Source organism: Leopardus geoffroyi, chromosome C3 (genome assembly GCF_018350155.1).
Source record: "Leopardus geoffroyi isolate Oge1 chromosome C3, O.geoffroyi_Oge1_pat1.0, whole genome shotgun sequence".
Classification (NCBI taxonomy): Eukaryota; Metazoa; Chordata; class Mammalia; order Carnivora; family Felidae; genus Leopardus; species Leopardus geoffroyi.
Genome location: NC_059338.1, coordinates 22417991 through 22490079, shown reverse-complemented (window position 1 = coordinate 22490079; position 72089 = coordinate 22417991).

Sequence of the window (72089 nt, the reverse complement as noted above, 5' to 3'; positions counted from 1 at the left end):
CAACATGGAAGAGAGGGTTTCTCCCTACATCAACAAACAATTCTGACACTATCTACCCACAGTAGCATCAGATTGCACAGGAATGAGTTCAGTTCTACAAGACTCCCCACTCCCCTCACTTCGGACCCCTGAAGCCTGGATTGTTACCTGTACTTCTGACCAACTGGCTATAAATCAGAAATTCTGTAGGGGATGAGGGCAGCCACCCCAAAATGTGCCGCTTTGATAAATTATTTTAAATAAAAGTTACTTGGGAAACAGCCAGTCCCCCTGAAAGCAGGAAATAAATATCCCATATGAAAGGTACCATCCTTGTACTAAGTAAAAAGACATCCTTATCATCAGAGATAAGAATTTTAAAGCTGACAAAGCTGTAGAAAACAAACCTTGCTACTTCACCCCCCATAATCCACTACCTCAGCCCAAATTCTACCCCAAATTCCTTACTAATTACAGTTCCCAAATATCTGTTTTCTTTATTCTGTCAATTCCTTACAAATGTATAGCCTCTTTTTCTAACAAATATAAAAACCGCCACCATGGTCATTTCTTTAACAGAACTCAGAGAAACATTTCATTTACTAGATCACTGGTTTATTATAATATAAAAGCAGGTAACTCAGGAACATCCAGGTGGAAGAGATGGGCAAAGTACAGGGAAAGGATGGAAGCTTCCATACCCTCCAGACATACCACTCTCCTAGAACTACCACACATTCACCAACCCAGAAGCTCTCCAACCCTGTCCTTCTGGGTTTTTATGGAAGCTTCATTACATAGGCAGAATTGATTCAACCACTGGCCACTGGTGATTCCTTCAACCTCCAGCCCCTCTCTTCTCCAGGGAAATCATCAGGTGGGACTGAAAGTTCTAACCTTCTGATCAAGTCGTTGGTTCTCCAGCCACCATTCTAAGGTGGGATCAAAAAGTTACCTCATTAAGGGGCACCTGGGTGGCTCAGTTGGTGAACCATCTGACCAGCTCAGTTCATGATCTCATGGTTTGTGGGTTTGAGCCCCATGGAGCCTGCTTCGGATTCTGTGTCTCCCTCTCTCTCTCTGCCCCTCCCCTGCTCACACTCTCTCTCTGTCTCTCTCTCTCTCAAAATAAATAAACATTTAAAAAAATTTAAGTTATCTCATTAACATAACAAAGGGTACCTTTGTTGCTCACCATACTTAATTTCCAGGGGTTTTAGGGGCTCAGTACCAGAAATGTGAGGGAGACCAAATTTTTTCTTATTATAAATAACACCACAAGTGCCATTTCAAGAAAACAAAATATACTAATTTTTTTTTCTCTTAGGCAAAAACCCTGTAACAATTGTGCTCCAGTGTAGAGTTTTGCACCAGATTTGTTTCAGTTGTTTGCTACATACTTTCCATTCTTGAGAAATGTTCTGTTATCATTAAATAAACATGTGTAGGAAAGAAGAGAATATTTATATACATAATTTTGCATATTTCAAATTCAACACTATATATCCTATTGAACATAATGTAAACCTGTCAGTTGCATTTTACTTTAAACATATGATTTATTATGTGTTTATAAAACAGGGGACACTGGAAAAATAATCACATTTTATTCTAAAATTAGTGGCACTGGCATAAAGACAGAGGTTTACTGTAACTGCAAACAAAATGTGTCCTCATTATGAGAAAGTAAGTTAAGTGTGTCTTGATTTAGAAAACAAACAGGCCAAAATTAAACTTAATGTGCTTTTGGATAACAGCAGTCTTCCTTTTCGTATCAAAAATAGATTCTTACATTATTCCAGAGACCAGATTATTTTATTTTTATTTTCCTCCAAATAATTTCTTTGTTGTGGTTGTCCTTTGACACCAACTCACTGAAATACAAAATAACTATCATTTACGGAGTTCCCACAGTCAAGATGAAATGTGGTTGTTTTGCTTTTCATTAGAAATTTCCATAAAAGTGTCTTTTAAGACAATGAATTAATAGGCTTTCTCTATGTGACACTGTCAACTTAGGATCATAATTTGTTAGTTTTAATGTATCTTAATAATTTTTTTTAACTGTAGTGTCTATTTTCTAAATACACTATTTTATGTGTTTCCCTTAAATCGGTAATAACCATCCTAAATAAATACAAGTGTATAATGTTTGAAAGACATTAACTGTATAGAGAAGAGAGCAAAAAATAAATAAATAAATAAAAGAGGTTAGAGTGGAAGACAGCCAAAGCATACGAGACTCTTAAAAACTGAGAGCAAACTGAGGGTTGATGGGGGGTGGGAGGGAGGGGAAGGTGGGTGATGGGTATTGAGGAGGGCACCTTTTGGGATGAGCACTGGGTGTTGTATGGAAACCAATTTGACAATAAACTTCATATATTGAAAAAAAAAAAAGAGAGAGCACTTAGTGATTTTCGACGCTTGCTAATTTACTCAAACTGTCAGGCTCCTCCTTCCCATAAAGTGTTTGCAGATTGACCATCAGTAAAAGAAAATGACAGCATGGACCAGTACATCACGTCAAAATCCCACTTGATGTCATCACAAAATGGCACTTTTTCCATACTCTTTATTTACACTGATTTGGCAAAGAAGTGCCATTATCTTTGCATGCTTTGTCTCATTGCTTCTGCATATTTAAGGTCATGCTGAAACATGTAATTACACATTACCTCAATTCTTCTGGAAGCATTTTAGCGATTTTTAGTAAGTCTTCATGTTTTATAAGCATATTAAAGAAACTGGATTGCTATTTAATTAAAAATAAGAACTTTCCAAGGATCACATATACAGTGGACAAATAAAACTATCTACATAAAACTCTTCAAGAAAAACTGCTGTAACAAAATTAAATTATGCCCTTATTTTTTTTATAAATCCAAGGTTGTCTCTTCACATCCAACTTCTGCCCCATCTTTCTGATTCTTTCTTACACAATCTTTCTAACTGTATTTTCTCTCAGTCTACCAGTGTTAGTCTAGCCTCTTTTTCCCCTGGTCTTCACTATTTCCACTTTGGGTCACCTACCTATTCTCCAAAATCCAACAAAATAGTGAAAAGTAAACCTTCCCTCAATAGACTTGTGCTCCATTATTTTTTATATATAATAAACTGTTGCTGTAGAAAGTCACATACTTATGCAAACTGATGCCAATAAAAAGCCTGACCCCCAGCTTCCACTGTGCCCTAATACTTTCTGTCATTCCTTTATGTGGCTTTGATCATCTCAAGGTTATAGTACATTTTCCTAACTTTTACCAGGTTAATAAACTTTCTTACTCAATGCCTATACCTCTTACTCCCAACAAATGACATTCTTTGAATTTGTTTCACCTAGAAAATTAGACGCATCTAATCTATTCTCCTTTGATATCTTGCCCACTCACTTTACAAATGTACCTATTTGTATTTCTATCCTCATTTTTATGCCTTCTCCTGCTGCAGCCAAGGATGCCTTTTATTTACATTTTGATCCTTCATCTACTTTTATTCTTCTGTTCCAGATTCCCTATTCTATCAATGATGCCTTATTTCTCTCATAGGTTTTCAAACCTTTTAATTATTCACAGCTCCTTTCCTAATAGCTACAAATAACCTCAGGTCTTTCTCATATTAGAAGTAACAAGCAGCAAAAATTTAATACAAAACAAATATAAGCTATTTTGACTTCGTTTTTCATGTTCCATACTACATCTTCATTCATTCATTGTACGTACGTGTCCTTAATTCATCTTTTCTAATAAACCTTGCCTCCACAATCTATTACACTTGACACTGTCTAACTCATTGAAAAATCAATGGTTCTCCTTAAAATCCAAACTTTCTCCACTATTTGACTGTGTTATAAAGTTTTTAAATATCTTAACAATTCTTTTTTTTTTTAATGTTCTTATTATGTATTTGAGAGAGAGCATGAACATGAGCAGGGGAGCGACAGAGAAAGATGAAGAAAGAGAGTCCCAAGCAGACTCTGCTGTGAGCACAGAGCCCGATGCAGGGCTCCATCCCACAAACCATGATATCATGACCTGAGCTGAAATCAAGAGTCAGTCAGTCAATCGATTGAGCCACCCAGGCACCCCTCTTAACAATTCTTATTCCTTTGGCTTCTTTGACATGACAGAAAAATATTCTATTTCTGTGCAGATTATCCAGCTACTTTTCCTTTGCTCCTCTAACTCCATTCATCCTTTAAATATTTGCTGACCTCCTCGATTACTTTTTCCTTCCTCCTGTTTCTCTGCTTGATCTTAACCATTTTTGTCTCTTTAAGAAATGCTGAAGAGAAGATTTCCATTACAAATCTGATAAATGAGTTCTAAACCTGAAATAAATGTATTTCAATGATTTCACATTATAAAGGAGGCAGCAATGCTTTGGGGTTAAGACATCCCTTCGAAAATGAAAAGGCTAATTGTGGTAGGCAATACTCTAAGCTGACCTCTAAGATACCTCTCTCCTGGTGTAAACACCCTGTATGATTCCACTAAGTTTGGAAGGAACCTATAATATGAGATACTGTTTTCATAATTGATTATATTATGTTATATTGGGGGGGATTATTTTGGGTCTGACCCAATCAGGTGAGACTTTTAAAAGTGTAATATTTCCTCTGGATGCTCACAGAGCAAAAAGCCAGATAAACGTACTCCTACCTCCCTGGAAGAACACAATAGCTATGTTGTGAATGGTCCAGGGGACCTTGGGGAAGGGACTGCAGGTGGATTCTAAGAGCTGAGAGCAGCCTTTGTCTGACAGCTGAAAAGACACTGGGAGCCTCAGTCATGTAACTACAAGAAACTGAATTTTCCCAACCCCCTGAGTGAACTTCAAAGAGGATCCTAAATTATATATGAGAACACAACTTGATCAACATCTTGACTGCAGTCTGTGAGATCCCGAGGAAAGGCTCAAGATAAGCCATGACTGGACTCCTGAACCTCATAAAACTGTGGGATAAAATGTGTTCATACAACTTCTTAACTTGGGATAATTTGTTGCACAGCAATAGAAAATGAATAAACTAATGAATCTGTTCTGCTATCCTATTCTATTCAACCAGTCTGTGTCTTCTTCTCTAGGGCAGTCTGTCCAGTAGAATTTTCTGTAATGATGGAAACGTTCTATATATGAGCTATCTAATACAGTACTACAAGCCACAAATGGCTACTGAGCATTTGAAATATAGCTAATGGAACCAAGAAACTGAATTTTTAATTGCATTTAATTTTGAATAAATTTAAATAGCCGTTTATGGCTAGTGACTACTTTACTGGATAGAACATTTAAGGTGTGATGAGGTACACACCTTTCCCCACATGGCAAAAGCATACATTTTCCTTCCATCACTATTAATATCAAAGAATGGAGCTTCATCCTCAGGAATTTGGTGTGTCAAATAACACACAGATATCAGAGATGAGAGCCTATACCTCCTATACCCTTCTTCTTATGGAACAGCTCAGCTGATCTGACTTTTCTGCCCATTTGAGTAGAGAGAGTAAACAACAAAGGAGTCATGATGTTAGAAGAACAAGATGTGAATCAGTAAAGTTCACATTCTTACATTTTGGCCTACCAAGGAATTGACTTTGGGCCCATGAAAAGGTAACAGTAATTGAAGTATGTTATTGAAACCCCACACAACTATAGGACTTGTCAGGAATGACCTCCCTAAAACCATGAAGCCACAGTCTGCATCACCAGGAAACATCAAGAACACCATGCTGTTGTTCTGAATTAGATAATGTCATTTAGAATGAACTGTTCCGTTACTGGGTATCTCTTTAAAGGAGAGCATAGAGAACAGGGCAAAAGTACAAATCAATAGGAAAGAAGTAGGCATTCACGTTAGCCTGGAGAGGGGGATGTTAGGTCATTTTTGTGGTATGAACAGTGTTGTTGCATTTATCTGTTGTTCAGTCATGATTACAGAGGGGTCTTGTTTTTGTCTCACTCCATCACTGTCATAGAATGACCTTGTCTGATATTGCTGTTCTCTGAAATGGTTTTGTTCAGCAGAGGAATTCTGTGGCCTAGCTGTTACTGCAAGGTCAGCTGTCAGTTGACAGCTGAGGGGGCTACTTCTTTTCTTTCTCAAAGGCAATAATTGGATAAAAATAAAACCCTTGAGTCTGTGCATCACTGATTTCAGATGGGTCAATAAACTGATAATGTGCTGACAATACACATTTTTCATTTCTGAAGAGGCTTCTCACCCAAACTTCTGATTCATGTCCACAGCTGTGTCCTTCAAATCTTCAATTAGCTGTCCCACTGCACTTCCAAATCAGCATGTCCAAAAATGTTCTCAGGATCTATGCGGCAAACCTATTTCTCTTCCTGAATTATCTGTCTCTGCTATAGGTACCAATTTATGTTAAGCAAGAATCTCATGTCACATTCTTTACAAAAAATCATTCAACCTATCACATTATTCATCAGTTCAGCCAATTTCAATTCCTATGGACTTTGCCATCTATCATACCTTTTTAGAACTAATCCTTTTTCCATGGTTCATGGATAGGAAGAATCAATATCGTCAAGATGTCAGGTCTTCCCAACCTGATATACAGATTCAGTTCAATCCCAAACAAAATCTCAGCAAATTATTTGTGGGTATGAACAAACAGACTCTAAAGTTTATATGGAGAGGCAAAAGACTCAGGAGTCCACTCAGTACTGAAGGAGAATAATAGAGGACTGACAATACTCAGCTTCAAGACCCACCATAAAGGCAGCGTTCCACTTCAAGGTAGTGTGGCATTGGTCAAAGAACAAACAGATCATTGGAACAGAAGAGAAAGCCTAGAAATAGACCCACAAATGTACACTCAATTCGTTTTGACAAATGAGCAAAGACAATACAATATAGCAAAGACACAAATGATGCTGGAACAACTAGACATTCCCATGCAAATATCATCTTCCTCCTCCTCCTCCTCCTCCTCATCATCATCATCTAAATACAGACCTTACAGCCTTCAATTAACTAAAAATGGATCTCATATCTAAATGTAAAATGCAAAATTATAAACTACCTAGAAGATAATATTGGAGAAAATCTAGATGACCTTAAATATGGCAATTACTCTTTAGATACAACAGTAATGCCTCAATCCATTAGAGAAATAATTAATAATCTGTACTTCATTAAAATTAAAAACTTGTGCTCTGCAAAAGATAATGTCATGAGAAGGGAAAGGCAAGCCACAGACCGTGAGAAAATATTTGCAAAAAATACATCTGATAAAGGACTATTATCTAAAATATACAGAACACTCTTAATATTCAACAAGAAAACAACTCAATTACAAAATGGGGCCGAGACCCAAACAGACACCTTACCAAAGGAGAGGAACATGACAAATAAGTATATGAAAAGATGCCTCACATCATGTGTTACCAGAGAAACGCAAATTAATTAAGACAACATTGAGATACTATTGCACATCTATCAGGATGGCCAAAATCTGGAACACTGAGAACACAAAATGCTAGCAAACACATTGTTGGTAAACATATAAAACAGAATAGGGGCGCCTGGGTGGCGCAGTCAGTTAAGCGTCCAACTTCAGCCAGGTCACGATCTCGCGGTCCGTGAGTTCGAGCCCCGCGTTGGGCTCTGGGCTGATGGCTCAGAGCCTGGAGCCTATTTCCGATTCTGTGTCTCCCTCTCTCTCTGCCCCTCCCCCATTCATGCTCTGTCTCTCTCTGTCCCAAAAAAAATAAACATTGAAAAAAAAAAATTTAAAACAGAACAGCCACATGGGAAGACAATCTGACAATTTGTTATAAAACTAAATATACTTTTACCTTATGACCCAGCAATCATATACCATGGTATTTACCCAAACGAGTTGAAAACTTAAGGCCAGACAAAAATCTACATGTCATGAAATCTATGATGTTCATAGTAGCTTTAGTCACATTTGCTAAAACTTGGAAGCAACCAAAATATCCTTCAGTAAGTGAATGGATAAGTAAACTGTAATATATCCAGATAATGGAATGTTATTCATTGTTAAGAAGAAATGAGCTATTAGGGGCATGTGGGTGGCTCAGTCAGTTGAACATCTGACTCTTGATTTCAGCTCAGGTCATCATCCCAGGGTCATGGAATTAAGCCTGTGTTGGGCTCTGGGCTGGGCATGGAGCCTGCTTAAGATTCTCTCTCTCCCTCTCTGTCTCTCTGTCTCTCTCTGTCTCTCTCTGTCTCTCTCTCTCTCTCTAAAATAAAGAAAAGAAAAGAAAAGAAAAGAAAAGAAAAGAAAAGAAAAGAAAAGAGCTATCAAGTCATGGAAAGACACAGAGAAACTTCAAGTCATCTTAGAAATGAAAGAATCAATCTGAAAAGGTTACATACTGTAGGATACATGACATTCTGGAAAAGGCAAAAAACTATGGAGACAATAAAAAGATCAGTGGTTGCCAGAGGTTGAAGGAAGGGTTGGATAAATAGGCAGAGCACAGTGGATTTTTAGAGCAGTGAAAACACTCTACATGATGATATAATGATGAATACATGTTGTTATACATTTGTCCAAACCCACACAATGTACAACACCAATAGTGAACCCTAATATAAACTGCGGACTTTGGATGAAAATGATGTATCAATATAGACTCATCAGTTGTAAGAAATATACCACTCTGGTGACGAATGTGACTAATGGCATAGGCTATGCATATGTGAGGGAAGGAAAGATATTGGAAATTGCTATACCTTCCTCTAAATTTTATTGTGGACCTAAAACTGCTATTGACTATTTTAAATAATGCTTGAGAAAACTTTTTAACATCTACTTTCTCATCTACTAAGGGGAATTGTGGTGGCTATGAGCAGAGGTGACTTCACAGGCACATGACCTGTGCAGGCTCACATATCCCTGTGCTTCGAAAAGCGCATACTTGATTTAACCCTCTGTTGCTGCTATGTTGAAATTGTTAACAATATTTTTTAACATCCAGTTTTTAAATTTTGTACCGGTTTATACAAATTGTATAGCTATTTCTGGCTGTAAAAATCGTTCTCATAGACCTCCAACCAGGGGAATCATAACTGACCAGGGGCCTCAGTCATTAGGCTCTGAAATCCACTGCCATGTTTTCTCTGAGGCCACGCCTCCTGGGGGGCTGCTTCCAGTCAGCACCAGAGCGGGGCAGGGATACTAAGCAACACATATTCCTGGGATAGAGAGGACTCCAATAACTGCTGGCTTTGGCTCTAGCATTCCCTGACAGTCTTGACAAAGCTACTTTAAAATCTGCAGCAGTCTGGATCACTTCCACCCAGTCTTCAATCCCCTTTCCCTCCAGTGTAGGTCAGACTGACACCAGAGTCTGAAGACTTCCCATCTTACTCTGGATCCCTCAGCATTTTCTCCCATTTCCAGGCATTTCCATACAGGAAACCATGTTTGCACATTTGGTCCCCTTTTGGTGTCTGCTTTGTGGAGGATGTGGACTAACACTGGGGATATAAATATCACCTTCACAGATTTGTTCTTGGCATTATAATGGAGATAATACGTGAACCGATTAACACAGTGCCTTGCATATACAGAACATACATAAAAGTAGCCACTAATAATAATGGCAGTTGTAGTAATTAGTCATTTTAACCCTTTCTTGATTGAGATCCATTCCTAGGATATTCCAATAAACTAGTCCTTCTGCCTTTTATCTTATTTTCCTCAGAGTCATCCTCCATAACAACTTCCAGGGTGATCTGTTTGAATAGACCATTTACCCATGTTACTGAGTAGTTTAGAAGCCTTCAATAATTATCACAGTTTATATATCGCATGAAATTGTAACAGGGAATTTGGATTATGCCTGATATTTTACCTGGGGAATAAAAAAAACAAACCCTATCAGTCCACAGTCTACAGTCCATGATCCTTAATGTGTCATAAAAGACACCTCTTTCTGACCATAAATCATTTTGGTCCCATTTCCTGCCACTCTCAAACTGTACTTAAGCAACACCACCACACTGCTCGTTCTTCTCAGCACATGCTTTCTCTAGACTCCCTAACTTTTCCTAAGGTTTACCCCCTTGTCAAGTAAGTTCTAGTAAGCCTCTCAAGCCACAGCTCTATTAGTCAGCTTTTCTTAGCGGCCACAGTTGGGGCCTTCTCACACAACAAGCCTTCTGAATAACATCGCCAGCACTGCAAGGAGAGTTTTCTATTGCTCTCTTCCTTAATATGCCCTTGTTTTTTTTTGACAAGGGTTTCAGATCGTTGAGGTTATATATTTAACATATCCATCATGTTTCTTTGCGTCTTCCTTGACTGTCAAGGAGTCCATTTCAAAGTGTGGGGGTTCAACATATCATTGTTAAAGGAAAGAGGGCACTAATGAATAAATCAAAATGCAAAGCTCTTTCTGGTGTCTTGAGTAGAAAGTTTTAGAATTCTTTGCCTCTTGCTTAAATGCCGATCTTAAGTAGAAAGTCACCTAGTTTTACATTTATCCAATTTTATACAAATACAAATTTTAATGAGTTTTGGTATAGTGAAGCATAAAATATAAAATTGTGCTTTGAGAGAATACAAAATCAGAACACACTTAACCCTTAAAAAAAAAAAAAAAAAACTTCCCACTTTTCCAATGACCCATATTTCTAAGCAATTTAATGTCCTTGTATCTTTTGGGAATTTCAAAACTCTCGTTTTATGGTTGATTGAGTTCATCTCTTTCTATATGTATTTGTACCTTCATGTTTAATTTTCTTGGCATGAACATGAATATGTAACAAAGCACCACCAGAACCTCAATTTTATTATTATTATTATTTTTTATAATGGCATTTTTCTTTTGAGACTAGGGGTACTAGGGTAATGTTTTAACACTAATAATCAAAGTTCACAGGATAGCATGCACCTATGAAAATAAATATTTCTCAAAATAAAGTCAGTTCATACTAGTTTATTTTTTAGTCTTAACAGAAGTTACTGATAATCAAATATAACTATTTTTAATTCATATAAATATTTATTTCATAGTTATCATTCATTTTCACAGAAATATTCCTAGGAAGAGTTGCCAAATGACAAAAAAAAAAAAAGTAAACATGAATTCTGATAAAATAAGAGAATATATCTAATATTTTCCAGACAAGTTGAAAAGTTTTGGGACCCTAATTAATGTTCTTTAATAAAACAGCATCAATGTGGAGGAAATAATATTCTATAAGCTATTAATTTCAGGGCATACATAATGCCAATAACAATGATGATAAGATACTATAATATGAATGCGTTATTTTCTAAGTTTAGTGTACCCCAATACTCCATTTTTTCTCTACCATTATTTGCTTTTCCATGAATGATGTATTTGCACTGATGCATTAGTTTATATGCAGCATTCAGTTCATCTTCTGATTAAAAGCACTTAGTTTGGAAGATGTTTTGGAGAGTGGAAATGTTAGTCTGGACCATACATTAGAAGGAATATAACTAATTCCTAAGGATCAAAAATATACCTTGTGTATATTATCTGATAGCAACTAGATAAATTACCTACAACCATACTAAAATTATTTTTGAAATTAGCCTTCATTTTCAGAGTGAGTTAATTCAAAATTACCTAAAATATAATTATGATTCATTTATCTGTGACTTAATAAGAGGAGCAAAAATACTTTCCTGAATGGATGTCTATGCAAATTTTATATATTCCCTAAGCCCAAAATGACCTATTTTGGGAATATTAAGACTGAGAATTTGCCTGTTCTGAACTCTGATGCTATGCAATCATGCATATCATTTACAAAAACCAGAATATTCATGGCAGTTTTTAGATATATGTTATATTCTGGAAATAAAATGTTGTTCATCTAATGGATATTTTGAGTGACTAAGAAGGTTCTATTTCAGGGCAGTCATTTTTACACATAATATTATCAAATAAAACTATACTATAATTTTTTACAGAGCAATACATATATGATATATACATACACATATAGAACTAGAGACCTATAGCTTTCAAAAACTCTCCAGCCTCTAGCCAAGATCTAGCTAAAAACAAAACAAAACAGAAACCTCCAATTAGCTCTTATTGACCAACACTAAAATAAGAAGCGAAACCATTTTAATATTACTACATTATTCAAGGTGTTCAACATAAACCTATCAATGTACATTTAAATTCCAATGTACATTGGAATGTACATTTCTGGGCCCAAGCCCCATTGGGCTTTGTGCTGACAGCTTGGGACCTCCTTGGGATTATCCCTCTCACCCTCTCTCTCTGCCCCTCCGCTGTTCATTCTGTCTCTCTCAAAATAAATAAACTTTTTTTAAAAAAGCCTATAAATGTTTGGCAAACTTACCATGCAGGTAAATACTGAACATTAAGCTTATGGACTTCCCATTAACTTCATAATCAAAGATATTTTATAAGCATAAAATGTTAGATACACTATATAAATAACATATATAAATTTATACACACACACACACACACACACACACACTCATACATAGCTAAACTAATTTTGCTTTGGATAATGACCATCTAAAGAATTCAAAAAACCCTCCTATTGATAAGCAACTAGAAAATCTGTAACAAGATTCAAAATATACATCTCAGGTTCCAATCTAGAAGTATGAAGAAAGCCAGAAACATGAAGTAATATTTGTAATGTATTTCTCCCAGGATTCTCTAACAGTTCAGAAACAGAACTGACAGAATAAGAATCAGAGGAGATTTTGAGAGATTGATAGCCCCAAGGGATTAGAGTCTAAGAGGAACAAAGTTGATGTTCATGAGTTGAGAAAAAAAAATATGATAATAGCTTGGTCATCCTCCTAACCAGGCTTTGAGTTTAGACTGCTGCAAACACATTCAGACATGTTCATACAAGAAGTAACAGCTTTGAATCATTTCAATCTCTATAATTGGATTAAAGTTATCCAGTTTTGGGGAGGCTGGGTGGCTCAGTCAGTTAAGCTTCTGACTTCTGCTCAGGTCATTATCTCCTGGTTTGTGAATTCGAGCTCCACATCAGGCTCTGTGCTGACAGCTCAGAGCCTGGAGCCTGCTTCAGATTCTGTGTCTCCCTCTCTCTCTGCCCCTCTCCTGCTCGTACTCTTTCTTTCTCTCAAAAGTAAATAACATTAAAAAAAATTTTTTTAAAGTTATCCAGCTTCATCAAAATAAAAAGTAAAACTTCTCTTGAGGGAGATAATGCCATTCTATACTCCCATGTATTCATAAAAATTGGCATTTAGTTAAAAAGAAAAGCATGTACATGTGGGAAAAAAGATAAGATTATACAGACATAAGAGAAATAACAGAGAATAGAAATGGATTCATTGAGAAGCCAAATAATGAAGCACTGAAATATAGATTTCAAAATAGCTATTCCTGCTATAAAAAGACAGTATTGTAATCTAGGTCCAGGAATGGAAACCAGACCATTCTGAAGAAAAATATAAATTCAAATTGGGGAAGTGAAAAATATAATAACGGAAATTAATGTTTCAATGAGTAGGTTTATCAGCCAACTAGACACAGCTAAATGAAATTGTATGGAAGAACATAATCAGAATGAACTCAGAAAGACAAAAAAAAAAGATTTAAAAAATGTCAAAATGAGAAGAAGAGATGTAGGGGGTATACTGCAAGCATCTCAGAAAAGAACTGTAGTACCTGACGGAGAATGAAGGGGGACATAAGCAATATTTGAAGAGATGTCTTCTAGTTTTCCAAAACTGATACAGGAAATCAAACAACAGAAAACCTTATGACAAATTTGAAGCTGAAAAATCTACCACGGTGAAATTTACAATCGATATCTGCCTTCTTGGCCCTCTTTGTTTAGACCCTTTCATGATGCAAATGCAATGCAAAACCCCAACCACTGTTTATGAGGTGGAATGGGGCTTTGCCATTTAGACCATAAAGCAGGCAAAGACTGGTGGTGTCCTTTTCTGTGTATCTATTCAATATATTTAAATTCAACGTACTCAGTATTTTTCTTTGAGAAGACTTTTTTGGTCTTTTCTATTTATTTTGACTTTGAAAATTATCAAAATCAGTCCTATGGACCAACATGGCTCCAACTGACCATACAATCAGGGGCAATGAAAAATCTAACAGGAATCTTGAAAAAGAGGAGTCACTTGCTGTCTGTATTAGGTTTTTTTTTGTTTGTTTTATTTTGTTTTGTTTAGTGCTGGGACAAATTTAACATCTGAAAACAATACACATTTATCACCTCAGTTTCTGTGGGTCAATCTGTTCCACTTTAACTGGATCCTCTGTTCTGAGGACTGTATAGGCTAAATTCAAGGTATCAGCCTGTTACGTTCTCATTTGGCACTAGGGAAAGATGGACTCCTAAAGTTGCTCAGGTTGGTGGAAGAATTCATTTCTGTGGCTGTAGGATCCAGGCCCCGGAAGGCTTGCTAGCTGTGGACCATGGACGCTCTCAGCTACTCAGAGCCACTCTCAGATCCTTGCCATGTGGACCCCTCCATCTCAGCAATGGAAAACTTCACTGTGTTGAACCCTTCTCATACCTCAAATCTTTTTTCTCTTTCTTTGACCAGCAAGGGGAAAATTTACTGCTTTTAAACAGTTCTTGTGTATTAGTTTGGCCAACCCAGATTGTCTTCCAAAATCAAGCGTGGCATATAACACAACCTAATTACAAGAATAATATCCCATCACGCAGCCCTGGAACTTTAAAAGGAAGTGTAGAATCTTGGGGGAAGATTTTAGAATTCCACCTACCACAGTCCAGAAATGGTTTTACTAATGCAATCCTTACACTTAATAGAATCCCAACCCAACTAAGAGATGCCTATTATTATGTTCCTGATGGCACTGAACAAAGGCACCTAAAACAGTGACCTAGCATCCCACTTGAACCTCAACATTCACCACTCAGTATACAGAAAGTAACAAAGACCTAAGGGTAAGACGATCTGAAATCACTGTATGGGGAACTAGCTTCTAGATATTAGTCTAATTTTCTCTTTCTTGGGTAACAGATGACACATGGCAAAAGTTCACAGGAGCAAAGGTAATGCTAGGTTGACTGAAAATATTAGGGTAAAAGAAAACAGAGAAAAGGATGTATGATCATATCATAATGACCTGAAAAGAAAAAAATTAAAAAACATTAAAAGTGCCACTAATTTATATTCACAGGCTTGGGAACACTAAGACATCAGCAGCATATGTCAAACATGGCTACCACATGGAACTTCACAACATGTAATGTGGGACTGAGAAGCTGGCAGGACACAGCATCCCCTCCCTTTTCAAATATATGCCGAGTTAAAGGGTAGAACAGGGGGAAAAAAAACAAGAAGACGAAAAAGATTCTAATACACACACATACACGAAAAACACATTTTCTTCAGAAGTACATTATATCATAGTGCTTATAGCCATAACTCCCATAAAATATATTTTAAGACACATATTTCTTTCTGACTTTACCCCAGCTTTCTATCATTGGGTACATTTCTGAGGTAGAGGTGTGGTATACACCCGGTAGCCTAATATTGTTTAAATCCAATAACGTTAAACATTCTCTCTATCTAGAAATTATTGCTGGCTTTTATGTAAATTATACTAAGCCATATTTCAGCTTAAATAAGTGCTTCTCATTTTTAAAATATATCACGTTTGACTTTTCCCACTCAATCTTTATTGTATGAGCGCGTGGACAACTAAAACCACTGCCTTTGGTGACTTGGAATATAAATTAATATGTAGGCTTCTTGCAAAACAGCAGCATGCCACTCAATTTTGATTCATAAACATGTTCAACGTCATGATATTAAGAATTGGAAATTCATGGTTAAGGTTGATCAAAAAATTATTTTCATACATTAGGATTTAGAAACAGAATCAACTTTCTGTGACATCTAGACTTTCTAAATTTGATTATCATTTTTTTGCAGCATGGTATGTGGGCTAAGCTTTCATCTGATTTATTGTACATCAGATCCAATAAACAATATACTGATATCATTTGTCTCATTCTATGAAACCAAACATTGCACTGCACAGAATCTGCACGTAAGAATAGTTTAGTACAGTGACTAACTGAAATCTGTTTTAATAGAATCAAAAGTGACACTTGGTATGTGTTGGGTGGCACCAATTCCAATACTTTAGAGAAATTTGCTTTAGTAGTTTGGTGGGGGTGGAATCCATCAAACACAAGAAAAATAATTTCACCAATTTCCTAATTATTTAAATTGCAATCTTTGAAGCTAGATTTCAAACAGCATAATCATCAGATGTTTTATGCATGGCTATTGAATGTTACGAGGTACACTGGAATAGCTAATCATAAAAGTTAAAGATGTTTTATGGCAAAGCCAGTACACATGAAGACATATAAATCACAAAATATTTTATGTGAGGGTTATGAAAGCACCCAATAAATTATCACAGTAGTTTATGAGAAACCAAAAGACCCCTGAAGAGAGTCTATTGCTCAGGAGTAGCAATACATGCATTTTGTAAAACAAATCACAAAAGATCAAACGAAAAATAATGTACAAAAAAATAACTTCAGGAACAAGAAAGACAAGAGCTTAATTGCTTTTTGATTCTTCTGTCTTTGGTATCCTTGACAAAGCCAAGAATTGCCTCAAGATAAAAAAACATTATATAAAAGAAAATGAATCCCAGGTCAAGGCTAAAACTTTTCAAAGAGATATGGTAACACACACGAAAAAATATACATTTATGTCAGGAAAATCTAAAAGATAAAATGTGAAATAGCCATAAAATAATTATTTCTACCCCTAAACTACCCTAAAATTCACTCAGAACCAACACTGAAATATCAAACATTTTAAGTATAAACATTAAAAAAACATAGTTTTGAATTTTGAAGATTAATAGTCTTAAAGATGTTATGCATTATTTAATCTTAGTTATGAATTCTATTTACATTAGGCTGATTATTTCTCTATAGAGAAATTTTATTTGGCTTAATTGCCCAAGTAAGAAAGACAATGACTATTCTTTTAGATCAACTATTTAATTTAAAAACATTTTAAAAATGGTCAGTACATTTTTTTTTTAAGTAGGCTCCACACCCACCATAGAGCCCAACACGGGGCTTAAAGTCACTACCATGAGATCATGACCAGAGTTGAGATCAAGATTCAGACATTTAACCAACTGAGCCACCCTGGCACCCCTAAAAATTGTCAGTACTTTTAAAACATCATTTAATAAATGGCCCCTTAACTGATTCAAAGTAATGCTCAACAAATGATATCATTTTTAAATTGCCTAACTTTAGAGGATCTGGCCTACTGCATATAGTATGGCATAGGCATAAAATTAACTTACTAGCCACCATAATCCTCCGAGGAAGAGAAGCTAAGCAATATCCAAAGTTCTAGGATAAAGGGTGTTTGTAAACACCTAAATGAGATTGACATTTTCAAAGTTTCAAAGAGTATTCTGGTATGTAGAATGGTCCTAGCTGAAACAAAGAGGTTTGTAGTCTATCATAATTATATATTTGAAACTCCAGAGCACCCTTTTTGTTTGTGTATTTGAAATGACAACAGTCTAGAATTTCAATAAAGAGCCATAGATTTTTAAATAACTCTAAATTTCCTGTCAGTCAATATGTATGATCCACAGTTAATTGAGAGGGTACAAAGATTTAATGTTGTTCATAAAATGGTATGAATTGAGTATCAGATCAATAACCTACATGGCATCCTTGATTATAACTTCCTGACTTTCTTGTTCATCTCTCTTCATAAAAGGGAAACTTTACTTACAATTCACTTCCACCTCATTACAGTAAAGAGCACAATTATCACCTTTTAATTATATATTCATTAATGAGGCGAAAGGGTCCGGCAATCACCACACCACAACCCTGACACCTCTCGTTCCCTTTTTAAAGTCAGAGTCCTACGGTATTTGCCAGTATTTTCTTGAATTACTTTAAAACTGCAAAACAGAAACACCTATATCACTCCTTATTATATGTTTTATACAATTTTGATGAATTAGAATATATTGTGAGTACTTCTAATTGACAAAAACTCATGAAAAGAAGTCTGTGTTAAAAAATAGTAATATGAATGACTCCCACTACAGATTTGAAGAGAAAAAAAAAAAATGCTGCATAAAACCAGAGCCTACTTCACTCCTAGAATTAACTGGTTTTATGATGTTATAATGTTCAGCTCTAGACTTTTGTTACAAAAAAATAAATAAATAAGAAGAAGGATTACCTCAAGAAAGAATTACATCGTACAGCAGCAGTAACGTGGGATATAACAATCAGGTCCCTGTTGCAAATATAATGTGACAATATATTAGGATCTAACTGCATTCAAGGATCTCATTCAGATTACGAATTGAAGAGTTAATTTTTTTAATGTTAATGTATTTATTTATTTTGAGAGAGAGAGAGAGAGAGAGAGAGAGAAAGAGAGTGAGTGAGCGGGTGAAGGGCAGACAGAGAGGAAGACACAGAATCCGAAGCAGGCTTCAGGCTCCAAGCTGTCAGCACAGAGCTGGACACGGGGCTCAAACTCATGAGCCATGATATCATGACCTGAGTCAAAGTAGGATGCTTAACCAACTGAGCCACCCAGGCGGCTCCCCCCACAACTTTTTAAAAATTTTTAATGTTTATTTATTTTTGAGAGAGAGAGAGAGAGAGAGAGAGAGAGAGAGAGAGAGAGATGAGAGTTCTTTGAAAGCAGAAGAAATCAAATCATTTTTCCCCCACAAATATTTGTTGTATGTTGCCTATTTTCCAGGCTCTTTTCTAAGCACTCGGTTTACTAGTTGATATTAGTGAACAACACAAAGATTTCTACCCTGCTGTAACTTACAGGATAAAGCAGAAGACATAAATAAATGCTAGGAAAAAATATCTATCATATCATACAGTAATAAGTGCTAAGGAAGGAAAATGCCCACAACAAATAAAAAATAACAAACAAGAATGACTATATACATGAGACGTGTGAGACCATTACTATTTTGCTTGAAAAAGAGAGTAGAGTTAATATAAAGGGAGGAAAAAGTACTGTATTTTAAAGTGCTTTCATATCACAATCTTAGTTTATTTTGATTACTTCCATTATTTGGAAATGAGTGTTTAGTCATGGTTGAAAGAGTACATAAGACTTTTACTTTAAGGATAAATACAATTTTAAGAGGAGAATGAGAGGAAATGAGGGCATTCTAATAGAACAATAGCAAAAAGTAACAGTTCAAAGTGTATTCGAGGAATAGTGAAGGTAAACTTATTCATGAAATGCAGTCTGTACAAACAATGGAAGCAAGCCTGGAATGGTATGCTAGATTAATGGATTGCTTAATTGAATTTGGAAACAAAGAAATAAATATAGAACTAAAACCCAAGTGTCAATATAAAACCTCATTGTTAAAAATTTATATAATATTATTCATCCACTCATTCACTGAAAAAATATCTATTTAATGCCTACACTTGTGAGGATCTGGGTTGTGCATACTATAAAGGTGAAGGAGACATCCTCTCGGATTTATAGTGCACATAACAGACACTATGACCCTTATTTAAACAAACAAACAAACAAACAAAAAACGATAACTAATACACACAGTGGACTTATTAGGAAACAGCACAGGACTGTATATGGATAACCATAGAGTTGGATACCAGCAGGTGAACATCACAGTACCTGCCTGTAACCATTCTACATATTTTCTCCAAGTGTAGCATTCTTACCAAAAATTTCTAACACTTCCATGTATTTAGATAATGAAATGACTGCTTCCTTATCTTTACTTAAATTATCTTTCTAGGGGCACCTGGGTGGCTCAGTCGGTTAAGTGTCCAACTTCAGCTCAGGTCATGATCTCACCACTCATGGGTTCAAGCCCCATGTCCAGCTCTGTGCTTAGAGCTCGGAGCTTGGAGCCTGCTTTGGATTCTGTGTCTCCCTCTCTCTCTGCCCCTCCCCTGCTTCCTCTCTCTCTCTCTCTCTCTCTCTCTCTCTCCCCTTCAAAAATAAACATTAAAAGTTAAAAAAAAAATTACCTTTCTAGCCTGAGAACTGCTCCATCATTTCTTGAGGCCCTCTGACTTGTGCATCATTTGCCTTTTTTTTCTGGCTACAGAAGCATTTTGCCGGCTGCAGGTGATGGGTCTTTTTCAGTGTTTTACTCAATGTCCATTTATTATGATTAAAAAACATTAATCTTGCTTCAATAAAATGAAGAGGTCCTCCTTCCTAATGCTTCTCCCTTTTGAATTCTTTAATATGCTTAACTATTTATATTACACATATCAACCTGAACTAAATACGAATCAGTTTCATTTTCTCCTTTCTATGGGAGAGGTACTGATCACTTTCCAATAATCCTGCATCAATGACGTCTTCTGGTCTAACACTTCAAGCTGTCCCTCTGGCTGCTCAAATGAGAATTTAAAACAATCTGCTTGTGACTGCCTGCAGCTACTTTCCCTTACTTATGAGTTGGTTATATAGGCCCAGATATGGTAGGTAAAAGATACTTTTATTCAGATCAATTTTCCTGAAGAAAGCTGCCACAGATTTACTCATCTTTTGAGCTAACTCATCATTTATATCTTATATAAAACATTAACACCGATTTGGGGCATCAAAAGAAAGTATTTGACACTGAGTAATAAAAACAAATAATTTATCAACAACAAAAGGATGTTATATATCCTTCCTTTAAATAGTAGAGGCAGCTTTCAAAATTCAAGTAAGTATACAGGAAATAGAAGTAATCAAAGAAGTCATCTCTGTGTTATGTGCTTGTTATACTTCACTGGTTTAAATCAAAGGACAGACATTTAAAATTGAGAAATGTACTTTATTTATATTTCCCCCATTATTATTACATAGGCTTAGAACAAAAATATTCTTCAAGGAATTGTAAAGCCATTTTGTATTTTCAAATGTTAAACACAAATTCTACCCATTTTGAACAAGTAAATTCTCTTTATATAACATTAATTCTATTCTAGTACCTGATAAAATGATTAATTTATGATCTGAAATCTTATATTATGAAACCATTGCTTCCAAAAATCTGCACTCTGTCAGATGTAAAACAAAGTTGAGGAGGGAGGGAAGGCCCCTCAACTGGCATTATAGAATTTTAAAGAATTTCCAGTCGAAGGAAAAGAGCACAGTCTTCAAACTCCAATAATGGCAATCTGCATAATAGCAGCTAGTTTGTCTTTTCAAGTTATAAAAAATACAATTAATCATGTTAGACATCAGAAAGCAAATCTGAGACTGCTTTTGATGATCTATCCTTGTGTGGAAAAAAAAAAAAAAGAAATTGTTGTGTGTTACCCAGCTGATTAATTCAGGCTCTAATTTTTCCTATATGTTGTGTGCATGCAGAATTTCTCTGGGGGCTGATGGACTTCAAACAAGGGCTCTAATATATAAGAATGCTATCCTTGTTCAAAAACTATTGGTGCCATAGACACAAACATGTAAATGTATGTTAAAATCCTAAAGTAAATAATCTATTTCACTAACATTTATATTAGATGGGTTTACATTGGTTTAACATAATCTGTTTGGTATACCTGGCTGTCTAGTTGTAGACAGTTTGTATCACAAACTTCATCAAGTTCATTTACAACATGGTACCTGAGACCATTGCCTAATATTTTTTTGTTATCAATGCACCATAAAGATAATACTAGGTACCTAAAGTTTAAGTACCAGTACCGACTCTTGGTTTCAGCTCAGGTCATTATCTTACGGTTTCTGAGTTTGAGCCCTGAATCAGGCTCTGTGCCGACAATGTGGAGTCTGCTTGGAGTCTGCTTGGGATTTCTCTCTCTCCCTCCCTCTCTCTCTCTGCCCCTCCCCACTCATTTGTACTAGTTTCCTCCCTCTCCCTCCCTCCCTCTCTCAAAATAAATAAACTAAAAAAAAAAAAAAAAAAAAAAAAAGATACCTAATCAAACTGAGTCACTTGTCCCTTCTATATGCTTATATACTATATGAATTCCTCTTATCATTACCTGTAACAATATTGTAATTAACTGTGATTGCCTGCCTTTTCCATCAGATAACAAAAAAAGTTGAGTGCTGTACCATACTTTTCTTTGACATGGTTAAAGCCTCAACTTCAATGGTCCTTCTTTAGAATTCTCCTGCCTTCCTTGATTAGGATGCATAGCTGTTAATCACTCTAAGAGCAGCCTATACATTTTTTAAAGTACATATTGCAATTAAATATTGACTTGTTTTGTGTATGGTCTATCATTTTATGCTCCATGAGATCAGAATTGTATTTATGTTCTTCAATACTTTATTCTCAGCACCTACCACAATGCCTGGAATAGTTAATGCTCAACAAATATCTGTGTCATCAGTCATTATACACTCAATAAATACTAACTAATTCTGTTAATGACTTTCAAGCTTTTCCCCCTACATTAAGCCCTTTATTCCAATAAAATCATATGTATCATTACAAATTATATTTAAAAAAATGAAATATGTATGTATATACACACATACACGTGTATTTTGTATATGTTTGAATATAAAATAAATGTCAATAAGAATAAGACAAAGAACCCAATTAAAAAATACCTGAAGAGATATTTCACTAAGAAGATATTCAAATGGCCAATAATCATATAAACATATGAAAATGTGCTATCAGGGAAAAGCAAAATGAAACTATCATGAAGGAATGAGCAGCTAAAGTAAAATAGAATGGGTTTAAAAATAAAATAACCTCCCAAATTAAGTATTAGTGGAAACATTGGGCAACTGTAACTTTCATACAGCACTGAATAGAATATTATACAAAATTTTGGACAACTAGTTAGAAGTTTCTAATTAAATATATATTTAATAAACCAGTGATTCCATTTTTCTCTATATATGTATCCAAGATAATAAATGCATATATCAGTAAAAGACCTCCAAGAGAATGTTCATAGCACCATATTTAAACAGTCAAAAGCTGAAAACAAACTACCTATTCACAGGCAAATTAACAAAATGCAGCACAGTTACATAATGGAAAACCACTCAGCTCTTACACCATCCCTGCCCCTCCATGCCTGGTAACTGCTTATCTCCTGGATTGGGATTGACACTGATGTAACCAGATAGCCTCTCCTCCAGACCTGCACAGCCACCGGTCCCAGGCACCAACAGATAACTGTCCTGAGGTTTTATATGCTGGTCTATTTTTTTTCTCTTTTTCTTCTCTTTGGAATCAGGCTCTTAGTTTCTTATTTGATTTTTGGTCATTCTTACTATATATATAATATAATTATATATATTATATATAATTATATATATAATTATTTCCTTTGTTCTAGTTGGTTGTTTAATCAGACATTTTTACTCTATGCTCTTTCTCTCTCTGGATAACCTTACCATTTATTTAATTCTCTGCCTGTTTTTTTGTTTTGTTTTGTTTTATTTTGTTTTTTCCTGCCTCTTTCATTTCTACCTTTGTATGGGATAGATACCTTTTTTTCCTTCTTTCCAGGGTTACATCAATGAAAAAAAAAAAAAAAAATCAAAGCACACCTGGTAGAAGGTCCAAACAATCCACCACTACAAGCAGTGGGACAGAAGAGCCAAAGAAGCAACAAGAGTGCATGCAACAAGCTCCAAAAATACTTCCTGAAGCTCCAGGCCCTAGACAGTGTATGACCACTTTTTAATATAGTAGTTCTCGTAGGTGTGGGACATATAACAAACTATTAAAACATGTAAGAGACAAAAACCTGGCCAAAATGATAAATGGAATAATTCTCAATAGATATTCCAGGAAGAAATGACAGCCAGAGAATTGCTCAAAAGAGATATAAACAATATATCTAAATAAGAATTTAGAATAATAGTTATAAGATTGACAGCTGGGCTTGAAAAAGCATAGAAGACAGCAGAGAATCTATGGCTGCAGAGATCAAAGACTTAAGAAATAATCATGATGAATTAAGAAATGTTGTAAATGATGGGGTGCCTGGGTGGCTCAGTCGGTTGAGTGTCTGACTTCAGCTCAGGTCATGATCTCACAGTCTTTGAGTTTGAGCCCCACATCATGCTCTGTGCTGACAGCTCAGAGCCTGGAGCCTGTTTCAGATTCTGTGTCTCCCTCTCTCTCTGCCACTCCCCTACTCATGCTCTTTCTCCATCTCAAAATAAATAAACATTAAAAAAAATTTAATGTTGTAAATGAGATGCAAAATAAACTAGATGCAGTGACAGCAAGGATGGGAGAAGCAGAGGAGAGAACAGGTGAAATAGAAGATAAAATTATGGAAAATGATGAAACTAAGAAAAGGCGAGAAAGGAAACTAGACCATGAGGGGAGATTTAGACACCTAAGTGATTCAATGAAAAGAAATAATATCCATATCATAGCAGTTCCTGAAGAAGAAAAAGAGAGAGAAAGGGGCAGAAGGTTTATTTGAACAGATTATAACTGAGAACTTCCTTAATCTGGAGAAAGAAACAGATATCCAAGTCCAGGAGGCACAGATAACTTCCCATAAAATCAACAAAAACAGTTCAACACCACAGCATATCATAGTGAAACTGGCAAAATACAAAAATAAAGACAGAATTCTGAAAGCAGCTAGGCACAATGGGCCTTAACCTACAAAGAGAGACACATAAGGGTAGTAGTAGACCTGTTCGTTGAAACTTGGCTGGCCAGAAGGAAGTGGCAGGACATAGTCAATGTGCTGAATAGGAAAAATATGCAGCCAAGAATCCTTTATCCTGCAAGGTTTTCATTCAGAATAGAGGGAGAGATAAAGGCTTTCCCAGACAAAAACTAAGAGTTCATGACCACTAACCAGCCCTGCAGGAGATGCTAAGTGGGACTCTGTGAGTAGAAAGCAGCAAAGTCTATAAAGGACCAGAGACATCACCACCAGCATGAAAACTACAGGTAACACAATGACACTAAATCCACATCTATCAATAATCACTCTGAAAGTAAATGGACTAAATGCCCCAATCAAAATACATAGGGTATCAGAATGGATTAAAAAAACAAAAACAAAAACAAAAACCAAGACCCATTTATATGCTGCCTATAAGAGACTCATTTTAGACCTCTGGACACCTGCAACTTGAAAGTGAGGGAATAGAGAACCATCTATCATGCTATCTATCAAGGAGAGCTAACAATTGTAAATGTTTATGTTCCCCATGTGAAAGCACCCAAATATATAAATAATTAATCTCAAACATAAATAAATGTACAGATAACAATACTGTGATTGCAGGGAACTTTAATACTCCACTTACAATGATGGACAAATCATCTAGGCAGAAAATCAATAAGGAAACAATGGCTCTGAGTGACACATTGGACCAGATGGATTTAACAGATATATTTAGAAATTTTCATCCCAAAGAAGCAGAATACATATTCTTCCTGAGGGCACATGGAACATTCTCCAAAATAGATCACATACTAGGTCACAAAACAGCCCTCAACAGGTATAAAAGGATTGAGATCATACCATGAATATTTTCATATCACAATGCTATGAAACTTGAAATCAACCCCAAGAAAAAAATTGGAAAGCCCCCAAATGTATTTGGAGGTTAAAAAACATCTTACTAAAGAATGAATGGGACAACCAGGAAATTAAAGCAAAATTTAAAAATATATGGAAGTGGGGCGCCTGGGTGGCGCAGTCGGTTAAGCGTCCGACTTCAGCCAGGTCACAATCTCGCGGTCCGTGAGTTCGAGCCCCGCGTCAGGCTCTGGGCTGATGGCTCAGAGCCTGGACCCTGTTTCCGATTCTGTGTCTCCCTCTCTCTCTGCCCCTCCCCCGTTCATGCTCTGTCTCTCTCTGTCCCAAAAATAAATAAACGTTGAAAAAAAAAATATATGGAAGTAAGTGAAAATGAAAACACCACAGTCCAAACCCTTTGGGATGCAGCAAAGGCAATCCTATGGGGAAAACACATTGCAATCCAGATCTATCTCAAGAAGCAAGAAAGCTCCCAAGTACAGAACCTAACCTCACACCTAAAGGAACTGAAAGACAGCAGCTAAGAAAGCCCAAAGCCAGCATAAGAAGAGAAATAATTATGATTAGAGCAAAAATAAACAATATAGAATTGAAAAAAACAGTAGAACAGATCATTGAGTCTAACAGCTGGTTTTTTGAAAGAACAAACAAAATTAATAAACCCCTAACCATATTTCTCAAAAAGAAAAGAGAGGGTACCCAAATAGATAAAATCACAAATGAAAGAGAACACAACCAACACCACAGAAATACAAATAATTATTAGAGAATACTATGAAAAATTATATGCCAACAAACTGACAATCTGGAAGAAATGGACAAATTCCTAGACATCCACACACTACCAAAACTCAAATGGGAAGAAACAGAAAATTTGAACAGACCCATAACCAGCAAAGAAATTGAATTGGTTATCAAAAATGTCCCAACATATAAGAGTCCTGGGCCAGATGGCTTCTTAGGGAAATTCTACAAGACATTTAAAGCAGAGATAATACCTATTCTTCTCAAGCTGTTCCAAAAATTAGAAATTAAAGGAAAGCTTCCAGACTCATTCTTTGGAGCCAGCATTACATTGATTCCCAAACCAGATAAAGACCCCACTAAAAAGGAGAATTACTGGCCAATATCTCTGATGAACATGGATGCAAAAATTCTCAACAAGATACTAGCAAATAGATTTCAACAGTATATTAAAAGAATTATTCACCATGGTCAACTGGGATTCCTTCCTGGGCTGCAGGGCTGGTTCAATATTTGCAAATCAATCCACATGATACATCACACTACTAGAAGAAAGAATAAGAAACATATGATCCTGTCAATAGATACAGAAAAAGCATTTGACAAAATACAGCATCCTTTCTAAAAACCCTCAAGAAAGTCAGGAAAGAAGAAACATACCTCAACATCATAAAAACCATATATGAAAGGTCCACAGTTAATATCATCCTCAAAGGGGAAAAACTGAGGGCTTTCTCCCTGAGATCAGGAACACAACAGGGATGCCCACTCTTACCAATGTTGTTTAACATAGTGTGAGAAGTCCTAGTCTCAGCAATCAGACAACAAAGTGAAATAAAAGGCATCCAAACTGGCAAAGAAAAAGTCAAATTTTCACTTTTCACAGATGACATGATAGTCTAAATGGAAAACCCAAAAGACCCCACCAAAAAGCTACTAAAACTGATACATGAATTCAGCAAAGTAGCAGGATACAAAATCAACGTGCAGAAATCAGTTGCATTTCTATACACCAATAATGAAGCAGCAGAAAGAGATCTCAAGGAATTGATCCCATTTACAATTGCACCAACAACCTAAAATACCGAAGAATAAACCTAACCAAAAAGGTAAAATATCTGTATGCTGAAAACTATAGAAAGCTCATGAAAGAAATTGAAGATGACACAAAGAAATGGAAAAACATTTGATGCTCATGGATTGGAAGAATATTGCTCAAATGTCAATACTACCCAAAGCAATCTACACATTCAATGCAATCCCAATCAAAATAGCACCAGTATTCTTCACAGAGCTAGAAAAAACAATCCTAAAATTTGTATGGAACAAGACCTTGGATAGACAAAGTAATTTTGAAAAAGAAAACCAAAACTGGAGGCATCACAATCCTGGACTTTTTAGCCTGGATTATGAAGCTGTAATAATCAAGACAGTATGGTATTGGCACAGAAACAGACACATAGACCAATGGAATAGAACAGGGAACCCAGAAATGGACTCAGAAATATATGGCCAACTAATATTTGACAAAGCAGGAAAGAGTATCTGATGGAAAAAAGACAGTCTCTTTAGCAAATGGTGCTGGGAGAACTGGATAGCAACATGCAGAAGAATGAAATTGGACCACTTTCTTACACCATACACAAAAATAAATTCAAAATGGATGAAAATACCTAAATATGAGACAAGAAACCATCAAAATACTACAGAAGAAAACAGGCAACAACCTCTTGGACCTCAGCTGCAGCAACTTCTTACTTGACATGTCTCCAGAGGCAAGGGAAACAAAAGCAAAAATGAACTACTGGGACCTTATCAAGATAAAAAGCTTCTGCACTGCAAAGGAAACAATCAACAAAACTCAAAGGCAACAAACTCAAAGGCAACTGATGGAATGGGAGAAGACATTTGCAAATGATGTATCAGATAAAGGGTTAGTATCCAAAACCTATGAAGAACTTACCAAACTCAACAACTGAAAAACAAACAATCCAGTGAAGAAATGGGCAGAAGACATGAATAGACACTTTTCCAATGAAGACATCCAGATGGCACTCAACATCATTCATCATCAGAGAAAAACAAATCAAAACCAAAACGAGATACCACCTCACACTGTTCAGAGTGACTAAAATGAACAACTCAGGAAACAACAGATGTTGGCGAGGATGTGGAGAAATGGGAACCCTCTTGCACTGTTGCTGGGAGTGCAAACTGGTACAGCCACTCTGGAGAACAGTGTGGAGGTTCCTCAAAAAATTAAAAATATAATTACTCTATGACTAAGCAATAGCACTTCTTGGAAATTATCCAAAGGATACAGAAGTGCTGATTCATAGGGACACATGTACTGCAATGTTTATAGCAGTGCTATCAACGATAGCCAAATCATGGACAAGAGCCCAAATGTCCATCAACTGATGAATGGATAAAGAAGATGTGATATATTTATACAATGGAATACTACACAGTGATGGAAAAGAATGGAATCTTGCCATTTGGAACAACATGGATGGAACTGGAGGATATTATGCTAAGTGAAGTAAGTCAGTCAGAGAGAGATATCATATGATTACACTCATATGTGGAATCTGAGAAACTTAACAGAAGACCATAGGGGACAGGAAGGAAAAATAAACAGAGAGGGAGGCAAATCATAAGAAACTCTTAAATACAGAGAAGAAACTAAGGGTTGGTGGGGGTTAGGGATTGGGGAGGTGGGGGAGGTGAGTGATTGGCATTGAGGAGGGCACATGTTGGGATGAGCACTGGGTGTTGCATGTAAGTGATTAATCATTGGAATCTACTCCTGAAGCCAAAACTACACCGTATGCTAGCTAACTTGACAATAAATTTAAAAATAAATAAATACATAATCTAAAAAAAAAAAAGGGAGTTTCTATAGACTTTCATTGTGCATGAATGACATGCATACCATAAATGTTCTGCATCTTGCTCTGGATAATAGTTACCATGATGATATATATGTGAAAAAAAACTGGTGCATATAGTTAACATTTTTAAAGTACATGGGTGTCTTACTCTTTCAAAAGGAAAAATAATAGGGAAAGCCTATGAAGGGTAAAATGATGGCATTTTCCCTAACAGATATGAAGACTTGTGTTAATGACTAAGTTATCGATACAAGAAAAAAATAAAGAAATCAATATAACACATGAGAGAACAGAACAATCAACTTGTTCATGGATGAATACTTGGCCAATGAAAGAGATGGTATTTCATATCACCGAGGGAAGTATGTAATTTTCAACTGGTGGTGCTGACACCATTGATTCTCTGCAGAAGGAAGAAAGGGAGGGAGGGAGGACGGATTCCTGCCTTAGATTCTCCACAAAAATTAGTATCCAGTAGAAAATAAACTTAAAGCAAAACCTTTAAAAGTTTTAGAATAAAACATGGAAGAATATATTCCTCACATTAAAATGTCATTTTTATAGTGCTCACTTGATCAAGCACTGTGCACCAAGCACTTTTGCAATCTTGACAACAATCAACTCTATGAACTAGAGACTACTACATCCTCATTTTATAAATGAGCAAACTGGGCCTCAAGGATGCATTAGTTTTCCACTGATGAATAATCACAAGCCTGAAATCTGAAAACATCACAAACATATTATCTCATGAGTCTCTGGGTCCGGAACGACGCACACTTTGGCTGGAGTGTCTGCTCCAGGACTCAAAAGGCTGAAATCAGGGTGTTGGTTGGCTGTGTACTCATCTGGAGTACACCAGAAAGATTCTCCACCAGAAAGATTCCCTTCCTAGTGGTTGGCAGGAATAATCTCCTTGGGGGCATATGACTGAAGTCCCCATTGTCTTGCTAGCAGGTGACCAGGGACCGCTTTCAGGTCCTTCCCACATGAGCCTCTCTCTCTCACATTTATAGGCTATCTGACATAAGGACTTCTCCTAAGGCATAAGCCCTTATACACTTCATTCCCTCTAACTTCAGGAAGGATCAGTCCCTTCTAAAGACTCAGCTGCTTAAGTCAGTCCCATTGCAAAAATCTCCCTTTTGACGAATAGTCAACTCAGGTATGATATCCCATCATATCCACAAGTTCTGCAACCATCAGAAAAAAACGGGGAGGGGAAGGATTTATACAGAATATGCATAAAAGGGGGCAGAAATCTTAAGGACCATTTTAGAATTCCACTTACCACACAGGATTTAAGTAATTTGCCTGAGATTACTCCAGCTAGTGTAGAAGGGAGTGAAGATTCAAATCCAGTATAAATGGCTTAGAACCATGTTCTCAATCACTGCACTGTTACTTACACAGTAATGCCTTTTTATGAAAACAAAAACAGGCAAATAATGGAAAATAGTAATACATTTTACTATTTTAAAAATTGACAAGTCTGCTCCGCAAAAGATGTATTAGAGTCAAAAGACAAGCTACAAACTGGAAAACATATCTGCAACTATAAAAATGAGAGATAAGAGAGAAAAAGGTAGGGAAGGAGGAAGAAGATAGATTTTATTCACGTGTGTATATAACTATATAAGAAATCCATAAGAAAAAAATAGAAACTTTATTTGCAGCAAATAAGGAGACCACAGGGAATAAGTTTTGAAACTATGACTCCCTGAGCAGGGGTGAATGGATTCCTTTTATTTAGAATTAGATGAATATTTAGATAGGGGAGCCCTGTCACTGTATGTACAGGTGACCATAAGATGTGACTTAAGGAAACACGGCTATACATACGTTGTATGTAAATAAGGCTTGTGCTCCTCCTGGAGCAGAGGTTTTAGTATTATAATGAGATAAAGGTAAGTCATTCTAGAGGTCACTCCATGGTCCATCTGCTCAAGCATGAGTTGGAGGTTAAGTTCAAACTGGTCTAGGTGTCCTGGGCAGTCATTATTGCTTGAAGAGTAGTTTGGTTTCCATCAGAGGATGTTATGCCCATGGGTCTTTTGCCTTAGTTAGAGATAAGGTGGAATGAACAGCTTAAGGAGAAATATGGGACAAAGGTCAATGTGTACAAGCAGGTGGGCAGTAAAGGTCAGATCTTGGGTCCAGTTATTGACACCACTGGTAACTTTTTTTTTTTTACCTTTTATAATAAGTACATTTTATAATAACATATGTATATATAATTTACATTTACATATGTGTGTGTTTATGTCTTTCTAAGGTGAAATTTAAAATTTGCTGTTTTGCCTCTTTATATTGAAAAATACTTAAAAGATTATATAAGAATCAAGCTATATTAACTGATAATATTAACCAAAGAAAGACAAGCCATACTTATATTGAGACTATACTATTTCATTAAAAATAATTTTTTAAAATTTGTACTGAAGCTTAGCATTGGAATGAAAAATTCTAAAATTTTAGGCAATACTTCATTACCACAATCATAATTATGACTTCAGTGGTTGGGAATTAATAAAATGATGCATTATGCTAGATTTCAGATATTTAATATCTTGCCGAAAGAGAATTTATTACTAAAATAACATTTGGTCTATAATCATTATTTTCAATGGATTTTCTATGATATGAAGAAAATACAAGGTTGCTCATTACTAAATTGAAATGGTTTTGAGCATTCTCCTTAGCTCAAAAATCTAGATAAAAAACTCTAAGTGACTATCCCTGAGTCATCACACATTTCTGATGAATATTATGTACTTGGTCTCTTTTAAAACCCTTAATATGCTTGTTTCTTTCATAATCATTTATCATTAAATATGTATAACTGACCTCAGCAAAAATTTCAACTTTCTTCTTATTTCAACCTCTAAAAACTATTCTATATGGAGACTGCATAAATATATTTCATTATTTTGTAATATTTGTGTACACTTTCAATAATTATTTTTATAATGCCTTAAATATAAGTACATTACATTGTCAAGGTATATTTTTATTAAATTTCAAAGTGAGAATTTTTTCAACTTTATATGTAAGATACTACTAACACAAAGAAAAGGGAAATAAGGCTGCTAGTAGATGATACAGTTTTAGGAGAGATGACTACATCAACCAGCAATGAAAATGTCTCCAGAAGATTTAACAAAGTACATTGAGGTAACAAAAGCCAATTGGTCTAGTAATAGTCAATTCGTGCAAAGTTTTTTCAATCTCACATATAGAATAACAAGACTTTACATTAAGAGAATCCCTTGGGGCAACTGGGTGGCTCAGTTGGTTGAGTGTCCAACTCTTGATTTCAGCACAAGTCATGATCCCAGGGTCATAAGATGGGGGCTCTCTGCTGGGCATGGAGCAAGAGAGAGAGAGAGAGAACCCCTTGAGTTTTCTGTTACACCACTATACATTTAACTCTAGAAAGTAAAATAAGAAATATGATAGGTGTAGGAATTTTTAAAAACTTGCAAATACCTATTTCCTATTCACTTTCAAAGAGCAAAGAGTGTTTGCAACTTGTTTATTCTAACTGTTTTGAAGATCAGGATGAGGCCTATTGTAAAACATAAGGGAATAAACTGTCACAACAGAGTGAGACACAGGAAATAAATCTATGTAAAGTCACCTCACAGAAGTCTTAGGAGACATCTATTCAGAAGGAATAAAGCTGAATATAAAGAGGGGGGAAAAGTAACAATAAAGTAGATCTAACATGGAACTTTTATTCTTGAATATCAAAGTCAATAAATGGAAAGACATTTTCCTAGTAGCCATAAAAGTAAACACCAAAAAAAAATGTTTTCTTTTAAAACCGTAGCATAAACTTGTGAAAAATTCTCAATCAGCTTTTTAGAACACACAGAAGAAGAGTTGAAAGAAAACTGAATAATAGAACAGAGAGAGAATATAACATATAGAACATGAAAACAGAAGAAAAAATTCTCAGTGACAGAGTTTTTTTTTTCTTCCCCATGGGAAAAAAGAGCAAAATAAAAGGACTAGGGTATTAGTAAGGCTACAGAAATGATACCAGAGTAAAAACAAAACATACTTCTTTTTGAAACAACATTTAAACAATGTTTGTATGTTGCCAAAAGATAAGCACGATTATTCCAATGTAAAAGAGTGTCAAAAAATGATTTAAATTGATTTAAAACACAAATAAAAATGTAGGCATATGATCCTATTTAAGAGAATATATGTATACTTGTCTTGTTTGTGTAATATTCAATTATTGAGCATTAGTTATATAATTTCCAGATAAGAACAATTAGAGAACAAAATAAGTTACGGTTTTATAGGTAGATCTTCAATCATAAGCAATCTCATTTGAGGAAAATAATTTGCTTTAATTGGGGTGATAATTTTAAGCTTAGAACTAGAATCATTGGGGCGCCTGGGTGGCGCAGTCGGTTAAGCGTCCGACTTCAGCCAGGTCACGATCTCGCGGTCCGTGAGTTCGAGCCCCGCGTTGGGCTCTGGGCTGATGGCTCAGAGCCTGGAGCCTGTTTCCGATTCTGTGTCTCCCTCTCTCTCTGACCCTCCCCTGTTCATGCTCTGTCTCTCTCTGTCCCAAAAATAAATAAACGTTGAAAAAAAAATTTTTTTAAGAACTAGAATCATACTTGAATTTCTAAGAAATATTATATAAGTTTGAGTGTGGTTTATGGGGCAAGATTTTCTGGGTAGAAGCTTCTTCTTATTGGTTTCCTAATTTGGTGTATATGGCTTAACTTCTGTGTGCTCTATTTTCTTTAGTGAAGTAAATATTATTAATAGTACATTTCTTGATTTTCAGTTGGCACACAGATTCAAAATTCAGCATTTTCCTTTGGTCTTCATATAAAGCATAAAAATGTAACAAAGAAACAAAAAATACATTATGATTTTGGTAGAAGTAGGTAACATTCATCACCTGCAGTTTTAATCTGTTTCACAGCTAAAGAAATGGTAGAGGCCATTTGAAAAGATGTGAAGAAAAGAAATACAAAGAGACTTAAGAAGGAACCAATAAAAAAGATTTCAGAAAACACTAGAATAAAAACACTTAGTACAGGTGAAGAAAAGACACTGACGTGGAAAATATGTATTTGTTGTTTGCAAAAAAAGATGCAGACACTGGGATCAGAAGTGTTATCAGAATTTGAGAGGAGGCAGGGAATCCATCTACAGCAAAAGCAAATACAGCAGGACTATGTTAATGATATTGTCTGCATTTGAAGTGTCAGATAAGAAGAGACACTATGGGGGCACCTGGCTGGCTCAGTCAGTTACAAGTCTGACTCTTGGTTTTGATTCAGGTCATCATCTCGTGGTTTCCTGGTTCAATCCCCATATCATGCTCGGTGCTAACAATGCAGAGCCTGCTTAGAATTCTCTCTCTCCCTCTCTCTTTGCCTCTCTCCAACTTGCACTCTGCCTCTTTTTAAATAAAGAAATTTGGAGGAGGAGGAAGAGGAGGAGAGACACTATGGGCACTGTCTCTGTCTCTTTCTAAATAAAGAAACTTGGAGGGGGAGGGGAAGTAGGAGGGGGAAGGGGATGAGGAAGAGGAGAGACACTATGGACACTGTCTGTCTCTTTCTAAATAAAGAAACTTGGGGGGAGGGGAGGAGGAGAAGAAGGAGGAGAGACACTATGGGTTGTGAATCCCAAATAGCCTGGAAGACAACACATTCTCTCTCTAAAGGAAACCTGTCAAATGGCTGATACAGGAAAATTAATATGGTCAGATATAAGTAATAAAAATGAAAGTGATACAGCATGGTTAGAAGGATATTATAAGAAAAACAAATAAGAAATCAGAAAATTATACTTGTTTGGAGAACGTGTCAAAAGAACATTGCAGGGGCTCCTGGGTGGCTCAGTCAGTTAAGCGTCTAACTTTGGCTCATGTCATGATCTGGAAGTTTGTGAGTTCCAGCCCCATGTTGGGTTCTGTGCTGACAGCTCAGAGCCTGGAGCCTGCTTCGGATTCTGTGTCTCCCTCTCTTTCTGCCCTTCCCGACTCGCACTTTGTCTCTTTCTCTCTCTCAAAAATAAATAAATAATAAAAAAAATTTTTTTAAATAACACTGTAAAAAGGAATAAATATGGCCAGCTATAATTTTATAAAATTAAACATTATTTGCAAAATAATTACCTTTACAAAGATCACAAGGTAGAATTATGAAAATTCAGGGAACCAATGGTAAGAAACAGAAGCAGATAAAATATGAGTTGGTAGAACTAAGGTATGAAATACAGTAAAAATAGTTACAGAAAGAGCAATTTGAAAGAAGAGGAGAAACTAATGTTCACTGTAGAAATCACAGCAAAGGACACAGAAAATGGAAACAGAAGAAAGAAAAGGAAAGAAAACAAACAGAAGTAATAGTGAGAGAGAGGAAGGAAGGAAAAAGAGAAGGAATTATAAAAAGAATGACAGAAAAGAAAAAAAGTAGAAATTTCAAAAGTATTTTTAATGTTTATTTATTTATTTTTGAGAGAGCAACCAAGCACAAGTGGGGGAGGGAGGCAGAGAGAGGGAAAGAGAATCCCAAGCAGGCTCCACACTGTCAGCACGGAGCCAGATGTGGGGCTGCATCTCACAAACCATGAGATCATGACCCGAGCTGAAACCAAGAGTCAAATGCTTAACTGGCTAAACCACCCAGGTGCCTCCAAAAATAGAAACTTAAAATAAATTAAAGAGTTAAAACACATTACAGTGGAAATTATAGACACAGAAAATGTGCAAGGGCAAGTCAACATATACAAAATTGCAGTCCCCAAAGAATAAAATCAAGGTATAATTTAATACATTTACGTAAAAGAAAAGGTGATCTAACTCTACATACTGAAAGAGAACACCACATACCATAGAATATTGATGTGTAACAGTTAACACAAAAGATGTCCTATTAAAGGCATTGCTCTTCAGTATAAACGAAGATTTACTGAGCATGCAAAGAGGAAATACAAATCATTTACACAAAGAAAAATCATGCCGGTCTCAGATATCTTCATTTAACACTAGAACATAGGGAAAGAACACCTGTAAAGCCATTAGGGCAATAAATCAAAACCCAATATGTCATCTTTCAAGAACAAAGATTGCGAATATTAAAATATACACAAATTCAGAGAATATTCTTCTGTTGAATCCTTCCCTAGGACATTAAAAGAGTATGAACTTCATCCAACACAAGATAATGAGGGAAATTATTATAAAAGAACCAACAGTGAATGTTAAATAAATTTAAATCTAGAAATAAGATTAAATGAAGCCCAGATTTTAGAATTGCCAAGGATGAATATATACGTTACACATCCTAATCATGTAGATAACTAACAAAATTTAAGAAAGGAAGTGGGAAAGAAGTCAGCAGTAAGTAGTCGGCTTATTGATTCTTCAAAAAATTTGGCAATATATGTATTAAATTTATATATACATATATTTATTAACATAATATAAATACCTTTATATTTATAAATTATATATTATAGTTCTATATAAATTAAATATATATAAAGCTGGCAAATAAGGCAATATTTTTAGGAATGTACTAATACTAAAATGAAAAATCTTAGAAGGTAAATTTAAAACTAGAAATAAAATATTATTAGACACACACTTTCTTACAACTAATTGTGTAGGGAACAAACAGATACTGGCTTAAGCAGTAACAAACTATGTGTATCACTTGGAAAGATTTTGCTCAAAATTTAAACACTTAAAAGATAACCAAACAGGGGCGCCTGGTGGCTTGGTCGGTTAAGCGTCAGACTTCGGCTCAGGTCATGATCTCACGGTCCGTGAGTTCGAGCCCCGCGTCAGGCTCTGTGCTGACAGCTCAGAGCCTGGAGCCTGTTTCCGATTCTGTGTCTCCCTCTCTCTCTGCCCCTCCCCTGTTCATGCTTTGTCTCTCTCTGTCTCAAAAATAAATAAACGTTAAAAAATTAAAAAAAAAAAAAAAGATAACCAAACAATAGGACAACAATGACAAAGAGTATCTGCCATATGGACAAATGTAAATGGCTTAAATCTATTAAAAAATACATTCACACATATCTAAATTGGAAATTACACACGTAAAACAGTAGCATTCATATCTATATATAGATTATTTTTTTAATGTTTATTCATTTTTTGAGAGAGAGAAAGAGACAAAGCACAAGTAGGGGAGGGGCAAAGAGAGAGGAAGACAGAATCTCAAGCAGGCTCCAGGTTCTGAGCGGTCAGCACAGAGACTGATGTGGGGTTTGAACCCACGAACCATGAGATCATGACCTGAGCATGACCTGAGATGAAGTCCGACACTTAACTAACTGAGCCACCCAGGCACCCCTATATGTGGATTTATACACACACCACAAGGTCATTATTCTTTCATCTATAAACAGATACTAAATTTTTTTCATGTCTTGGCTACTGTAAATAATATTACAGCAAGTATGAGAAGGATAGATATCTCTTGAAGATAGTGAATGCAGGGGCACCTGGGTGGCTCAGTCTGTTAAGCCTCTGAGTCTTGATTTTAGCTCAGCTCAGGATCTCATGGTTTGTGAGATCAAGCCCTGAATGGGGCTCTGCACTGATAGCACAGAGCCTGCTTGGGATTCTCTCTCTCCTTCTCTCTCTGCCCCTCCACCGCTTGTTCATTCTCTCTCTCTCTCTCAATAAATAAATAAACAAACAAACTTAAAAAAAAAAAGAGTGAATGCATTTCCTTTGGATATATATCTAGAAGGAGTATTACTGGATCATATGGTAGTTCTATTTTTAATTTTTGAGTAACCTCCACATTGTTTTTCATAATGGCTGTGCCAATTTACATTCCCACTAACACTGTATTAGCGTTCCCTTTTCCTCACATCCTCAAAAAACTGAATTCATAGCAAAGGGTGGACTGGTGGTTGCCAGGGATGGGTGGCAGGTGGGGAAAATAGATAAAAGTGATCAAAGGGTAGAAATTTCCAGTTATAAGATAGATAAATTCTGAGAACATAATATAGAGCATTGTGACTATAGTTAACTGTACATGTATTCAAAAGTTGGTAAAAGAATAGATCTTAAAGGTTCTCAAAACACATACACAAAAAAACTGTAATTATATGAAGTAGTGGAGTAAACTAACATTGTGGTTACTATTTCACAGTATATACATATATCAAATCATGTTTTATGTTAAACTTACAAAATTTCTATATGTCAATTCTATCTCAATAAAGCTGGGGGGAAAAAGAGAAACAATAATGTATTTGTATAGTCCAATAAAATAGACACCACTACATAATGATAGGCTGGACACCAAAGACATTTCTAAGTCAGTTTTATGTATATCGACTAGTAAGGCATTATTTTTCTTGGAATTCATCCAAAAACAAAAATCAGTTGAAAATATGCAATGTACAATACACTGAAACAGTCAAATAATAGCTGACTTATTTTGAGAATTAGCTAAGGCAACTCCAACAATGAACAGCATTATGGAAAAACAGAGAAAAAGACTTGGGTATCTGAATATCAACATTGTTGATGAATATTTTCATAGCAAGAATTTCTAACATGTTTTATTTGCTTTTTTAAAATCAGCTTCAAAAAAAAAACCCAAGAAACAAAAAACAAAAACAAACAAAAAACCCACTGTCTTTCTTAAACTTCTGGTTAACAAATTCCAAAGAAGGGTTTTTATGTCATCTTCAACTCTGAAAATATGAGTTTTTTTTTTTTACCACCTTCACCCTTGCAAAGTAAACTATGAGCTATTTATGTGAAAGCAATTTCAACTGCAGTTTAATCACAAAGAACTTCATATATCTCTGGGGAAAAAAGTGCAAGTCAGCAGATAACTGTGGTATCTTTGGTCCTTGATCTACAGCAAGATCAAAGTTGCTGACCAGATTCAGTAGACCATTTGTTATGAGTAGTCTCTTTGGGATAATAATGATTGTTTATTGAAGACTGATTTTTTTTCGATAGGAAGTCTTTATATACAACTATTCTAAGAAACAGGTCCAATAATGTTGTAAAAGATAATAAAGTAAAAAAAGTCTGAGTTTTCTAGATTGTGGTTATTTCAACATCTTAATAGTCTAAGATGATATTAACTTTTATTATCTACATTGCAAGTATATAAATTACAGGCAATTTCAAATAATAAAATATATTTAGAAGAATAAAGTACAGGTGTTCTAAGTTATTAGATTACAAAAGTTCTGTTCTTCCATTCATAATCCTATTGCATTAAGTAAATATATATTCATCTAAAAAGACATTTTTATTTGCTTAAGAGTTCTAGCAGTTTTCTTCTAACTAGAAATCCATTAAACTTTCAGACATTCAAGTGAATTATGGTAGAACCAAATTATTTTGAATCATTGGTTGCACGCTTTATTTCATATGCCTTAACAATGAGTTTTCAAGCAAAGTCGTCATTTCTAAAGTACATTTGCTACCTTAATTTACCTTTTCCTAACTCTACTTCCCTCCATAATGACAAGGGTATAGAATTATCCAACTAAAGAACAAACAGTCTTTATAAATTCTAGGGGGAGATAATGGAACATTTTCAGAAAATTAAAATTGAGCAGGATGGCTCATCGCAAAGCCTGTATTTGTGCATCTCTTACATTCTAGGCATATAAATCGACTTGAAAGGATGGAGTAGTTTTGTTGCGGTAATTAAGTTTAGCTCTCCCAAAATTCTTAGATCAACCTTTGGTTATAATCTGAATTTCCAGTTTATAAAATATATTCTCTTATCAGGAATTTGAGCAATGACAAGGCATTATGGTGTAAATCTTTGTAAGGGGAAATAAACTGAAGATCATTTATTCTAAAAATTCAAAAGTCAGATAGGAGAGCAAAGTTTATTATATCATCATATTAATTGTAATTAGTTTGCTGAAGATGAGTAATAACATTGTCATATATGCACAGATTATATAAACTACTGTGAATGAGAGGAATAATCAGGGGCACCTGGGTGGCTCAGTCAGTTGAGTGTCTGACCAGCTCAGATCATGATCTTGCAGTTCATGAGTTCAAGCCCCATATCCAGCTTGGTGAAATCAGCACTAAGCCCACTTCAGATCCTCTGTCCCTCTCTCTTTAACCACCCCCCCCCCCGACTTGCGCGCTCTCTCAAAAATAAATTTAAAGAAAACATTTAAAAAAAAAGAGGAATAATCAGGTGGCACTCTCTAAACCATTCCAAAATCCTGTTAAATGTAACAGAGAAAGTCAGGGGGATGCTTTATTTATTTGTTTGTTTGTTTGTTTGAAAGTGCTGCATTTAATAAGGGAGACTTTTCCAAAAGTAGTTAGGGCTGTATGTTAGTAAACAACCTGGCTTCCCATTAAAAATCATCTGGGGAGCAGTACTGATGTGCAGGGCTCAGGTTTAATTGGTCTGGAATAGAGCCAAGCCACATTTATGTGTTTATTTGCTTTAACTCTCAAGTGATTCTCTTCTGCAGCCATGTTCAAATGAGAATTGTTATTGTTTTTATTTCGCAGGCTTATAAGAGATTTTCCATTTAAGCTTCCTTTCTTGGCTTTGAAAAAGCCTCATGACATCTAGAACCTACTTACAGTACTATGAATCTCAAGATCACAGTCACCTAGAATTCTCATTATTTATTAATTATTATACCTCCTGACTGAAGTCGAGAGATTAAAATGCTAAATGTCTGATATGGATATTAGGATTCTGCATTTTTAATGAGTTTCTCAGCTGCTTCTGATGAAGAGAATGCATGGACATACCAAGAAAAAACTGGAGAACATAGGATTATAATCCTTGGAGTTGGTCTGATGAAGGTTAGCACACTTATTTCAATGTTTGCTACAATCTTGACAAGAGGCAAGTTGATACATCTCTCCCAGATAAAAACAGTATGACTTCCAGGTCCTGTTGTGGAGATCATATTTAATGAACATAAAGCATTTAGAACACTGACTGGCATATTTTTAAATATTTAATAAATACTATCTTGCAGCATTATTTACCTGTTGGCCCCTATTCAATTACTCTGATCTATCCATCCAACTAACCTCACACACATTGGTAAGAAAGTCATAATCGGAATTTTTGCTGAGGCTTCATATGCAGATGATTTTAGCTATTCCAATTATACACATAACAATTACACACATTTTATAATTTAAGGTAAACACACATGATGATTAAATCCAATACTGGTTCCTATGAAATCACTTTTATGTGGATGAGAGAAAATTCTACACAAACGAAAAGGCTACTATCGATGGTTAGAAAATCTTAAAGAGTATCTAGTATAAGGTAGCACCTCTTCCTCCCAGAAAAGGAAATACTAATACTTTCATGATTCTTGTGTTAGGCACAGAATTAAGTAGGATCACGGTATTCTACAGAATCACTTCCTCACTCATCTAGACTTCCTGGGTTTGAGATGTTCTGAGATTTATTGTTTGTATCCTAGAGAGCTGAAATACAACCTTACCATACAGGGAACAAGCTTAAATGGTAGAATTCCTCTCTCTTTACTTAACGATTCATAGTTCCCCAAAGAGAAGATCTGCACTGTCAGCATGGGCTAACACGCTGGGAAAGCCTTCACTTCACAATTCTGAGTTGGTTGGTCTTTCTTTTGCTGAGTCAATATAAAATTATTGCAACAGCCATGGGAATCACTGACGCAATCATCTGTGGCTAGAGTAATAGGCTTGGTTTTATCATCCAGAAAGAATACAAGATGGGATAAATTGAACTACTCTTCTTGTGGGTGAGGGGCAATTTGAGTTCTCATGGTTTTCTATTCTTGAAGTATATTTACCAAGAGTGATCATGGAGGAGCCACAAACAGACAAAAAAGAAAAGGCTACACTTTGTTGCACAGTGAAAAGTCATAGGCATAAGGGCACAGTGTTTCACATTGTAACTGTTATTCAGTAAACATTTGCTTTTAAAATTAGAAGACTTGACTCTACTCAACACTCTCTAAACAGTGGTTTCTAAACACATGTGTCAACTAAAAATAATTATACCCATTTCCTGTTTATTATACCACAATTTGCTAATATTAATCTATTTCTTTAGGAGTCTCCTTCAGTCTGAGGAAAAGAGTAAATAAAAATCCATCAGATTTATTTCTGCATCGTCCATTCCATGTCCTGAGAAGAAACAGGGATTCTGAATAGTCTTACCTCTAGGAATATATTTTAGGAAGTTGGAGGCAGCTTAGCTTTGATAGGTCTCAGAGGTAATTAAATGAGTAGATTTAACAGAGGGGAGATGAGGCATTCCAAAAGTTTACATCCTAATTTAATATTGATATTATTCCTAAATAGGTGTTAATTTGTTAAGGCTAAAGTGAAACGAGATGGATATATATTAATCATATGTTAAACTAGCAAACCATTTAAATTGGGCAGTTGAAAGTTGTAAAAGAACATGCAAAATTTTTAATACACTGAATCAGCCTGCAGGGGGTAAAATACCAATACATCTTCCAAATGCCATGATAAATGTTGATTTAAAATGTTAGTTTCCATAACCAACAATATGAAAAGCTAAATGCTCAGGGAAAAAAAAATGCTTCTGACTACCTCATCCCTAAAAAGGTTGGATAAAAATAGAAAGGAAAAAAAATAATGTAGACTGAGCTCACAGTCCTCCCATCCTCTCCATTTAAAAAAGGAAAAAGAACAAAAAAGAATCCACAGAGGAGGCTGCTGTGCACTGGAGCCATAGAGCAGAACCTAGGAAATGGATCTGATTGTACAACTTTGCAAGAAAGTTAGCATTCCCGAAAGGCAACACGCTTGTGAGTCACTTAGGAAAGGAAGAAACAAAACAATCCTAAACAAACAAACAGACACCTGTCCCAATAAGGGAGGAAGTGAATAAAATGACCTGTCTTGGCTCTAATTGCAGAGGAAGAAAGATAAACATTTGCCACGAGGATTCTTGATCACAATTTCACAAAGTTTTGCGGTAGAGTTTACGCTACCCCTTGGTCGTAAAGAACCCAACACAAATCTAGACTCAACATGGTAACAGGATAATAGTATCCTATAAAACTGGGAGAAGTAAACACATATATCCTCTGGAGAGGAAACTTTTTAAATCAAGATAGAAATAAATACCAAAAGTAAATTTAATGAATATGAACAAATAATAAATCACTAAATACAAAAGAATATGAGTTCTGTAATATCTAATAATCAGAAAAACCAACAAACTGTAGCCCTGGTTCTATAAAAATTGTATGTAAAAACCATAATATAAAAAATAAAGATATTTTAAAAGACATATAAGAATATTTTTGAAAGTGTGAGTAAAAATAGACTATTAGAGTTGACAAGTGTGGGGGAAAAGGAGAATGTCTAGAAGTAAAAATTTAATAATTAAAATTAGAATATCAGTGTCAAGTTTAAACAATAAAATGTATACAGCTGAAGACTGAAAGGTAGATATTAAGACATTACACAAAATACTACACAGGGAATCTAAGATGGAAAATGTGAAATATAATTTAGAAGATATTGAGGAGATCTGACTACCGGCTAACTAGAATTTCAAAAAGAAATTATGGAGGAAATAAGGAAAGGATAATATTTGAAAAAATAATGACTAAGGATTTTAGTAACCGATGGAAAAAAAAATCATGAGATCCAAGAATAGCCCCTAAATTTTAAATGAACAAAAAAAATCTATACCTAGACATGTGAAAGATAGGACACCAAACATTCAGATAGAAAAGACAGCTACTTTACATTGGAAAAAACATTACATTGAAGGCTGACTACCCTAAGCATTGATTTTTCACAGAATGTCCAGCCTTGACGTCAAAACTATTTTGCTAATAACACTGCACTCATTCTGTTAGATAATCTTACTTTTTATTTATAATATTATTGATTTGTATTCTTTTCTTTTACTAAGTTTGGTCAGGTTATTTTAGGGATGTATAAATTTTGTTGATCTTTTCTGTTCTTGTCTCTTCTTGTCTTTGTTCAATTTCTCTATCACGTATCTGCTTTTTTGTTTCATTGATTTCTCTTATCTTTATTACTTCCTCCTTTCCACTTATTTGGGTCCACTTATCTCTTCTTTTACTGGCTTGGTAATGTAAGTCCTTAGGTCCCTGACTTTAGAAGCATTAAGGAAAGTATTTAAAATTTCCCTCCATGAACGGCTTTGCCTTTTTCTCATGAATGTTTGTATGTGGCATTATTTTTTTTCTCCCTTCGAACCACTTTTTAATATCACTTTTGCTTTCACCTTTGGCCCCCGAATTGTTAAAAATGTGTTTTGTAATATATAGATATTTGGATTTTCCTCATTATTGTTGTGGATTTCTAATTTAATTTTGCTGTGGTCAGAAAACATTCTAATTCAATGTTCAATTCTTTCAAATTTATGGAGATATATTTTACAACAAACGATGTGGTCTATCTTGGTGGATATGGAATGAGAACTTCAAAAGAATGTGTCTTCTCCAGCTACTGAATATAAGGTTCTAAAATGTCAACTAAGTCAAGTGTTTGCTAATCTTTTTCATATAATCTAGGTTTCTTTTTTATACTTTTATCTTTATGTTACAATATTCTACTACATGTTTTGAGGATCACACATATTTATTCTTATGTCTTAAAAAATTTTTAATTGTGCAATATCCCTTTTATTTTTATCTGGAAAACTATTTTATCAGCCATTAAAAAGGTATTCTGGTCTTTTGATGTGTTTACTTTTGTAGGCAAAATAGTGAGGTCTTCTCTTACTTTGAGGATCTCTGCAATAAGCAAAGTATAGTGTTCAGTAATTAGAGCATTTACAACAATAAAATGTTGTAAATGTGAAATAATTCTTGATAAGCTTATCTTAGATGTGTTCATTTATTTTAAATATGTTTTCCTTTGCCTCAGGGTACATAGTTATAATAGCTGATTTAAAGTCTTTGAGAGTTCCAGCTTTGGGACGACTGTGTGTGGGTATGTATTCATTGTCCCCCACTCCCCTCCCCGCCCCACGGGAGAATTGGTTATATAATCTTGGTTGTTTATACGCTAAATAATTTTGCATTGTATCCTGGATAATGTGAATTTTATACTGTATAGATTCCTATTTATAATTCAGCAGTACATATTCAAAGTGGATTCACAAGGGAAGTCCCGCTTCCCCTTTTGTGTGGTAGCTTAAAATCGTAATTCAGTTTTCAATGTACTTGCTATGCTGGTTTGTGTCTGTTGTGCACATGCCTGGTTCCCCAAGCTTTTGGTGTATGTTCACCATTACCCACCGTTAAATCTTGGGAAGATTCCCTCTTATGAATGGAGGCTTTCTAGACATGAGGTTCTCACATAGGACCTGTGGTGCAGAGAAAAAGTACTGAACCCAACGGCTTCAGGCCTTTCATTATTTTAATTATTTTATCATTTTTAACAATAAGAGTAATGACAATTGTTGACTCAGATCACAATTTAAAAATTCAGGATTTCTGGCTCTGCAGTATAGGGTTTTCAAAGCATTAATGAGGATATTTTCTTGGAGAAGTGGAACCATTAGAAAATTAATGCTTTACAGGAAAAGACCTCTCTGACCTCAGCCGTAGCAATTTCTTACTTGACACATCCCCAAACACAAGGGAATTAAAAGCAAAAATGAACTATTGGGACCTTATGAAGATAAAAAGCTTCTGCACAGCAAAGGAAACAACCAACAAAACTAAAAGGCAACCAACGGAATGGGAAAAGATATTTGCAAATGACATATCGGACAAAGGGCTAGTATCCAAAATCTATAAAGAGCTCACCAAACTCCACACCCGAACAACAAATAACCCAGTGAAGAAATGGGCAGAAAACATGAATAGACACTTCTCTAAAGAAGACATCCGGATGGCCAACAGGCACATGAAAAGATGTTCAACGTCGCTCCTCATCAGGGAAATACAAATCAAAACCACACTCAGGTATCACCTCACGCCAGTCAAAGTGGCCAAAATGAACAAATCAGGAGACTATAGATGCTGGCGAGGATGTGGAGAAACGGAACCCTCTTGCACTGTTGGTGGGAATGCAAACTGGTGCAGCCACTCCGGAAAACAGTGTGGAGGTTCCTCAGAAAATTAAAAATAGACCTACCCTATGACCTAGCAATAGCACTGCTAGGAATTTACCCAAGGCGTACAGGAGTACTGATGCACAAGGGCACTTGTACCCCAATGTTTATAGCAGCACTCTCAACAATAGCCAAATTATGGAAAGAACCTAAATGTCCATCAACTGATGAATGGATAAAGAAATTGTGGTTTACATACACAATGGAGTACTACGTGGCCATGAGAAAGAATGAAATATGGCCCTTTGTAGCAACGTGGATGGAACTGGAGAGTGTGATGCTAAGTGAAATAAGCCATACAGAGAAAGACAGATATCATATGGTTTTACTCTTATGTGGATCCTGAGAAACTTAACAGAAACCCATGGGGGAGGGGAAGGAAAAGAAAAAGAGGTTAGAGTGGGAGAGAGCCAAAGCATAAGAGACTCTTAAAAACTGAGAACTGAGGGTTGATGGGGGGGGAGGGAGGGGAGGGTGGGTGATGGGTATTGAGGAGGGCACCTTTTGGGATGAGCACTGGGTGTTGTATGGAAACCAATTTGACAATAAACTTCATATATTGAAAAAAAAGAAAATTCATGCTTTAATTAATTTAAATTTTAATTAATTTAAATGACAATGACTTCTTTATTTGCAGAGGTGACGTCTAGAGGCACCCAACCCACCAGAGGGCAGAGTCCTTTGATTTTTTTTTTAATTAAATGAAAGTCTGTTTTCTCTGAGTACTTAAAAATATTTGTTATTTGAATGGAACAGAAAATAAATGAATAAGTTATTCTTTTATTGAAATAAGCCCTTATATCATTAAATAATTTTCATTAAATTTTCACCAGTGTTTTCTCTAAAACAAGTAAGAGTTGAATAGAAACAAGCAGAAGTGGGTTTTTATATTCTAGGAAAGTATCTAAATATACAAAAGTGAGGGAATGATTAATAAATCCCTAGCTCACATATTCCCAGATTTAAAATTCATGTGCTACTATGGGTTGAACTATGTCTCCTCAGAAAAGATGTGTTGGAACCCTAATCACCAGTACCTCAGAATCTGACCTTTTGGAGATAAGGTCTTTATAGAGACAATCAAGTTAAAATGAGGTCATTAGTGAGTCTCCAATATGACCAGTGTCCTTATAAAAAGAGAAAATTTGGACATAGAAAAAATAGTTCTTTGGAAACCTAATCATTAATTTGGATTTGACTACAGCAGTTACCATTTAAAGATTAAAGAGACACAGACACCAGTGAGAATGCCATGGGAAGATGACTTTCTTAGGCAGATACATCTATAAGCCAAGGAAAGACAACGATTGCCAGTAAACCACCAAATTCTTGAGAGAGGCAAGGAAAGAACAGTCTTCCTCACAGACTTAAGAAGGAACCAACCTTACTGATACCTCAATCTCTGACTTATAGCCTCCTGAACTGTACGACAACTAATTTCTACTATTTAAAGACACTCAGTTGTAATTTGCCACAGCAGCCCTAGCAAGTCAATATAGGAGCTTAGAAACCTAGTTATTTTTCCAGATAAAGATACTTTTCTGTTAATACTATTTATTTTCTTCATAAAATAATCAACAGCTATATTTTAGGAATAAAAGTTGTCAAAGGTTAGAAACATCTCATTTATTCTAAATTTGCTTTTATCTGTATCCATTAAACCATTTTTATTTTTGAAGTTTCATTTATGAAAATGTCATTTTCATAGAAAAAATATAATTCCTTTATTTCATCATCCGACTCTAAACATAAAATGGCAAATGCCATTTTGATTCTAATAATTACAAAATTTTTACACATAGTGTATTCAGTTTAGAATCATGAGCTTCAAAAAACTGTAACAAACAATGAAGATGAAAGTTCTCAGAACAAGGAAAATAGAGAAGTCAATGTGTATAACACCAGACTAAAATCAATTACACACCCACTTACTGAACACAGGGGATATCATATATAAATAAAGGGAATACTAATGAGAAAATTCTTACAGACTTGCAGGATGATTTTCCGAGGATTTCTAAAATAGAATCATACCCTGTATTTATTGATGCTGTGATTCTCTTTCCATCTTCATCCTGAGAATGCATGTGAATAATTCAATCAATACTAAGTATTACTGCTGTGTGTTTTAAAATATTGTGCTCGCACAAAATGTTCAACAAAAGGGTCCATGTACAACATGCCACACCTATTGACACCAGTAAGCAAATAATATATATATATATATATATATATATATATATATATATATATATATATATATATATATCTTGGAAATCTAATCATTAATTTGGATATGACTATGGCAGTTACCATTTAACGACTAGATACTCAAGTAATAGAAAATTCTATTATCTTTAGCCCCCTCTTAGTAATAAGTGATTCAACATAAAATTGCATTTAATTTGAGTGAAAGTATTTTCTAGCTAAAAAGTAAGCTGCATAGGAATACCTGATAGAGCTGTAAGAGCAACAGGTTTAAACTGTTTTTAAACGTTTACTTTAACAGAAACCTTTTGTTGTTTAAACCTAGCAGCTTGCTAAGACAGATGTGTTTGTTCAATTTTCAGAAAAGATAGCAGCTGCTCAGATTCAAAAATAATAGATATGGGTAATTTTAAATGGCAAACATGAAAGTTGATTTCCCAGCCTTACTTTCTGCCAAGCAGCTGGGTAGCCATAAGGCACGCTAACCTAATCGGTGCCAATTAATTGCCATGTGTGTTCAATTTAGTACTAAATCCAGTCCTGGTTCAGCAGCCCATACCTTAAACTGACTTATCAGACACACCTTAAGAAATGCTACAAACATTACTTTTCAAAACATGAGGAACAACTCCCTCAATTACTCACTGTAGGAGGGAAATGCCAACATACTAAAAATGTATGCCTTATGGGAATATCCATTCTGCCTATGATTATCTAAGCCCCTCACACTCATCGCTCTCGCTGATTACAACGATAGCGTTTGGAGACATTACTAGAGAAAAAAAAAATTAAAAAAAAACTGCTCGAGGAACCTGAAAAGTAAACAAAATCAGAGGGGTGACCTAGAGAAGTCAAAACTTGGAGAAGCAACACAGTCACAGGTGAGTTTCCTGGTTTTATTTTTGTTTCTTCTCACTGCTTTGCACCAAGGGTAGACACTAGTTGCACAGTGCAATAGCAAAAACTCTGACAGAATATCTGGGTATTTCTGGCCAGAGAACAATGGAATAAAGCCCAGTTAGGTCAGAATACATGGAGTAAATCCTAGGGGAGGAGGAGACTGAAAAGAGAAGCTAGCATTTTTGTACTGAATCCTATAAAACTCCCAGCCTAATGTGTGGACCGGACAGGCTTTGCACAAGTCCAAATTAGTATAATAAAGACTTTGAAAACTAAACTGACATTCGAGTCACTTGTAAAATCCCATCCTAACCCCAGAACCTCACAGGTTTAAATGAGATAGGCCCAAATCAACATGACCAAAGTTTTGAGAAAAGAACTGAGATTTGAACCCACTACAACACCAGATGAAACACGCTGGGCCTAAACTTGACAAAGAAACACGCCAGAGGACTGTCACAAAATGCAGTCAACACACCACAACATTCACAACGTCTAGGATGCAATTAAAAAAAAAAAAAAAAAAAAAAAAAAAAAAACGGGGCGCCTGGGTGGCGCAGTCGGTTAAGCGTCCGACTTCAGCCAGGTCACGATCTCGCAGTCCGTGAGTTCGAGCCCCGCGTCGGGCCCTGGGCTGAGGGCTCAGAGCCTGGAGCCTGTTTCCGATTCTGTGTCTCCCTCTCTCTCTGCCCCTCCCCCGTTCATGCTCTGTCTCTCTCTGTCCCAAAAATAAATAAACGTTGAAAAAAAATTAAACAAAAAAAAAACACAAAACAAAAAACAAGGGCACTTGGGTTGCTCAGTTGGTTAAGCATCTGACTCTAGATCTCAGCTCAGGTGATGATTTCACAGCTTTTTGAGTTTGAAACCTGCATTGGGCTCTGTGCTAACAGCACACAGCCTGCTTAGGATTCTCTTTCTCCCTCTCTCTGCCCCTCTCCTGATCTCTCTCTCTCAAAAAAAATAAATACACGTTAGAAAAAAATTCTTTAAAACACACAAACTTATTACATTAATACTGAGGAAAAGATGAGCCATTCTCAGAAGAAAAGGCAACCAAGAGATGTTGATTCTGGGATGACTCAGATGTTGTAATTATCAAATAAAGATGTTAGTGCGGCAATTATAACCACACTATGTGAGGTGAAGAAATGAATATTTGAGATGACTGAAAATGTAGGGTTTTTTAACATTTTATTTTTAAGTAATTTCTACACCTAAAGTGGGGCTTAAATTTACAACCCTGAGGTCAAGAGTCGCGTGCTCTACCTACCAAGCCAGCCAGGTGCCCCGGAAAGGTAGAAATTGTAAATAAAGAAATAGAAATTTTTTTAATAACAAAAAGGAAATTTTACAAATAAAAAAAACATTATTTAAATTAAAAACTCAGGGGCGCCTGGGTGGCGCAGTCGGTTAAGCGTCCGACTTCAGCCAGGTCATGATCTCGCGGTCCGTGAGTTCGAGCCCCGCGTCGGGCTCTGGGCTGATGGCTCAGAGCCTGGAGCCTGTTTCCGATTCTGTGTCTCCCTCTCTCTCTGCCCCTCCCCCGTTCATGCTTTCTCTCTCTCTGTCCCAAAAATAAAATAAAACGTTAAAAAAAAAAATTTATAAACAAAAACAAAAACAAACTCACTGGAAGTTCCATAAAGACAGGGAATTTTATCTTCAAAGTATGGAATCAACACACTAATAACAGCTCCTTGCTAAGAATAGGCCCATGAAAAACATTTAATAAATAAAATCTGAAAAGGCTGGTAAAATCAAATATCATTTTCAGTACTTTAAATAAGTCATGTAATTCTTATCGCCTGAAAAATTTATATGAAAGCACAGTTTTGTTTCTAATGGATAAAGTTCAGTTCTTTATAAGAAGGCTAAACCACATTATAATCTTTATTTTTCAAAATACTGAATATCCCCTATAGAGATAAAACAAAAATTAATCCATTAAAATCTTAGATATATAAAGAAAAACATTAAAATTGTTAGGTAGAAGCTACATAGGAGCATCCTGACCTTGTGGCTTTCAAGCGACTGACAGATCAGGAGCCACAGGTGCCCAACAAATGCTCTCCCCTTCCACCTCTGCCACGGGGTAATCTTCAGACTCATTATAATTCATTTGATTATAGGTACAGCATCTCCCAATGTGGAACGGCTGCCATGACAGTTTCAGTGCAAACCTTATAGGGTCAAAACCCCCCCTCCCAACCTGTGGGAGGAGATTCCCAAATGACTGGAGGCAGCCTACTTTAGAGACCACCCCACTGTACCTTCCAGTTCCTCCCAGCCCAGACAAACTCAGTAATATCCAATTCCAAAACAACCTTGCCCTCCCACCTTGAGAGTGTATTTCCACGTTAATAAACTGCTTTGTGCTTGCTACTTTCCTAACAGCTGTCTTTATTTTGAGCATGGATCCCTAAATCTCATGGGACATCCAAAGACAGAGACCTCCATTCACAAAACACAGCCTGTCTTGTAACAAAATCATTCCATGCATTTCAGTTCTGCATTTAAGGAGCTTGGAAGTTGCCACTCTGTCCTAACAAGTTAAAAGCCAAACAAGCTGAAAATCAACAACCTTTCCTAGATTCCTAAGGAAAGCAAGGTCAGAAAGAAAACAACTGTACCCAAAATTGGAGAAACAAACAAATACAGAGAATTTCAACTTACAGGAACAGAAACTCATGAGCTGATTGCCTCTGCCAGAACAAATCCCAAAACAGGAAAATGTGAACTATAATTGACAAATTGCTGAAGGCTCAGTGCAGATAAATCCAAGAATTAAAAACTCCAAGGGGAATCAGTCATGGGGGCTCCTCCCTCCTACTGTTAGGCTTACCTGCAGGAGTTCAACCAGATTCTCATAGTAAATATTGGAGAAAACTCCTCTCCAGCTTCCAGGAGTGGGAGAGGAAAGGAAACCATTTTGAAATACATGAGCACTCTGCTATTGGCAAGGTCTACCCACAAGTGAAACTACTTAACCAGAGCCTTACCTGTTGGGATTTTATCAGAGCCTAACTGACTTGGGGGAAGGGAAATACTCAAGTCCAGCCAGTTCTAGTCTTCCACGTGGGAGAAAGGAAACACCCAACTCCAGCCCACTCTAGTCCACCTGTCCCATATAAGGAGGGAGAATTAGAAGCACCTGTGCACCTCACAATCCAAAGGCATAGGCTCTCTAAAAGACTGAGACCTAATCATAAGACTATTGAACATTTCCTCTTCCACTTCACCACAACATTGTGAAAGTCCTGTTTACAGCAGTTCCTTTTACCCAGTGTATCATGTCTGGCTACCAAGAAAAAAATTACAAGGCATACCAAAAGCCAGAAATCACAGTTTGTTTGAAGATGCCGAACAAACATCACAACCAGACATGGCAGGGGATGCCTGCATTATCCAACTGGGAATTTAAAATAACTATGATCAGTATGCTAGGGGCTCTAATGGATAAAGTAGACAACATGCAAGGGCCATTGCACAATGTAAGCAGAAAGGTGGAAATCCTAAGAACAACAACAAATCTGAAGATAAAAAACACTGTCACAGAAACGAAGAATGCGTCTCATGAGCTCATTAGGAGACTGGAAACAGCTGAGCTAAGAATCTCTGAGCTAGAGCACTTATTAGTAGAATCCTCAAAAACTGAAAAGCAAAAAGAACCCAGATTTTAAAAAAAGGTATCTGGAGACTGTGGGATGATTACAAAAGATATGACATATGTAATAGGAATACTAGGAGAAAAGAAAGGAACAGAAGAAAGCTGTTAAACAATAATGACTGAAAATGTCCCTAAATTAATGTCAAACACCAAACCACAGATCCAAGAGAATACTAGACTAGAATATATGCCAAAAAACTATACCAAGGCATATCATTTTCCAGCAATAAGAAAATCAAAGATAAACAAAAAGTAATGAAAGAAAAGGAAAAGATACTATATTTATTGAGGAGTAAAGATATTCATTACATCCAGCTTCTCAAAAATCATGCAAGGACGAACAGAATGAACTGAAATATCGAAAGTGTTGAGAGAAAAAACCCATCAATCTCCAATTCTGCACCCCACAAAATTATCCTTTAAAAGTGAAGAAGAAATAAAGACTTTCTCAGACAAACAAAAATGGAGGAAATTCATCACCAGTAGACTTTCAATGCAAGAAACACTGAAAGAAATTCTTTATTAGAAAGTAGGATCTAAAAAAAAAAAAAAAAGAAAAGAAAGTAGGATCTACAGAAAAAGAACATTGGGAACGAATAAGTGAAGGTAAAATAAAAACATATGTTCTTATTCTTAATTGATCTAACAGAAAACAGTTTGTTCAAATTAATAATAGCAACATTGTATTTGATTATGTATGCTTATATATATTTTATGCATATACATATATACTTACATATAAGTGAAATGAATGACAGCAACAATAAAACAAAAAGGAAGAATTAGGGTTATTGTGTTATTAAAAGATATGCACACTATCCATGAAGCAGTGTAGTGTTCTTCGAAAATGGACTTGGATTAGTTGTAATTGGATAATGCAACTCTAGGGCAAACACAAAAAAAAAAAGTTCAAAAAGAAGTATAACTAATATACTAAAAAAAGAAAATAAATTCATACAAAATGCTCAATTAAAACCACAGAAGCAAGAAAAAGAAGAAAAGGCAAAAATACAGAAACTATAAAAATAGAACTACCCTACAATCCTGTAATTGCACCACTGGCTATTTACCCAAAAAACCCAAAAACACCAATTAAATGGATACATGCACCCCTATATTTATAGCAGCATTATTTACAATAGCCAAATTAATGAAACAATCCAAGTTTCCATTGATAGATGAATGGATAAAGAAGATAAGGTGTGTGTGTGTATATACATATATATACACATATGTGTATACATATATATGTGTATGTATACGTATATATATATATATATATATATATATATATTATACATGTAATGGAATATTATTCAACCATAAAAAGGAATGAAATCTTGCCATTTTCAACAATGCAATGTGGATGGAGCTAGAAAGTATAATGCTAAACGAAATAAGTTAGAGAAAGATCAATAATATATAATCTCACTCATGTGTGGAATTTAAGGAAAAAAACAAATGAGCAAAGGGAAAAAAGAGAGAGAGAGAGAGAGAGAGAGACAAACCAAGAAACAGACTCAACTATAGAGAACAAACTGATGATTACTAGAGGGGGTGGGGACTAAGGAGTACACTTGTGATGAGCACCAGGTGGTGTATGCAATTGCTGAATCACTATATTATACACCTGAAACTAATATAACACTGTATGTTAAGTACACTGGAATTAAATTTTAAAAAATACAGAGACTAGGCAACAAATAGAAAACAGTCATGTATATGTTAGATATTCATCCAACTATATCAATAATCATTTTAAATGTCAATGGTCTAAATATACCAAGGAAAAGACAGAGATTATTAGAGTGGACCAAAATATAAGACTTAATCATACACTGTCTACAAGAAGCCCATTTTAAATATAAAGACACATATAGACTAGAAATAAAAGAGTAGAGAAAGATATAACATACTAATATTAATCAAAAGAAAACAGGAGTGGCTACATTAATTTCAGACAGAGAAGACTTCAAAGCAAGGAAAGTTACTGGGGATAAAGAGGGGCATTATATAATGATAAAGGAGTCAATTCTCTAAGAAGAGATAACAATCATTAATGTGTGTGTGCCTAAAATCTGAGCATTAAAGTGTGTGAAGCAAAAACTGATAGAACTGCAGGAAGTAGATGAATCCACTATCATAGCTGTAGATTTCAACGCTCCTCCCTGAGAAACGGACAGATCTAGCAGGCAGAAAATGACATAGTTGATCTCATCAAAAGAATCAATCAACTGAATATAACTGACACTTAGAGACTACTTCATTCAACAACAGCAGAATACACATTATTTTCAAGCGTACAAGAAACATTTACCAAGACAGACTAAACACTGAGCCATAAAACACACCTTAACAAATTTAGAAGAAACCGTGCAATTTCTACTCTTAAACCAAAGCAAAATTAAACTAGAAATCAGTAACAGAAAGATAACTGGAAAATCCCCATATACAGGAAGATTTAACAACACATGTCTAAATAATGCATGGGCCAAAGAAAATCTCAAGAGAAATTTTAAAATATTCAAACTAACTTTAGAGTCTCATGCCTTACCAACTGAGATAGCTAGACAACTTGAACTAAATTAAAATGAAAACACAATGTCTCAAAATTTGTGTGATGCATAAAAGCGGTGCTTTGAGGGAACTTTAGAGCATTGAATGCATAATACTAGAAAAGAAGGAAGATCCAAAATCAATCATCTAAGCATCCACCTTAAGAAAATAGAAAAAGAAGAGCAAATTAAATACAAAGTAAGCAAAAGAAAAGAAATCATAAGAATTAGAGCAGAAGTCAATGAAATTGAAAACAGGAAATCAACAGAGAAAATAATGAAACTAAAGTCTGGTTCATTGAAAGGATCAATAGAATCAATAAGCCTCCAGATAGGCTAACTTAAAAAAGAGAGCACAAAAATTATTATGATCAGAAATGAAAGAGGGGAGATTGCTACAGATCCAATGGAAACCAAAGGGTAATCAAGGAATTCTATAAACAACTCTATGTCCACAAATGTGATAACATAGATGAAATAACCAATTCTTTGAAAGACACAATCTGTCAAAACTAACCCAAGAACTAGATAATCTGAATAGGCTTATATCTATTAGAGAAATTAAATAAATAATTAATAACCTTCCAATACAGAAAGCCCCAGGGACACATGGGGTCACTGGTATTTCTCTCAAACATTTCAAGAAGCAATTACATCAATTCTCTACAGTCTCTTTCAGAAGACAGAAGCAGAGGGAATGTGTGCTAACTCATCATTTGAGGCCAGATCACACATACACTAGACAAAAGGATTATAAGAACAAAAAATTACAGATCAATAACTCTCATGCATGTAACATATAAAAATCAACAAAATATTAGCAAATTGAACCCAACAATTGATAAAAACAACTTACAGCACAACCGCAAGTATTTATTACAGATGTGCAAGGCTGGTCCAACATTAAAACTCAGTTAACACAATCACTTACATGAACAAGCTAAAAAAGATAAGTCATATGATCATACAAATAGATGCAGAACAAGTATTTGATGAAATCCAATAAATCCCCATTCTTTTTCAACATTCATACTGGAAGTCCATGCTAATATTACTAAGACAATAAAAGGAAATAAAAGAAACACAGGTTGGGAATTCAGAAATTAAACTGTAAGGAACAATTATGGAGGCAGTGTAAAAAAAAAAATCAATGCTTGCCAGAAGTTAGGAAAAAGGGAGGGATGAATAGGTGAAGCACAGAGGATTCTTAGAGCAATGAAAACACTCTGTATGACACTATAATGATGGATACATGTCATTATACATTTCTGCAAACTCATATAATGCAAATACCAAGAGTGAACTCTAATGTAAACTATGGACTTTGGGTGACAATGATGTGTCAGCGTAGGCTGGTCAGTGGTAACAAATATACCACTCTGATGGTTATGTTGCTAACAGGGGACGTTATGCATGTATGGGGAAAAAAGTATATGAAAAATCTCTGAACCTTCCTCTCAATTTTGTTGTGATCCTAAGTCTGCTCTAAAATAATGTCTTTTAAAAAATTGACCTATATTTTGAATTTTTAGTAAGTTAATAAAAACTCATAGTTGAGGAATTCACCTAGAGGCAATCAATAAAGATTTTGCAATCTTTATAAAATTTCTTCATTAGTCCAAGCAGAAAACTTAGAATAATGAGTAACATGGAGAACAACGGGGGATATGGGAATTCATCAGCTACAAAAAAAAAAAAAAAGATACTTAAATGAGTATGATAATTGTCTTTAAAAACACCGCTTTGTTGAAAAGTGAATATACTTAATCAGTATTGTCCCCTAGCATTATGGAGATTCTAAGCAAATGTATAAAATAAAACAAAAAGATGTAAAGTGCAGGATGAGTATGAAGAACTTTCTGAGTAGTAACAGAATATCTTTAATAGACATGATGCTTAAAGAATACAAATTCCATTCATTTACATTCCTTATCCCATCAAAATCTTATAGACAAGGTTATTACTATAATCATATAAATGTACAATACAATACTTGCTAAGGCTAACAGAAAGCGTGACCAAACCAGGACTTAAAATCAGTGTTTTCTTTTTTCCTTAAAAGCAAATACACATTCCTTGAGTGTGTCTTTGAATGTCTTGAATGTCTTGAAATACACATTCCATGATGAGTAAAAAGTCCAGAATTATTTTGTTATTACGATGAACCAACACGAGACCATCCTCGACACAAATAGGCACACACAACTCGTTGAGCTGATACTACAACAACCTGCAAAACTGCGATGGAGTGACACTTCCCTTATATTGGAGAACTTACAGTCTTCTGTATTTAATTATAGAAAGACAGAAAATATAGGATGCTGGTGCACCACTGCTCTGGAAAAAGTAAAGTATCTTTTGTGAAGTAGAAAAGATAATGTGGGAAGGCAGAGATAGATAGTAACTTGAACTGGAAATGGGTTAATTATCCATTCTGACCATTATTATGGTCATTATACGAACATATAAATGTAATTATTTATATTTATGACAGCTCAGCACAAGATTAAATAACTAGAGATTCTATTCAGACCAGAAAACAGAAGTTAATTAGACAGTCAGCAAGAAAGGTGGACTTTTGAAAGACAAAAAGTATGACCTCAGTGTTGAAGGAATTGGTGTGAAGGAGTCAGGTGTCTAGGATTATGGAGTTCACATGTCAGTACGTGAAAATTCAAATGTAATTTACAACATTAAGTAAGAAAGACATCAAAGTCTGGAAGAAGTTTTAACTATTCTTCAAGTATGAACTTGTATGGGTGTCTGGGGGACTTACCTTAGTTCTACTGTCCCATTGTCAGCCATAAGCAATCTTCTATGCCTGCACCTCAGCTTGTACCTTTTGGCACCCAGGCCCCTTGCCCAGCCACCAGCAGTCACACTCATTACACAGTGGAGAGCTGGAAGTACCAGGAGGATTCTCTCATTTCTTTTGTCTGCCCTCAGAGGTCAGCAGAAGCACCCGTGCCTCCTGCTCAGGGGATTTTTCTCAGCACCTCTGCCCCTATCCCAGCTGGAGTTTCTGTCATGTGTTCCATGACACACAGAATCTAGACGTTTTCTTTCACTGCTGCCCTACCCTCAGCTAGCAAGGATGTGCCTCAGCCTCAAGGAAGGTCACTCTGAGCTCTCCTGCTCTTATGGCACTCATAGGCAACTCTTTCCTTGAAAGCTGGAGCACCTGGGCAGGGAGAGTTTCTCTCATTTCTTGCTCTGTCCCCAATACTCCAATTGAATGTTGATAAAGTCCTATGGTAAAGAGTTGGTGATTGGCTGCAAACGTTTTTTGTGACCAGTGAACTCTTAGGGATTCTAAATCACCATGCTAGCCCTCACTAAGCTATACATTTTTTCTTAATTTGTCTGTTTTTTCTTGCCTTCATGAATGGATGTTTTCTCTCTTCTGCCCTACAGAGTTCAAAGCAGCTTTGGGTCTCTTCTCTCCTAAAAGTGTTTCACACTTATTGGATTTTGTTCACTTACATTTGTGTCCTCGGTTCTGGGAAGGATTTTAAGAAGCTATGATTTTATAAACTATCTTACTTTCCTGGTTGCTTCATCGGGAGTGATGTTCTCTTAAACTTTCTTATCCCAGCAGAGGCAAAAACAGTCAAAGTGGAGTTAAAGAATATATTTTAACCAAATATAACAGGTCTACTGAGGGTAAGGAAAAGTATTTCTGCACCTCCATAGTTAAGTAGAGTTTCTCCTATAAATTTGTTGATTTTAATTAACAGACAGCTCTAAGCTTGCATTTTGTTGATTTTAATTAACAGACAGCTCTAAGCTTGCATTTGCCTAGGTAAGCCTGTATAGCTATTAGCGTCCAGATTCTGCCAATTGTTAGTGAACTTTATAAAACCCCTGAGCTGAAGATGCTTTCATAATAGCTTTTAATTAACACTATACGTATGAAAATATTTCAAACTTCTTTAGTTCTAAGTAATATATTTAAAAAAAAGTCTGGAAAACATGTATCACAGCTTACCCCAAATATGTAGATTATTTTTCATCTATTTTTGTATAAGCTACATCAGAAATCAGAGCTAAAATCACTTAGAAACAAAATTTAAACTGGAAAAATAATGCACTGGCTTGGTGATTCTACATTTGGAATTGGAATTTTGAATATTTCTAAGATGAAAAATGAGAAAAAGAATACTTTACCTGATTTTGAAATTAGTGTTTTTGAAATTTGCATAATCTAATATTTGCTATGGAATCTTTCTGATGGCCACTAGTTGAAGACAATAATACAAGTCAAGCCTTGTACAGTGTTTTCTATGTGCCATGCACTATTCTAACGACTTTATATAGCATAGAATAACTTCTAATTTTAGTCTGCAAACAATCCAGTGAAGTAAGTACTGTTATTATTACCATTTCACAGATAAGGACTTTGAAGAACAAAGAGTTAATAATCAAGTTCATACAACTAGTTAGAGGCAGAGTCAGCTGAGCTGGTTCTAGAGTCTATATATTTTCCCATTTTGGTTAACTGCCTCAAATTAGCAAAATTATAGATTAAATCACATCTTTAAGTTATTAGTTAAAACAATGTAATTTTATAAGAATTTGATATTTATGTTTGAAATAGAAGTCCTGCTGCTATGAATTTAAATATATTTGGGATATATATTATAATATCTATTATTAATTATATTAATATATTCCATTAAATCTATAAATATCTATAAATAATCTCTACCATTAATTTAATATATAATATTATGACATATTGTGAGATAAATATATAAATAAATATATTACATATAATATTATGATATATATCCAAAATATATTTAAATTCATAGCAGCTAGACTGTTATTTAAAACATAAATATTGGGGCGCCTGGGTGGCTCAGTCGGTTGAGCATCCGACTTTGGCTCAGGTCATGATCTCATAGTTCGTGGGTTCAAGCCCCGCATCAGGCTCTGTGCTGACAGTTCAGAGCCTGGAGCGTGTTTCAGATTCTGTGTCTCCGCCTCTCTCTGCTCCTCCCTCACTTGTGCTCTGTCTCCCTCTGTCTCAAAAAAAAAATAAACATTAAAAAAAATTACATTAAAACATAAATACCAAATTCTTATGAAATTACATTGTTTTAACTAATAATTTAGAGATGTGGTTTGATCTGTAATATATATCTGTAACAATAATATATTAATATGTTGGTTATTATATATAATTATATATTATAAATTGATTATATGTAATATTATCAGTAATATATATTATATAATATGTATGTACAATCACTGTTTTTCCTTAAACTAATTTAATGTTATATATTAGATATTTTTTACAATCAGCGCTTTTATTCATAAAAATTTTACTATGTATTTTGCTTTATTTTATAATAACTAAATTTACTTGAAATTATTTTAATGTGTTTATCCACAAGGTTGTACTTATGATTCATTTTAAAAAATTGTCAATGTAAAGGCACATGTTTATTTAAAATGACGTATTTTTATCATCATTTTTGCAGTGGCATTGGAAATGTTTTTTATGGTCCTACATAGGTATGTGGCAATTTTTTTATTTCTGTAAGTGACCTAATCATCCCATGAGTACATTTAATATTTAACTATATTTCAGCTTTTCCCAGCTTTCCCTCAGGTAAAGATATAAAAAGATAAACTAGAGGGATGAGATCAAATTCTTCCCTCCCTTTACTCTCACCTACAATATGAGTCTCATGTTGGCTCTTGCAATGGATTCCACTGAGGCACAGCTGTTCTCTTCTTAGGGGGAGTGCCAGCTGGTGTTTATTGATGTGTGGTTAGTGTACTCCCATCCCTGGGAATCCTATTGGTTTCTGCTCCTAAAATATGTAGCTGAGGAACCAACAGTCTGTTTTTGTTAACTGGCTTCATTCGCAGCACTTCCTAATTTAGAGCAACCTAGAGTGTCCCTGGCCTGAGACAATATTCTGAGGTGTAGCCATGACTTTCTAGTATAGATAGCCTGTACTGAACTATTTGATTACAGGGCTATCGTGTACACTCTTTGGCCACACATCTGGTAACTCTCTAGCCAGATTCTCAGTGATATTTAAAATAATCTCTCTTTTTTCTTCTTTGCAATAAACTAGCAGGAACTTCTCAATTCCTTCAATGTCACATGGAAATAACTGAGGTTAATCTGGATAATCATCTCCCTCCACTACAGATGTGTTTTGTACCTTCACACACTGTATTTGTACTGAATTACCCTGCCTGGTCATCTCCTCCAAGGCTTTAAAAAGGAAGTATGATAACACACTTCTGCATTCAGTTTTCTCTTCAACCTATCTAACAGATATAGTCACGAAGGACCCTAGCTCAGGAAGGCAAGGGAAAGAATGACATGAATCACCTCTGCTTCTCCTGTCTTCAATTCCTTTCTCCTTCCCACAAACTACAGGTATTGAAGTCATTCATGTATTTCTCCTTTTCTGGTAGAAATTTTCCATTTATTGTATCCTGATTCCTGATCAATCATAAATATGTTTTTCTGAATTATAATAAAATTAAATGTCATTTAGAACTGCTTTATTTTCTTGAAAAAAAAAAACAATTATATATAGTTTTACCAAGGTCAAATTTTCAAGAGTTTATCTTTGGAAATGTCAAGTACCTAAACACAATTTTTTTCACTCTCAAATGATTCAATAACCATCCAGTATTTCTTAGAGGCACATAGATGCCTCTGAAAGTAAGGATGTTATGGGCCCTCTATGCAAAAGGCAAAATAAGAGAACTGTAATACATTTCCAAAATACTTTTTATCTTTTCAAAAACATGATACATTTTTGTTAAAAAAGGTAGTTTTCTAGTTTGTAGTTGCAGCATTTTCTAAGACAAGACTGAAGAGTAACAGAAATGTATGAACAATTTCAATGATAATTTCTCTAGAAAGTATTATTCAACAATAAAATAAGCCATTGCTGCCATCATTATGAAAGCTCAACAGAGTATTTTTTTATCTATGTTATGGTAGAATAAGATTTCTACCTAAAGTAAATTAATAAAAAAGAGATATAAAAGAGATTTAATATAAAATAAATTTATTTCAATTAGTAAGAGGCTTGACATAAATATCACATGAGGTTAGTCATTTGTCAGCAGAAGCATTTTCGTTGATAGTTTTATATTTGGTGTATATAGAGTAATATAGGGACGCCTAGGTGGCTCAGTCAGTTGAATGTCCAACTCTTGATTTCAGCTCAGGTCATGACTCCAGGGTCATGGAATCAAGCCCTGCATGGGGCTTCACACTGAGCATGGGATTGAGCCCTACATTAGATTCCATGTGGAGCCTGCTTAAGATTCTCTCTGCCCTTCCTCCTGCTCTCTCTCTCACTCACTCAAAAGAGAGAGAGACAGAGACAGAGAGTAATATAAACATTCGGCTTATATTACATTTGGTTCGTAAATATTTGGTTTTGAATAAATCCCAGGTAGTGATGTATATATACCAAAATCACTCCACCTGGACCTAGAGAATCTGTAGAACATCTATATTGATAGAGTTAAAGATAACTTTCTAAGCGGGTTCCCCTGCTTCCCTGTCCACTGAAGGAGGCTAATTGTCTTAACGGTTGGTCTTAAATGATGAGACTTCCTTTCAAAGGAAAAACACTCTTGCTGAGAAAATGCCTTCATGAGCCTTTGTTTGTTGGTTGAGTCTTTGTGAGATGTGAGATTGTCAGGTTCCAACCTTCTAGAGAAGAAGGTAACGCTATTTAATAATACCACATGGGGGAAAAATAAAGGTCTAAATAAAGGTCTAAGAGATAAGAGGGAGGATTAGAAAGATATTATTAGAAATGTTCTATATATTAGCTATTCCATCAGTTTGGGTTCCAAAATGAGAATGAGAAAGATTAGTAGCCCCAGAGATAAAACTGAACATTTGTAGACATTGTTGTTCTAAGCCACTGAAAATTTAAGGTTGTGTGGTAATGACTGATGAATATGTGATACTTTCTTCTTCTTCTCCTCCTCCTCCTCCTCCTCCTCCTCCTCCTCCTCCTCCTCCTCCTCCTTCTTCCTAAATCTCAATTGCTGAATTTGGTGTCTTGATTTTTATGGTGTTGGATTTTTTCCTCAAATATTGTTTCTTTGCATCTTAAGTTTTATTGACTCCTTATCTGTGATGAATGAAAGTTTTTGTTTAAGGAAATATAATGAAAGGGTAGTACTGTGGTCTCAGCAGAATATGAGTTAGTCTAAGCAATACTAAATGCTTTACTTAGATGGCTAAGAGCAGAATCAGAGTCTTCCTTTTCCATTCCATTCTTCTTTCTTATAATTTGGGTTACTTAGGGTATTCTGCTTCTTTCTTAAACCCCCATATTTATATTCAGACCCTTTCTCAGACAGTAGTTCACAGTTGGAAAGCAGTTTTCACAATTTAACCTCGGAGTAAATATTGCTGCTTGTTACTATAAGCTGACTACAGTACCCATCTGTCCTTAATGTAATCCTAATGAATTATTCTGACAATTGGTCCTGAACTTCCAGGTTCTTTTGTGCATGTTGTCTCTGAACTTGAATGTTTTTGGAAGAGCTTTTTTACGTCTATAGTAGTTTTTTGCTAAATGTGTTTGACCTGTTGTTTTCTCTGCTTTTTCCCCATTCCTGCAATATAATTTCACTTGCTTTTGATTATCCAAGAGTTCTTCAAAAAATGTTGTTCTGTTGGCTGCATGTGTTTTTTTAAAAAAAGTGTTAATTGACTATTTTTAAAGTTTATTATTATTATTATTATTATTATTTTTAAATAATCTCTATACCCACCATGGGGCTTGAACTCATGACCACGAGATCAAGATTTGCATGCTGAGCCATCCAGGTGCTCCACTGAAGGCATAATTTTCTAAATTTTTAGAGCCACTATAAAATTTATTTTGTTATTTTATGGCATTTTGGCGATTTTAAGATATTCTTAATGAAACGGGTGGAAACACAGGACATTAATCTCTCTTGCTAGAATTTCCAGCTTGTATTCATATTTATAATGCGTACATGTTATCATTCATGTTTTACATGATATATTAAAACAAAATAGCAAAATACAAAGTAAACAAAGTAAATTATATATTTTTATGGGTAGGAACTAAAAGTAAAAGCCATGTATTCACTGGGCACCTAACAAACAATTTTGAAACTTCTTTTTTAATTAATTCTGATTACCACTCTATGTCATTAAAATGCTGTTAGAGAAATCTAATCCAACCTCTCTTTTCACAAATAAGTAAACCATAAATTCCAGGGAGTGAAATTATTTCCATGAGAACATCTACTGAGGTTTCCCATAATCAGTCTTAGGCCAAAGTTTGCCTTTATTTTTAAATCCCTATTCCATTACCTCTTTGGTTATTAGGCAAAATGCTATTTCTGGCATCATGGAAAATTAATTTTTAAAGAAAGTGAGTTTTAAAATGGTCAAATTTGTGTGTCTATATATGGATAGTTCTTATGTGTATACATGTGTGTATATGAATAGTTCTTATATAATAACATATTATAGGTTATATACATATTTTTCAAAATCTTATGGACTTAAATTTAGTGTTACCCTAACTGAATAAACCAAAAAAATACACAAAATTAGCTGAAACGTCTATTTCTCTTTGCCTTTAGAACCTGAATTTCAATTAATGGCTATCATTTAATTATTCATGATAAATGGCCTTAGGAATAAAGAAATTAAATTTAAGGAACAAATGATTCAAGGAAAATAAAACATTTCTCAACAGTTTCTTTTAAACCTAAAAATCTCATTGTAGGTCAACGTTGTTTTACATGTATTAATGAGCTGTTTGTGTCCTGCTTTTGTGTAGTTTTGAAAAAGAGTGCTCTAAATACATCATATTTCTCTAAGCCTTAAGGTAGAAATAAATTCCTTTTGAATTTTTATCCTTCCGCAGTCAGATCACTGCTTCTAACTTGTATCATTCAAATATACAGTACTTGGGTGATATTTCAAAAGAAAGCAAAAAAAGTATCACTGTGGCCAGCACACAAGTTAACAGCACATACCAATTTTCAGAAATACCTGAGTTCAGCTTTAGATGAGAACACATTATTCAAAGAAACAATCTTTAATATAATGCTCATGGCAACACATTATGCACTCATTTATTTTATAATTGAAAGTGATTATATTTTGGAGTGCCTGGGTGGCTCAGTTGGTTAAGCCTCCAACTACAGCTCAGGTCATGATCTCGCGGTTTGAGTTTGAGCCCCACATCCGGGCTCTGTGCTGACAGCTCAGAGCCTAGAGCCTCCTTCAGATTCTGTGTCTCCCTCTCTCTCTGCCTCTGCCCTCCTCCACTCACGCTCTTTCTCTTTCTCTCTCTCAAGAATAAATAAAAACATTAAAAAAAATTTTAAGTGATTTTTTTCACATTATACTAGGCAAGAAAATATATTTAATAAACAAATGTATTTTTTTCTACTAATTTCTAGGAACTATTATATCTTGAGTGTCATAACACACATTAGTATGTTAATCCAAGATTAATGTGATGATCTTGGATTCTCTAAATCATTTAGATTTGAAATTATTCACTGTTCACCCATTCACCCCTTACAATGTATCTTTTTAATCACTAATGTTTAACCAAATCCTACCAGGAATGTTGGCTAACATTGCAGAGGAGATTTAATCCTCCTCCAGCTCTCCTTAATTTAGGAGAACTATTTTTGGTAGGAGAAAAACATAGCAATACTTTGGGACCAAAAAGGTTTAAGAGAGAATTTTTTTTTATTAGAAAGGTAATTAAAATGTACAGTGAAAACTGCTATTCTGAAGAAGAAATAAATGTAAATTTTCTCATAATTTTTCTCCTAAATTGTAAATAGAGGACTTATAAAAATTGACAAAATCAAATTATGAAAACTGAACTAGATATCCTGATAAGATTTTAAGCATTAAAAGATTTCATAGATGATATTTATCCTTAAGTTTACCTCCTCGAATGCAATCTCAAGGCAACTCAGATTATATATAGTGTTTTGACCTGTTAAGGGCATAATTTTATTTGCGCCTAATTTAGCTGTTTTTATAGAGCTCTTAAATCAGTCACTTTGATATTTTAAAATGTTTCAAGATTTTTTTTAACTAGTACAAAAGTAAAATACTGCTCTATTTATTAATCCATGTCTTTTGTCTTAAATTCCTAATCGTTTTAACAAGAATATTGCATTTTCTGAAAAAGTTTTAAACATATCATACAAATTCTGAAAGAATACTTATCTTCAACTAAATCTGAAAAGATGTATTTAATGCAAGATAAATTATTACTTGAACTACTATAAATTCTTACTACTAATAAAAAAAATGTTGTTAATGCATTACAGGAAGAATACAGTGTGCCAGCTACCTAATTCTATTAATTCAAGGAAATGTAATTAAATTGGGTATCAACTCTTCCTGCTACCATTGACTCATTTCTAATTAACACGCTTGTACTCAAAAAAAAAAAAATCAAAGAAATGCTGTGGCTGAGTTCATCTTCTCATTAAAAGGATTATTTGCTTCAAACTAAGTCAAGAGTTGTGTTTTTTTAACCTCCGAAGGGAAAAAAATATGCTATCAAAATGATTTAGTGTGAAGGATTCAAACTGCAATTTAAAAATGTATACGTGGGGCCTGGTGGAACCTCTACTAGTGAACCAAATAAAAGCCATTATAATGAATTGTTGAGACAAAAAGGATGGATGAGGATTCTTACCTATCCTTTCTGTTAAAAAAAACACAATAACTGGTTATGAAGAATAGCGTACTGTACCTCTTTCTTTTGATATAGATTAAAACAAAAAAACTCTTTATTACCAGCAAAGCCTTTGGGGGAAAATGTCATGTATATTCAGTATATCAGAAAGAAGACATACAATGTATTCGGAAAGCAAATCAATTTTACTTTAAAATTAAAAGATTAAAAGGATGAAAAACATCATTTCTGAAGTTATCAGCCTATGGTTTCATTACTAATTCCTAATTACTAATTAATTTAATAGATTGATAACTAAGTAAATTTCACATTACAATTTCAATATGATGTGGGGGTGAAGCACAGAGGATTTTTTATCAGTATGATACTATGATAATAGATACATGTCAATAGACATTTTTCCAAGCTCCTAGAATATGCAACACCAAAATGAACCCTAAGGTAAACTATGGACTTTGGATAATTATGATGTTACAATGTAGGTTAATCAGTTGTAACAAATGTACCATTTCAGTGGGAGATGTTGATAATGGTAAAGGTTATGCATGTATGGGAAAGGGTACACCTGTACCTCCTTTTCAATTTTTCTATAAACGTAAAACTACTCTAAAAAATGAAGTCTTCAAAAATTGATGTGGGTAAACAGTTTATTTATAAGTACAATGAAGGAAACTAAGTGGTTAAGTGCATTTGGCAGCCCAAAGATAAAAATGTGTGAGTGTGCATGTGTGTGCGTGTATGTACATGTCTCTGTATACACACTATTCATATACCACAATTCATCAGTGCCAAATATGGTAAACTTATTTTTGAAACTCTGAGTGATTTCGTGCCAGAACAGGTTTGAACTCATTGGTCACCAAATATTTGCCAAATCAAATATGAGTAGTTAAATCTAAAATGGTTTCCCATTCAGGAGCACCTGGGTGGCTCAGTCCATTGAACATCCAACTTTGGCTCAGGTCATGATCTCATGGTTTATGAGTTCGAGCCCCGCGTCGGGCTCTGTACTGACAACACGGAGCCTGGAGCCTGCTACAGATTCTGTGTCTCTCTCTCTGTGTCCCTCCCCAGCTCACGCTCTGTCTCTCTCTCTCAAAAATAAACATTAAAAAAAAATGTTTTAAATAAATAAAATGGTTCCCCATTCCTATACAAACATTTCTACTCTTCAGGTTAAATGGTAAAAGAATGACTCTCCTCAGCTATAAGAGAGTCTAATACCTTACCTTCAATGTTGTTTGTAATAAAAATAATTTTTAGCTAAATTATTGAGTGCCATCTATGTGTATAGCACTGTGACTTGTAGGTGTTCTATACAATTAGCAAAACAATCCTTTGAAGTCATTTTAGCCCTACTTTACAAGAAAAGACCTTAGAACTAGTGGGATTAAGTAACTTGTCCAAAGTCATACAGCTAGCAAGCAGCAAAGCCAAGATCTGGATCAAATTTTTTTTCTTTAAAAGCCCATTTTCTAAACCACCAGCAAAATGAGAAAAACATGAAATGTTCTCAGTGTACTAGAGGAGCTTGATTAATGTTAGTTATTATTATATCTTTCTTACTTTACTTTAAAAAATTCTACTGATTTTTCTCCATTTAAAAATGATGGCAAGCTAGATAGCAAAGGTTCTTGGTGTAAGAAAATAAAAAAAAATTGTTCTGTTAAACTTATTAAAGTATAAGCCATATTCTGATAAAAGAGTGACTATATTCATAGATCCTTTCAGTAACATGTTACTTCTTTGTAGTCAACTATATAGGATCTATTTTAAAATATATGAAGGGGCACCTGGGTGACTCAGTGAATTAAGTGTCCAACTCGATTTCTGCTCAGGTCATGATCTCACAGTTGGTAGGATTGAGCCCCACATCGGGCTCTGTGCTGACAGCATGGAGACTGCTTGGGATTCTCTCTTTCTCTCTCTCTCCCTCTCTCTCCTCCCCTCCCCAACTTGCTCACTCTCTCTCAAAAAAAATTGTTTTTAATTTAAAAAAATAAATATATGAAAACTCAGTTGCTTTTAGTTGTATTAGCACAAAAAATCTCATAGCAAATGACACTATTTCAAGAAATGTATATTTTCAAAGGCTATTATGCAGGTTCAAGGAGGACTGGAATATTTTAAAATGCTTTATACTCCTTTGATTTTCAAACCACATTCTACAGATCATAAAAATCTTTAGAAAGAGAATGTTCTGAATGACAGTTATAGGAAATGCAATTGTAAAGGTATGTCATTTATGTAGTACTTGGCGATATCAAATGCATCTGACTTAACATACTCAATGATAATTGTGGAATATTTTGGTAAAAATGACATGACTCTTTAAGGAATGTTTCATCATAAAGTGCTTATAATAAGCAATGTTTAGGCATAAAGGGCTTATAATGGATATGAGATTTGGAAGATGAGTGATTCAGAGAAAGCTATGATCAGACACAGAATCTCTCAGGCCAGTATGATTAAGAAAGTAGGAGCAGAACAATAAGCTGTGGGTTAGTCATAAATGTAGGCATATATATATAATGTCATTTATACCACAGACTAGAGATTTTTGTCTCCCCCACCGATTGCTTTATTCCAAATACCTATACAATGTAGATGCTCAGTAAATGTTTGTTAAATAAATTAATTTAGTCAACAAATACCTATTAAGTACGTCACATAGGAAATGATTACAGATATGAATGAAACGTGACAGGTGTCTTATTAGGAGTATTACAGAAATAAGACTCTGGGATATCTGCTGAGAGACTAATCGTGTATTGCTGTGGGAATTTCAGGTCATAAAACTGAGTGAAGCTTGTTTTCCTTGAGTTTGTGACCTGCTCTGGCTTCAAGATTCTGGAATCTCATGCTCCAAGGGAAAAATTAAAATGGCATCAAGAATGTGAGACCTACACTAAAATGCCACTGTGACAGAAAAAAACCCACACACACCTCCCAAACCCGTATCTGTCTCTTTGAGTTCAGAGATTTTGAGGCAGGCGCCAATCCCAAGAGTGTGATAGTGGCCACTGTTCATCTGACACTGAATTTGGGCCAAGTCAGTAAAGAATTTGAGGGACAAATCTAATAGAGATGTACAGTAAATGGTTGCGATAACTGATATAAAGGTAAAGAATTAAACAAAGGAAAATATATTTGGGTGTAAGAAATGCTTTTGCACAATATAAAACCCATGAAAGAACGTGCAGAGTATAGGCCAAAGATGGAAGCCTGAGGAACAGCAATTAGAAGAATGGTGGATGAAAGAGAGCTTCTGGGAATCGTAAAAAAAAAAAAAAAAAAAAAAAGATCCAAAGGGCTTTCTGGACTGCAGAAACCAAAAAAACATAATAGTTTGAAAACACATTCTACATACTGACTTCCAGACTCCAACAATGGCAATGTAGTTTGTATCACCCTAACCCTCGTGTTGTTAAAAATTCTAGACTATAGAATATGAATGCACACATAGTCCAGAGGTACTGGTGAGCAATCAAAAGCAGGCTGAAAGTGAAGCAGACAAAAACAGTGAAAGAAAGGAAAAACAGTGATAAGATCCCATTTACCAGGTTTTTATTGGAAGTGTACTCCTCAGTCCCCCTGGCACCCAAAGAATAGAGATCTTGTAGAAAATGGTCATCTAATTGGGCGGAGGTATCACAGGCAAATTTTGGAACATCCAGAACAGATAAAAATCTAGGGGAGAAAAGAAAAAAGAAAGGAATTCCAAGTTTCTGAACTATGCCTGTGAAGGGAAGGTTCCCTATAAGCTAGGATAAAACAAGAGTGGATAACCTTAAAAAGGTGATTAGAGATTTCAGCAGTTGCCCAATGGTTGGAAAACTACATTTGGAGTTCAAGTCCTGCCAATTGGGATGGGTATGGTCACCATTTTGAACTTTCCAGTGAAACCCCGGAAGGAATATTCTAGGAACAAGGGCAATACCAAAATAGATCTGTCCCAATAAAGCCTAAAACCAAGCCTCCGTGAAAGAATGCAGACCATCATTAATATAAGAATCTGCTAAAATAAAGCCTAGCACTCTATTTAGAGGAAGATTTTGGATTTTTGGATTCTTCAACTTAATGAGTATAGATTCAACTGTTACTAAACTTCCAAAAAGACAGAAAAATATGACCCATACTAAAAATAATCATCAAATAGAAATTAGCCCCCACAAATGACCTCAATTAAAGGACTTTAAAATAGCTATTTTAACTAATGTGAACATAGTGTTTAACATAATGTTAAAGAATTTGAAGAAACATATAGGTTTAGTTGTTAAAGCAATGGGAAATTGCAAGAGAGATACGAAAATTATTTAAATAACCAATGTAAGTACTAGGAATTAGATAATGTAATATGTGACACTAAAAATTCATTGCATGTGATTAATAATAGATTTGAAATTACAAAGGAATGGGTCACTTACCTTGTAGACAGGTCAACAAAAATTATTCATACTGAAACACCTAATAATAGAGCTTGAGTTTCTGAACGCATGAAGCCAAATTTGTTAGCACTAAAGGTATAAATCCAAAAATTCATTATCATATGCCAATCATATTTAGAGATTTAACACTCCACTCCTAGTAAGTAGAAAATAAAAAGTTTAAGAAAGTTTGGCTTTAGGGGCACTGGGTGGCTCAGTCAGATAAGTGTCTGACTCTTGATTTCAGCTCAGGTCATGATCACATCATTTCTGAGTTTGAGCCCTATGCTGGGCTCTGTGCTGACAGTGCTGAGACTGCTTGGGATTCTCTCACTCTCCCTCTG